Genomic DNA, 72,089 nt, shown 5'->3' on the forward strand with positions numbered 1-72,089 from the left:
GATAGCGTCCGGGAGAGCCGACCACACCTGAGGGCTTCGTGCCTAGTGCCCTCACCCCCTTCTTTCAAATGGTGAATTATGTACACAGAAGGCAAGGCAGTGCCCCCCATTCCCTTGGGGGGCAAGGGAGGCTGCATACTCCCATATCAGCCTCTTAATTACCTCGTGTGGGTCGGAGAGATGTTATTGTCGGCCATCTTGCAATGCGCCCCCTGGTGGCCCCCTGTTCTGTACTATTCTAATGATTGTTGAATGTTACTTTTTGATGTAGGTTGCTTATTTTAAAGTTATGCTTTATTATCGCATTTTTGCATTGCATTGGATTGTTATAAGGTGTACATTCTTTGTTTCTTCAGCCTATAAACCGCCTTGAGTATTGTAAGATAGAAAGACGGTATACAAATTAAAAGTGATGAGTGGTGATGATGATGCTTTCAGACTGCTAGGTTGGCAGGAGCTGGGACAGAGCAACCGGAGCTCACCCCGTGACGGGATTTTGAACTGCCAGCCTTCTGGTCGGCAAGCTCAAGAGGCTCAGTGGTTTAGACCACATATCCAGAAGTGACTTTTATGTCATCTGAAAGCTCAACTATACAGTGGTACCTCTGGTTACGTACTTAATTCATTCCAGAGGTCTGTTCTTAACCCGAAACTGTTCTTCACCTGAAGCATCACTTTAGCTAATGGGGCCTCCCGCTGCTGCCGCACGATTTCTGTTCTCATCCTGAAACAAAGTTCTTAACCCGAGGTACTATTTCTGGGCGGGCGGAGTCTGTAACCTGAAGTGTATGTAAGCTGAAGTGTATGTAACCCGAGGTACCACTGTAATGCAGAACTTAACAGTTAGGGAAGAGTCATGGAAGCTGCCATGTGAATGCAGTTACTAATTTTAAACTTAAATGTTTCTGACATTTCTGACAGTGGAAGCTAATCAAAATCAAAATTGTAGAGTTGGAAGTCAAGCCCACTGCAGTGAAGGAATCCTGCCCACAGCCATTCCTGGTTGAATCAGCACCCACCTTGGCCACCAACCGTACCCCATCGTGGGCGCCACACGGAAGAAATAATAACCCCAAGCCTATTTCACATTTTCTGAATGCTTTCAGATCATTCATTGATGACTATGATCAACGCTTTTCGGATCAACCCCCCAGTCCCGCCCCCTCCCCCAACGCCATTCCGGATACGCTTCCGGATAGCCCAGCTTACTTGCAGGTTGTTCCGGAGAGCCCACTGCTTACCCAGGTTGAGGAGCTCCTGGGCACCTCTGCCACCCTCTTTAGCGACTCTTAATTGGCAAGGGCAGGTGCCAGCTCTCGGGAGACGGTACAGACTAGGTCCCAGGCTCGCTCCTCAACAACTGATCCTCAGAGACGAACTGGGGCTATTTGGCGGTTAGGCATTGGAATGTGTTGTTGGTGTGTGGAAGGGCAAAGTGTGGCCATCGCTTACCCCTTCAATTTTGGGTATTCCGTTAAAGGAATCCGGCGGTTGTGGATCCTGTCCAATGCCTGTGTGGCGGGGGGCCATGGCATGACCCTCGGTGACATCAGGGGACAGCTTATAGTTGTATTAGCATCAACAGGCTCCCCCTTACTGCTGGTTAACCCCTCGTCAGACTCACCCCTCTCCGAGTGGGTGGAGTCAAATCTTCCGTGGTCCAATGCCTAAGCCAATACCTTCTCACATGCTGTAATCAATAAAGTTGTGGCCTTTTCTTGCCCCTTAACCTTATATACCGTGTCCACGTGTCTTTATTCCCCAAGCGGGGATCGGGTCCTCGAATCACAACTAATTTTAAACTTGAATGTTTCTGACATTTCTGACAGTGGAAGCTAATCAAAATCAAAATTGTAGAGTTGGAAGTCCAGTCCAGTGCAATGCAGGAATTGTGCCCACAGCCATCCCTGCTTGGTCTTTTGCCATCAACCTTCTGATTAACATCCAGATGCACTAACCCATTGCACCACCTGAGGCCTAATGGGCCTGTGGTCTCTGAAATAAGGCAGCATTTCTTCAGTTGATTGAAGAACCGTTATCATTACCTTGAACAGCGCTGGTTCCTTGAGAGACCTTAAAAGATAACAGCTGATTGAGCATAATTTTATAGTGGCTTAAAAAATCCCCTCTCCCCTTCCGTCCCCCAACAATCTTAGCTCAGCATCATTCTCAACAATAATTGCTGTTTCTGACAGAAAAATGTCAACTTTCCTGTCTCTTAAAGGCAGGCATCCTGTTGCCTTCATCCTGGGAGGAGGCCCTACTGAATTCAGTGGGATTTATTTGCAAATAAACTTGTGCAGGATTGTGCTGTTTGCCAGCTCTCTGCTAGACCCTTCACAAGACCCGACTTGGTTCTCCAAATCAGGACTGTGAGCTTTGCAGCCAATTAGGTGCTCCCTCATGCAACTGGTTTTTTTTTTTTTTTGCCGTTTCCCCAATTACAGAAGTCTTTCTCTTCCCCAGAGCAAAGGTCTGTGTGGCACTCTCACAGAACAGACAGTTTTGACAAAACAGATAAGCAAATCATTCCTCGCTGGCTATCAGCAGGCAAGCAAAGACAGCTCAACAAACCCTTCAGGTAAGCGAGAGGGGTTGCGGAGAAGCTGTTTCAGTTGTGATACAACCCAACATGGAATATGCTATGAAAAGAAGCTGTCGCCATTGGCTGCTGAGGAATAATTAGCTAAAGTTGGTAAAACTCTTCGGATTCTCTGAAATTTTCTACACACCCAAACACTGATACATGTAAGTGTTGTTCAGAAATGCAAAAGGTAACAGAGAAGGTAAACACAACTGTACAGAATATTCTTAAATTTGCAGAGGAATATAGCCTTTTGAATTATTTACCCAATACATAGAATCTAAGGAAGGGACAATATGAATGGACTCTCCATGCCTTTACTATGGCAAAAAGACAGGTATTGATGAACTGGAAAAATTAAAACGCAGCGCCCTTCCCTGATTGGATTGAAAATATGTACAAACTCGCTACACACGAACAATTTTATGGGTAGGCAAATTAAGGCCCAGGGGCCAGATCTGGCCTAATCGCCTTCTAAATCTGGCCCATGGACAGTCCAGGAATCAGCGTGTTTTTACATGAGTAGAATGTGTGCTTTTATTTAAAATGCATCTCTGGGTTATTTGTGGGGCCTGCCTGGTGTTTTTACATGAGTAGAATGTGTGCTTTTATTTAAAATGCTAACTAACCAATCTCTGGGTTATTTGTGGGGCATAGGAATTCGGTCATCCCCCCTACAAGGTCTGAGGGACAGTGGACCGGCCCCCTGCTGAAAAAGTTTGCTGACCCCTGATACAAGTTGCATAGAAACGTAAACTTGCCATGGACGAATTCAATGATATTTGGAATTTGTTTTTATAAACACCATATTAGGTTACGGTCTGATTAACTACAATAACATTTTTTTTGTAACGCATACAATTTTTTTTATTGTTTTGTTTTCTACATGGGTACTATTTTCTTTCTTCTTCTTTGTCTTCTCTTACTCTGTGCACTTGTAATAATGTAAAGAATATAAAATAAAAAAGTGTTCTTCAGAAATGACGACTGTAAATGCATGCATCAGTCTTGCTTCTCCATTAACTACTGTAATAATGCAAAACGCAAAGTGTGAAGCGGTTGTGAGAAGATCAAGCAATTCATAATGATAGCTGGAGGTGACTTCAAACATCAAGGTTTGTTCTAAAAGGCCAAGAAGAGAGACATCATAAGTGGCTCTGATGCACCAAGAGCTTTCTTTCAAAGCTGCATAATTCAGCTTGGCTGTAAAATGTCACATTGGGGGAAGCTGAATTTATTTTCCTCTTTGCTGCATTTTGTGATAGATCAGAATTATCGCTGCCAAATAGATCAATCTAACCTTCAAAGTTTTAGAATTGCTATCGTGTTAAATTTAGCAGAGCAGTTTATGACTAGTTTGTGAAAAGATCACCCTTCTCACAAGGCCGAAGGACCAGATTGGAAAATGTATGGTTTACTAGCTTCTTCTGGCGTTCCTCAAGAAGTAGGCCAAGAACAGATGTTGTTGGGGGAAAGGGCAAATGTTTTCAGGATCCTGGGGAATCAAGAGGTGGGCATCTGGATGAATGATTACTTGTGACAAAGGGAGATGGAAATATGGTAGTACGCTAATAGTGCAACTGAGACCTTGAATGGGAGTTTCTCATAGGAGGCTCTTCTGTAGGAATTCCCATCCAAGGGAGTTCCCAGGCCAGGAGTAAGTGTCCAATGGAGGAAAAGACAGAGGGGTGTGTGCAGCTCAGCCTCATGATGGAAAGACACTGACAGGGATCAGTGTAATGGTCAGGTGTGGCACGTGAAATGGCCTGCGATGAATTGCCTCCAGGTAGGCTATGTCAGGAGCTCATCCTACACTTGAGTTGGACCCTGGTAGAGACACATGCCTGACTGGCATGTTCCCTCCCTCCTGGTCGATCATTCGGGAGCTTCATAAGCTTTCTTCAGCCCGAACATCACAGCGACCGATGCCAACAGACATTGGCACATTTAGGGATCCGCAGAGTTTGCACATCATGCGTAACAGACCTCAGCAAACTCAGCATTGTGGCTAATCTACTTTATTTACATATAAACACACACTGAGCACTGCAATATGGCTCCCTCTCTCTCTAGCATCAGACAGCAAAGAGAAAGAACAAAGGACAATAGTCCCACTTCATGGAACACAGTAACACAAACATCGTGTCTCCGTCACTTCCCACTTTGTGGAGTCAAAACATACCACGTCCTGTGATAGACAACAATCCCATGACTGCAATCATGGAGCAAGGAATTCTAACAGGCTAAAGTAAATAAAGTGGTATTTCTTTTGAGGGAAGGGAAGGGAGATCCACATCCAGCTTTGTTTAGTGGACTGAAACACTTAGACTTGTAGAACTGTAGGGGTCATAATCCTCCCTTCTTTGATGATCACTCATAGCCGAGAAAGACCGTCTTCCATAAACATGGTCTTAACAGTGAGTCGGTAAGTGACTGTGGAGGCCAATTCTGGATCCACACGTCCTTCCACAGCGGGGACATAGGTTTCCAGGAGGGAGTTGATTACGGTGAGGGTTTGGAAGTGTGCCTTCCTCTTAGCTCGTTTCTCCCTTTCATCCTGAGTTTGAGCGTCTTCAAAGCCCACGACACCTTTGGTAAAGGCTGTTCTCCAATTGGAGTACTCACAGGCCAGTGTTTCCCAGTTGTCTGTGTTTATACTACATTTTTTAAGATTTGCCTTGAGTTTTTGAACCTCTTTTGTTGACCACCAGCATTACGCTTTCCATTTTTAAGTTCAGAATAGGGTAGTTGCTTTGGAAGATGATAATCAGGCATCCACACAACATAACCAGTCCAACATAGTTGATATTGAAGAATCTTTGCTTCAACACTGGGGGTCTTTGCTTCTTCCAGTACACTGGCATTAGTTTGCCTGCCTTCCCAAGTGATGTGTAATTTTTTCCGGAGACACTGTTGATGGAATCTTTCGAGGAGTTGGTGTTTATAAGAGGTCCATGTCTCACAAGTATACAATAAGGTTGGTAGAAGAAGAGCTTTGTAAACAAGCATTTTGGGTTCCCTAACCTTCACTGGCTGACCCACTGGCTGTTGTAAGGCATAGATGTATCAAGAGATCCCAGTGTGAGAGAAACCTAATTCCCACACTCGCAAGTGTGGAGACCCTGCATCATGGCAATGACTAGGAGGAGAAAGACCCATTGTTCTATAGACTTATCTATAACAAGCACCTGTGTGTGTGTGTGTGTGTGTGTGTGTGTGTGTTTACCAGCTTCTGGGCTCTTATGTTTATACTTTTCTTCATCCCCATCATTCTGAGGGCCAGCTCTGAGGGCCTTCTGGCGGTTCCATCCCTGCGAGAAGTGATGTTACAGAGAACCAGGCAGAGGGCCTTCTTGGTGGTGGCGCCTGCCCTGTGGAACACCCTCCAATCAGATGTCAAGGAAATAAACAACTACCTGACTTTTAGAAGACATCTGAAGGCAGCCCTGTTTAGGGAAGTTTTTAATATTTGATGTTTTATTCTGTTATTAATCTGTTGAGAGCTGTCCCGAGTGGCTGAGGAAACCCAGCCAGATGGGTGGGGTATAAATAATAAATCATTATTATTGTTATTATTATTATTTAGAAAACCTTGTGCTGCATGTAACAGAAGACCAGTTATGGGACTCTGTGATAGGCTACTTCAGGAAGCAAACTTGCAGTATGGCATGTGGGAAGGGGAAATCTTAGAATCCATCCCTACAACAACTGCAGGAGACAAGGGCTCTTCATGGTTACTGTTCTGACATGGGGTTGAAAGCCTCCTTGTACACTAATAGAAATAGCACACTGTTTAATAATTTTGGTGTAAATCAAGGCTCATAGGAGACTTATAAGACAGCCTTTCAGTGACTGGCTGCCAATCTCTGGTCCCACACTCTGAAAATTCCTCTTCTACCTCTCACGAGGCTTTGAAATAAACAACAGCAGAGCTGAATATTTGCAGGAAACTTCATATCCCTCAGCTGGTCCAAATCTCGATACAATGTCCTCTCTAATTTTGCACACATCACAAGTGATGCTCTCAAGGGAGCGTAGCTGAACGAAATAGCTCGCTGAGCCAGTCCAAAAGCAAAACGCCTGAAGGAAATTGCTGCAGGAGACAAAAGAAAAACATGGCCATTCACATTTGTTGTTGGCAGACACTAACATGAAGATGTATGGAGGACAAGATCATAATGAAGTGAGACAAAGTAATCTAGGAGATGTCTACATTGGGAGAAGATATAAACTTGTAAAGTCTATTGAACCCTTTTAAAAAAAGTGGATATTTGCAAACTGGAAGGCTTGTTTTCTTTAGGAAGTAAACATTTTGGGCAAGGTTTTCCTGTTGACAAATCTAATTATAACATAGTCAGAACTAAATCAATGTTCTTCACCATCCCTTCCTCCTTCTAAACACAGCTATGACGTTGGTGTCTTGCAGTAATTTCCCTATGGGTCAGGAATCTTTTCTGCATTATCTGCAGAGTTTTGCTAACTTTATGCGGTTGCTGAGGGGTAATCCCCCCCTTCTTTTGCACTTGAAAAGTATTGTGGTTGTTTGTGGCAGCCATGTGACTCTCTGTAGCATTTTCTAGAATGTCCGAAGAAAGGACACTATATCATGACTTTGCTTACCCTCCTGAAAGCAGCTGAAAATCCTTCCCTTGTGTGTGTGTGTGTGTTTGTGTGTGTGTAGTGAGTTGAATTATGGTGCTGGAGGAGACTCCTGAGAGTCCCATGGACTGCAAGAAGATCAAACCTCTCCATTCTGAAGGAAATCAGCCCTAAGTGCTCATTGGAAGGACAGATCCTGAAGCTGAGACTCCAATACTTTGGCCACCTCATGAGAAGAGAAGACTCCCTGGAAAAGACCCTGATGTTGGGAAAGATGGAGGGTACAAGGAGAAGGGGATAACAGAGGACGAGATGGTTGGATAGTGTTCTTGAAGCTACCAGCATGAGTTTGACCAAACTGCGGGAGGCAGTGGAAGACAGGAGTGCCTGGCGTGCTCTGGTCCATGGGGTCACGAAGAGTCGGACACGACTAATAAACAACAACAAGGAAAAGTGGGACATTCTGAGATCAAATCAGAAACCAGGATGGCTTCTCTAAATCAGGGATGTCCCTGGAAAATAGGGACACTTGGTGGATGTGGTATCTGTGATCAGTTGCATGCTAAGACTTTATGGGGTAAGGGAACAGAAAGAGGCAGTGGAAGACAGGAGTGCCTGGAAGACAGGGGAGGCAGTGGAAGACAGGAGTGCCTGGCGTGCTCTGGTCCATGGGGTCACGAAGAGTCGGACACGACTAAATGACTAAACGACAACAGTGAGCAGTCTTGAAAATGGAAGAGGGTTGTTTCCCGATCCCTGATTACAACTACCAATATTGCAGGAACAAGGTGGCATGAATCAAATTACCTGTTCTGGTCCAGCTTCTCATCTGAGCAATGCCAGTCAGGGGTACATGCCTGTCTGCCCATCCTGGTACAAGGAACTCTTTCCCCATTTTTAGGGAACTGTAGAGAATTCTGTTTGTGCATTGGTTCACATGTGAAGTGGGTAAGGTGGGCTTCACTGTTACATAATGCATACAGAGTCTGTGCTGAGTAGAATACCCAGTTCTACCACAGCACTGCACCAAATTTGTTAGAAGTGGGCAAACTCTCTCTTGGGAAAGAATATCTCAGATGCCCAAATGTCCCTATTTGTGTGTCGAGGTCCCCAAGTCACCCTTAAAGGTAAAGGTAAAGGGACCCCTGACCATCAGGTCCAGTCATGACCGACTCTGGGGTTGCGTGCTCATCTCGCTCTATAGGCCGAGGGAGGTGGCGTTTGTCCGCAGACAGCTTCCGGGTCATGTGGCCAGCATGACTAAGCCGCTTCTGGTTAGCCAGAGCAGCGCACAGAAACGCCGTTTACCTTCCTGGCGGATCGGTACCTATTTATCTACTTGCACTTTGATGTGCTTTCGAACTGCTAGGTTGGCAGGAGCAGGGACCGAACAACGGGAGCTCACTCTGTCGCAGGGATTCGAACCGCCGACCTTCTGATTGGCAAGTCCAATTCACACAGAATTTTTTATTTAAGGTTTTTGGCATAATTTTGGCCACAACTTTATTAAAATACAAAATGTGAGTGGTTGCTTAGGCATTGGTTGTGACTATCTGCCCCCGCCCAGGAACAGAACTGACATCTGCCAGCCTCCGAAAGTCAGGAAGGGAAAACATTTTGGGGAGAGAGATGGAGCTGGGTACCATGCCCTCACCTCTCCCCAAATGCTCCCAGGGGCTCTTGCGTGGCCCTAGCCCCTTGACAGGGGTTCAGACAAGAGCATGGCGAGCCCCTGGATTCCTTTAATGGAATACCCTTGCAGCAGCAGCATTGGAGGGGCAGGCACAGCCAATCCATACCCCTCCACCAACCAATTCAATAAAACCAATGCCTAACTGCAAACCTTACAAGTTGTGACGATTTGCTACGAAGTAGGCAAAAACCAAATGGCAGCAGCCAACCAGCCAGATGGACAAAATTCCTACCAAGCCCCTGCCCCAAAGGAGACGACCCCATGACAGGCATAGCATAGAATAACCCTAAATATAGGGATGGTGGGCAGGTGATGTGCACAGCGAAAAGAGGAAGCTCAACGCCGCACGCAGGGAATGTAAAGCTTCTAGGCTGTGAATCAAAATTAGCAACATTAAAATCTCCCCAACAACATAGAGGAGCCCAATCACATTCGTGGCCATCTAAACTTACCTGCCCAGCAACAGAGGAATGACTTGTTAAACCCCACCACAACACGTGCTCTCCATGAAGGAGAAAACGCCTTCCCAGGGACAGTCCTGGATTTACGGAAGCTGCCCTGCTTTCTGCTTTGATCCTAGAATGCCCCGCTTTTCCATAGGACATCTCCCTATTTTCGTTGCAGAAATGTTGCCGGGTACGATATCTGCCCTTATTGACTTGCTCATGGAAGATTGCCCAATAAGCTTCCAAGTGGCACTAGGGTTCAGGCCCAAGGTCAGCAAGATGCCCACCATTTTGCATTCCCCCACAGTGCTCCGGAACAACACCTCCTTAGGAACTGCAGAAAATTTAAAATGGTGGCTGGGCTTGCAGCCTTCTGCTGCAGATCCTAACACTACTGTTGCTCCTTGTGCCACAATGGCTGGTGAAGACTTTGGAAAGCGACAGCAAGTAACACCTTTTGAGAGGTAAGGTAAAAAGGCAAAGGACCTCTGGACGGTTAAGTCCAGTCAAAGGCAACTATGGGGTGCGATACTCATTTTGCTTTCAGGCCGAGAGAGCCGGCATTTGTCTACAGACAGCTTTCCGGGTCATGTGGCCAGCATGACTAAACGGCTTCTGGCGCAACGGAACACTATGACGGAAACCAGAGCACATGGTAACACCGTTTATTTTCCCACCACAGCGGTACCTATTTATCTACTTGCACTGGCGTGCTTTCGAACTGCTAGGTTGGCAGGAACTGGGAGAGAGCAACGAGAGTTCACCCTGTCGTGGGGATTTGAACTGCCAACCTTCTGATCGGCAAACCCAAGAGGCTCAGTGGTTTAGACCACAGCGTCACCTGCATTCCATCTTTTACTTTTTACCTTTTGAGAGGAGGGGTTTTAAACCCTGATCCAGCCCTGCTAGGGTTCACCAGAATGCAGCTGGATATATAGGTTTTATGAAACCGTGCCTTTAAAATACAGTGGTACCTCAGGTTACATACGCTTCAGGTTACATACGCTTCAGGTTACAGACTCCGCTAACCCAGAAATAGTGCTTCAGGTTAAGAACTTTGCTTCAGGATGAGAACAGAAATCGGGCTCCGGCGGCACGGCAGCAGCAGGAGGCCCCATTAGCTAAAATGGTGCTTCAGATTAAGAACAGTTTCAGGTTAACTACAGACCTCTGGAACGAATTAAGTACTTAACCTGAGGTACCACTGTAATACAGCAGTGGGTCTCCATTTGTGCCAGAGCTTGCCAGTGATCAGTTCCAGTGCATGTTTTAATTACTAAGAATTAATCCTGGCATGTATGAAGTAAGAGGGCAGATGCAGAGTATTCCCTGCCCTACTGTGTCACACCGTAGAAAATTCACATACACCAGGGATTTGAGGCAAGAACTTTTTGGTGAAATCATGCTGGTTTCAGACAAACTTGATCTCCATCATCTCTTCTTTCTAGAAATAAAATACTGTGCATGAGTAGGAAGATTAAAAGCACAATCCTCTCCATATCTGCTCAATAGCGAGTCTCTGATTTCAACAAGGCTTAGTCTTTAGTAAGTGGATTGCAGGTTCTACCGTATGATGGATAGTTTATGTAATGATGTTCCTTCCTGCAGCGAACTTTTCATCTAGTTTATATTCCTGCTTTTAATACAGGCTTGCCATTAAAATGAAAATCTTAAGGATTTAAGCCTAAGCTGTGACTGGTCAAACAGAAAATGAGAGGGAAATCTCCATTTCTTGGAGGTATTACAGAATTTATTTTGTATTCTGTTCAAGCGGTAAACTAAGAAGACACATGAGAACTAGTCGGTGGTTTTTGAAAGGATGCCACAGGAGAATTTCAACCTATTCTTAATAACCCAATAAATGAATAGTTGGCAGGGGAGATAAATGGTGGGCAATTTACACCCTCCATGATCGAGACCTCAATGCCCTCCATATTTGCCGCTTCAGGAAGATTTTGGGCAGAGTCTCTAACAAAGATTTGCTCTTCCAAACCCATATTCCCAGCATGTTCACATTTCTGTCTCAGTGACGTCTTAACGTCATGCACATAAAAAGGAAGATACCAGGATCTCAAAGGATATTGCTCTATGGGGAACTGGCTTCAGGAACTTAGCAAAAACCTCTTATGTTTCATAAGTTGTATTTCCAGTTTACATTAAATATTGAGGTGGGCTGGGGGAGAGCTTGGAAACTGGAATGAATTTTGCTTTTTAAAGATGCCCCTCCCCCCATACAATTTGTCCTGTTCACAAATGCAATTTTTTTCAAATTTAAGTTATTTTAAGAGATGTTTACAGGGGATTAATGATAAATGAAATGGGGAAGAGTCAACCTGGAGTAGTGCATTTTAATTTCATAATGATAAAAGATTGATTGTTTAATGTAAATAGTATTCTTGGATTCAGTATTTTTCATTATAACTAATGGGCCCGCACTCATTCCAGCATTTGATGAGAAAGAGAACGAAAATGTCTTTTGGATTTAATAATAATAAATTGCTTTGGTCATCAGTTTGAGCTAAATTTTCTGTTACAGAAAAGGGAAAAGTAGAAGAGTAATTAATCATCTTTGTAATACACAAACCCTGCATCCCCCACCCTAAACCCCCCCAACACAATTTAATTCAATGTTTTGATTTTAAAAAACCCTAAGCCAGAAACTAGTGCTATATATAAAATAGGCTACTTTTTCCAAATAGTCATAAGTTGGGTCTGCCAAATTATCCTGTTAAGATTCCAGACAATGTTGTAAGTTGGGACTTTGTGATCATTTGTTTGAACAGCTTTACACAGAAGGCCTCTGACAGCTATCTCCTAGGAACTAGGAGGAACTAGGAGGAGGAACTAGGTAGAGAAAGTAGGTGGAACAAGGGGGAGGATGAACTAGGAGGAGGAACTAGGAGAGGAGCTAGGTGGAGGGACTAGGAGGGACTAGGAGGAGGGACTAGGAGGAACTAGGTGAGGGACTAGGAGGGACTAGGAGAGGAACTAGGAGGAACTAGGTGGAGGAACTAGGTGGAACTAGGTGGAACTAGGTGGAGGGACTAGGAGGGACTAGGAGAGGAACTTAAGTGGAGGAACCAGGTGCGGGAACTAGGAGGAACTAGGAGGAACTAAGTGGAGGAACCAGGTGCAGGAACTAGGAGGGACTAGGAGGAACCAAGTGGAGGAACTGGGTGCAGGAACTAGGAGGGACTAGGAGGAACTAAGTGGAGGAACTGGGTGCAGGAACTAGGAGGGACTAGAAGGAACTAAGTGGAGGAACTGGGTGCAGGAACTAGGAGGGACTGGGAGGAACTAAGTGGAGGAACTGGGTGCAGGAACTAGGAGGGACTGGGAGGAACTAAGTGGAGGAACTGGGTGCAGGAACTAGGAGGGACTGGGAGGAACCAAGTGGAGGAACTGGGTGCAGGAACTAGGAGGGACTGGGAGGAACTAAGTGGAGGAACTGGGTGCAGGAACTAGGAGGGACTGGGAGGAACTAAGTGGAGGAACTGGGTGCAGGAACTAGGAGGGACTGGGAGGAACTAAGTGGAGGAACTGGGTGCAGGAACTAGGAGGGACTGGGAGGAACCAAGTGGAGGAACTGGGTGCAGGAACTAGGAGGGACTGGGGGGAACTAAGTGGAGGAACTGGGTGCAGGAACTAGGAGGGCCTGGGAGGAACTAAGTGGAGGAACTGGGTGCAGGAACTAGGAGGGCCTGGGAGGAACTAAGTGGAGGAACTGGGTGCAGGAACTAGGAGGGACTAGGAGGAACTAAGTGGAGGAACTGGGTGCAGGAACTAGGAGGGATTGGGAGGAACTAAGTGGAGGAACTGGGTGCAGGAACTAGGAGGGACTGGGAGGAACTAAGTGGAGGAACTGGGTGCAGGAACTAGGAGGGACTGGGAGGAACTAAGTGGAGGAACTGGGTGCAGGAACTAGGAGGGACTGGGAGGAACTAAGTGGAGGAACTGGGTGCAGGAACTAGGAGGGACTGGGAGGAACCAAGTGGAGGAACTGGGTGCAGGAACTAGGAGAGACTGGGAGGAACCAAGTGGAGGAACTGGGTGCAGGAACTAGGAGGGACTGGGAGGAACTAAGTGGAGGAACTGGGTGCAGGAACTAGGAGGGACTAGGAGGAACCAAGTGGAGGAACTGGGTGCAGGAACTAGGAGGGACTAGGAGGAACCAAGTGGAGGAACTGGGTGCAGGAACTAGGAGGGACTGGGAGGAACTAGGTGGAGGAACTGGGTGCAGGAACTAGGAGGGACTGGGAGGAACTAAGTGGAGGAACTGGGTGCAGGAACTAGGAGGGACTGGGAGGAACTAAGTGGAGGAACTGGGTGCAGGAACTAGGAGGGACTGGGAGGAACTAAGTGGAGGAACTGGGTGCAGGAACTAGGAGGGACTGGGAGGAACTAAGTGGAGGAACTGGGTGCAGGAACTAGGAGGGACTAGGAGGAACCAAGTGGAGGAACTGGGTGCAGGAACTAGGAGGGACTGGGAGGAACTAAGTGGAGGAACTGGGTGCAGGAACTAGGAGGGACTAGGAGGAACTAAGTGGAGGAACTGGGTGCAGGAACTAGGAGGGACTGGGAGGAACTAAGTGGAGGAACTGGGTGCAGGAACTAGGAGGGACTGGGAGGAACTAAGTGGAGGAACTGGGTGCAGGAACTAGGAGGGACTGGGAGGAACTAAGTGGAGGAACTGGGTGCAGGAACTAGGAGGGACTGGGAGGAACTAAGTGGAGGAACTGGGTGCAGGAACTAGGTGGAACTAGGTGGAGGAACTAGGTGGAGGAACTAGGTGGAACTAGGTGGAGGAACTAGGTGGGGGACTAGGTGGACGAACTAGGTGGAACTAGGTGGAAGACCTAGGTGGAGGAACTGGGTGCAGGAACTAGGAGGGACTAGGAGGAACTAAGTGTAGGAACTGGGTGCAGGAACTAGGAGGGACTGGGAGGAACTAAGTGGAGGAACTGGGTGCAGGAACTAGGAGGGACTAGGAGGAACCAAGTGGAGGAACTGGGTGCAGGAACTAGGAGGGACTGGGAGGAACTAAGTGGAGGAACTGGGTGCAGGAACTAGGAGGGACTAGGAGGAACTAAGTGGAGGAACTGGGTGCAGGAACTAGGAGGGACTGGGAGGAACTAAGTGGAGGAACTGGGTGCAGGAACTAGGAGGGACTGGGAGGAACTAAGTGGAGGAACTGGGTACAGGAACTAGGAGGGACTAGAAGGAACTGAGTGTAGGAACTGGGTGCAGGAACTAGGAGGGACTGGGAGGAACTAAGTGGAGGAACTGGGTGCGGGAACTAGGAGGGACTAGGAGGAACTAAGTGGAGGAACTGGGTGCAGGAACTAGGAGGGACTAGAAGGAACTAAGTGGAGGAACTGGGTGCAGGAACTAGGAGGGACTAGGAGGAACTAAGTGGAGGAACTGGGTGCAGGAACTAGGAGGGACTAGGAGGAACTAAGTGGAGGAACTGGGTGCAGGAACTAGGAGGGACTGGGAGGAACTAAGTGGAGGAACTGGGTGCAGGAACTAGGAGGGACTGGGAGGAACTAAGTGGAGGAACTGGGTGCAGGAACTAGGAGGGACTGGGAGGAACCAAGTGGAGGAACTGGGTGCAGGAACTAGGAGGGACTGGGAGGAACTAAGTGGAGGAACTGGGTGCAGGAACTAGGAGGGACTGGGAGGAACCAAGTGGAGGAACTGGGTGCAGGAACTAGGAGGGACTAGAAGGAACTAAGTGGAGGAACTGGGTGCAGGAACTAGGAGGGACTGGGAGGAACTAAGTGGAGGAACTGGGTGCAGGAACTAGGAGGGACTAGGAGGAACCGAGTGGAGGAACTGGGTGCAGGAACTAGGAGGGACTAGAAGGAACTAAGTGGAGGAACTGGGTACAGGAACTAGGAGGGACTAGGAGGAACTAAGTGGAGGAACTGGGTGCAGGAACTAAGAGGGACTGGGAGGAACTAAGTGTAGGAACTGGGTGCAGGAACTAGGAGGGACTAGAAGGAACTGAGTGTAGGAACTGGGTGCAGGAACTAGGAGGGACTGGGAGGAACTAAGTGGAGGAACTGGGTGCAGGAACTAGGAGGGACTGGGAGGAACTAAGTGGAGGAACTGGGTGCAGGAACTAGGAGGGACTGGGGGGAACTAAGTGGAGGAACTGGGTGCAGGAACTAGGAGGGACTGGGGGGAACTAAGTGGAGGAACAGAGTGCAGGAACTAGGAGGGACTGGGAGGAACTAAGTGGAGGAACTGGGTGCAGGAACTAGGAGGGACTGGGAGGAACTAAGTGGAGGAACTGGGTGCAGGAACTAGGAGGGACTGGGAGGAACTAAGTGGAGTAACTGGGAGCAGGAACTAGGAGGGACTAGGAGGAACTAAGTGGAGGAACTGGGTGCAGGAACTAGGAGGGACTGGGAGGAACTAAGTGGAGGAACTTGGTGCAGGAACTAGGAGGGCCTGGGAGGAACTAAGTGGAGGTACTGGGTGCAGGAACTAGGAGGGACTGGGAGGAACTAAGTGGAGGAACTGGGTGCAGGAACTAGGAGGGTCTGGGAGGAACTAAGTGGAGGAACTGGGTGCAGGAACTAGGAGGGCCTGGGAGGAACTAAGTGGAGGAACTGGGTGCAGGAACTAGGAGGGACTAGGAGGAACTAAGTGGAGGAACTGGGTGCAGGAACTAGGAGGGACTGGGAGGAACTAAGTGGAGGAACTGGGTGCAGGAACTAGGAGGGACTGGGAGGAACTAAGTGGAGGAACTGGGTGCAGGAACTAGGTGGAACTAGGTGGAGGAACTAGGTGGGGGACTAGGTGGAGGAACTAGGTGGAACTAGGTGGAACCAGGTGCAGGAACTAGGAGGGACTAGGTGGTAGTAGGAGGAACTAAGTGAGGTATTGGGTGCAGGAACTAGGAGGAACTAAGTGGAGGAACTGGGTGCAGGAACTAGGAGGGACTAGGAGGAACTAAGTGGAGGAACTAGGTGGAGGAACTAGGAGAGACTAGGAGGAACTAAGTGGAGGAACTGGGTGCAGGAACTAGGTTGGCCCTGCCAGGAGACACACCCTGTTGGGCTGGATATAGTGGCTGCTTAGGCCTCTGGTTATGTTAAGGTAACTAAGCATCATGACCTTATAACGTTTCTCCAACTCTTGGATAAGAGAAGGGTGAGCTGACTAGATGGCTGGAACTGCAATACCACTCCCTTCTCCCTGACTTTCACGCCTGCTTCTTACAGACCAGAACCTGTCTCCCTCCAGATATTGTGGGATTGCACTTCCACCAGCCTCAGCCAGCAAGGCCAATGGTTTGGGGTGTTGGGAGTTAGGGTGATGGGAGTTGTAGTCCCACTATATCTGGAAGGCTGGAAATTCTTTGTCCCTGAATTTTTTTTTTATAAAAAAAACCCTGCACTGATGAGGGCCAGACCATCATTGGTTAGCGAGAACCAAGGTACCACTGTATGTGGAATGGAAGGTGAGAGGCAGTGGGAGACACAGAAATTTGAGACCACAAGGTCTGGCACTGCCCACTTCCCCATAATCATCTCTGGGCAGTTGGGGGGACCCTCCAGTGAAGATTAGAGTGGGGCAGGGAGAGGAGAGTAAACAGCAGTCCACTTGTTCCAGTGAGATTACTCACAAGGAACATTTGATACAAACTTGTTTCTTTAGATTATTTCTACCCCCCTTTTCAAACTATTTTCCCCCAAAGTAGCTTACTTTATCAAAACAGTTTACATGTGCCAAGGCCATCTGCATGTTGAAATTTGTTATATATGATTAATGATGCAAATGACTTCAAATATCTCTCCCAACCAGACTCCTACATTTCCCTGTAGTCTTCAGTCATGTCCCCTGCTTGCAGCTGCTTTAGTGCCAAAAAAAAAAGTCTCCCAGTTGCTTCCTCCACATAATCACAATCATTCAGATCTCCTCCCTGTTTTGTTTTTAAGGGAAAAAACATGTAGGATGGATGGATCTATTATGCTCTTTGATGCACAGGTTTTATAAATGCAAGGACCTTTTCATGAAATCATTGCCCATAAAGCCAGTATAATCAAACATTCTTCCAATCAGCTGTTGGAAGAAGCTAGAATTTTGAGAGAGGAGGAAACTGTTTTAATGTGATCTCTCTGTTTCTAGTCCAATTTGCACTGGAAACCTCTGAAACAGCAGGAAGTACTATAGGAAAAACATGGTCATTGTGGACAGCATCACCCTGGGAGGATTTTGATCGTCCAGGCAGATTTTGCTTTGGGTTTTGTTGATATGTATCCCTAGTGACAATTGAACTGTCAGAGATGGAACATGTACTTGGGGCAGAACTTTCAAAGCCAAAATGTTTTTTTTGAAAAACAAACTAAAAAAAACTAGAGAGGTCAAAAGTCTCAAAAGCACTTCCTGGAGACGAGGGAACCCGATTTGGCTACCTGCATGGAGGAATCTTTCTGACGTTGATTCCTACCGATAATGCTTTGAGTAAAAGCTCATCACTGTTGGGATTACTCTCTATATAGAAATGGCCTGTAGAGTAGCATTTACTTTGCAATGTAAGGTAGTGACAGCATGCCAGGAGAAACATTAAGAGATCCTTGAAGTGGGTGAGAGGAGGTTAAGTAAATCCATGTAGCATTCAAGAAATGTAAACTTGGCTCAGGGCTCATGACCAGCAGATATTACAGCCTCCTTCTGCCCTCATGATTGCCCTCTCTCTGAGGAAATAAAATCAATTATGATTATATTTAGAAAACGTGTTAATTATTATCTACAACACTCATGCCTCTTTTAGGCAAATCTTACAGGACGTGGGTGGCATTGTGGGTTAAACCACAGAGCCTAGGACTTGCTGATCAGAAGGTCGGTGGTTCGAATCCCCGCGACGGGGTGAGCTCCCATTCAGTCCCAGCTCCTGCGCACCTAGCTGTTTGCAAGCACATCAAAGTACAAGTAGATAAATAGGTACTGCTCTGGCAGGAAGGAAAACGGCATTTCCGTGTGCTGCTCTGGTTCACCAGAAGCGGCTTAGTCATGCTGGCCACATGACCTGGAAGCTGCACGCCGGCTCCCTCAGCCAAAAAAGGGAGATGAGCGCCACAACCCCAGAGTCGGTCACGACTAAACCTAATGGTCAGGGGTCCCTCCAATCCCTAAGCCCCAGGGTCACAATTTCATAAAAAATCTGACTTTGGCCAATTCACTCAAAAATTGTCCCAAATGGTTGCAAATGCTGCCCTGAGAGTTTTGGCGGTCGAAACAGAAGGCTTTTTATCACAGGAAAGGAAATCAGCCCTCAAAAACTTAACCGGCAGAAAAAGATTTTTTTGAAAAAAAACCCTAAGGTCACAATTTCATAAAAAATCTGACTTCCGGCAATTCACTCAAAAATGCTGCCAAATGGTTGCAAATGCTCCCCTGAGAGGTTTGGCGGTCAAATCAGAAGGCCTGTTATCACAGGACAAGAAATCAGCCCTTGACAACTTAACCGGCAGAAAAAGATTTTTTTGAAAAAATCCCCCGGGGTCACAATTTCATCAAAAATATGACTTTGGCCAATTCACTCAAAAATTGTGACAAACGGTTGCAAATGCTCCCCTGAAAGGTTAGGAAGTCGAAACAGAAGGCCTTTTATCACAGGAAAGGAAATCAGCCCTTGATAACTTAACCGGCAGAAAAAGATTTTTTTGAAAAAATCCCTAAGGTCACAATTTCATCAAAAATCTGATTTTGGACAATTCACTCAAAAATGGCGCCAAACGGTTGCAAATGCTCCCCTGAAAGGTTTGGCGGTTGAAACAGAAGGCTTTTTATGACAGGACAAGAAATCAGCCCTTGACAACTTAACCGGCAGAAAAAGATTTTTTTGAAAAAATCCCTAATCCCCGGGGTCACAATTTCATCAAAAATCTGACTTTGGGCAATTCTCTCAAAAATGGTGCCTAACGGTTGCAAATGCTCCCCTGAAAGGTTTGGCGGTTGAAACAGAAGGGGCTTAGGGATTTTTTCAAAAAATCTTTTTCTGCCGGTTAAGTTGTCGAGGGCTGATTTCTTTTCCTGAGATAAAAAGCCTTCTGTTTTGACCGCCAAACCTCTCAGGGGAGCATTTGCAACCGTTTGGAAACATTTTTGAGTGAATGGCCAAAAGTCAGATTTTTGATGAAATTATGACTCCGGGGCTTAGGGATTTTTTCAAAAAAATCTTTTTCTGCCGGTTAAGTTGTTGGGAGCTGATTTCTTTTTCTGAGTTAAAAACCCTTGTGTTTCCACCGCCAAACCTCTCAGGGGAGCATTTGCAGCCGTTTGGCACCATTTTTGAGTGAATTGCCGAAAGTCAGATTTTTTTATGAAATTGTGACCTCGGGGCTTAGGGATTTTTTAAAAAAAACAAATTCTGCAGGTTAAATTGTCGAGGGCTGATTTCTTTTCCTGAGATAAAAACCCATCTGTTTCCACCGCCAAACCTCTCAGGGGAGCATTTACAACCGTGTGGCACCATTTTTGAGTGAATGGCCGAAAGTCAGATTTTTGATGAAATTGTGACCCCGGGGCTTAATGATTTTTTCAAAAAAATCTTTTTCTGCCGGTTAAGTTGTCGAGGGCTGATTTCTTTTCCTGAGATACAAACCCTTCTGTTTCGACCGCCAAACCTCTCAGGGGAGCATTTGCCACCGTTTGGCACCATTTTTGTGTTTTTTTTTAAAAAAATATTTTTTATTAATTTTCCAACAGAAATTAAAGACAGAACAACACACACGCATAAACAAACAAAAACATATAAACATGTATAATTTCAAAAACTCTTTTTCCTAACCCTTGCTTCTCGGACTTCCCCTTACCTCCCCTTTTCTGCATCCCTGTTTTAAATTTCTTCAGCAACTCTTCACACCAATTAATTAATTACTTATTTTCTTTTTACGCTTCTTCTCATACATAATCAATTACAGCTGTAATTCTATATTTTCCTTTCCTCTGACATTTTAGCACTCATCAATTTTACAACAATTTTTAATGTATACTTTAAATTTCTTCCACTCTTCTTCCACCGTCTCTTTTTCTTGGTCATGGATTCTGCCAGTCATCTCCGCCAGTCCCATATAATCAATCACCTTTGTCTGCCATTCTTCCAGTGTGGGTAGTTCTTGTTTCTTCCAATACTTTGCTAAAAGGATCCTTGCTGCTGTGGTGGCATACATAAAAAACGTCCTATCCTTCTTTAACACCAATTGGCCGACCATGCCCAGGAGAAATGCCTCTGGTTTCTTGTGAAAAGTACATTTAAGTACTTTCTTAATTTCATTATAGAACCATGGCTTTAACTATACGGACCTTTGTTGGCAAGGTGACGTCTCTACTTTTCAAGATGCTGTCTAGGCCTGTCATTGCCCTTCTCCCAAGAAGCAGGCGTCTTTTAATTTCGTGGCTGCTGTCACCATCTGCAGTGATCATGGAGCCCAAGAAAGTAAAATCTCTCACTGCCTCCATTTCTTCCCCTTCTATTTGCCAGGAGGTGATGGGACCAGTGGCCATGATCTTCGTTTTTTTTTTATGTTGAGCTTCAGACCATATTTTGCGCTCTCCTCTTTCACCCTCATTAAAAGGTTCTTTAATTCCTCCTCACTTTCTGCCATCAAGGTTGTGTCATCTGCATATCTGAGGTTGTTGATATTTCTTCCGGCAATCTTAATTCCAGCTTGGGATTCATCCAGCCCAGCCTTTCGCATGATGCCTTCTGCATATAAATTAAATAAGCAGGGAGACAAAATACAGCCTTGTCGTACTCCTTTTCCAATTTTGAACCAATCAGTTGTTCCATATCCAGTTCTAACTGTAGCTTCTTGTCCCACATAGAGATTTCTCAGGAGACAGATGAGGTGATCAGGCACTCCCATTTCTTCAAGAACTTGCCATAGTTTGCTGTGGTCGACACAGTCAAAGGCTTTTGCATAGTCAATGAAGCAGAAGTAGATGTCTTTCTGGAACTCTCTAGCTTTCTCCATAATCCAGCGCATGTTTGCAATTTGGTCTCTGGTTCCTCTGCCTCTTCTAAATCCAGCTTGCACTTCTGGGAGTTCTCGTTCCACATACTGCTTGAGCCTTCCTTGTAGAATTTTAAGCAGAACCTTGCTAGCGTGTGAAACGAGTGCAATTGTGTGGTAGTTGGAGTATTCTTTGGCACTGCCCTTCTTTGTCATTGGGATGTAGACTGATCTTCTCCAATCTTCTGGCCACGGTAGTAAGTGAAGCGGTAGCAGTGAAACGGTAGTAAAGTAGTAAACTAGTAGTAAACTAGTAGTAAACTAGTTGTAAAACGGTAGTAAAGCAGTAGTAAAGTTGTAGTAAAGTGGTAGTAAAGCAGTAGTAAAGCAGTAGTAAAGTAGTAGTAAAGTAGTAGTAAACTAGTAATAAAGTAGTAGTAAAGCAGTAGTAAAGTAGTAGTAAAGCAGTAGTAAAGCGGTAGTAAACTAGTAGTAAAGTTGTAATAAAGCGGTAGTAAAGTAGTAGTAAAGCAGTAGTAAAGCATTATTAAAGTTGTAGTAAAGTGGTAGTAAAGCAGTAGTAAAGTAGTAGTAAAGTAGTAAAGTAGTAGTAAAGTAGTAGTAAGAATGACCTCAGAAGTGTTCGTTGTACAAAAAGGCGCCATGTTGGTAGCCTCAATCACAGAGGTTTTTCCAGTTGTTTCCATATAAAGTAGTGGGGCGGGGGGAATGGCTTCTCAGTGTTTGTATGTTGATCCTGTTTACACTATTATGTTAAAAAGTACACCAGAATTTAGTGGCGTTGCATATTTTGGGTCCCAAAATGTCCCCGCCAGCAGTGGCTGCATAAAATTCTTTAGTCAGAACTGAGCGATGGGCAACACACTGTCGTGAGTCAGGAGCTGTGTGAGGAGACAGTAGTCAAAATAAGGGAAGTGAGTTAGATTATATCTTACCAGCCCAGTGGTTTTTCCTACATTCTTCAGTAGGCACCATTTTGAGTGAATGGCCGAAAGTCAGATTTTAGATGAAATTGTGACCCCGGGGCTAAGGGTTTTTTTTTCAAAAAAATCTTTTTCTGCCGGTTAAGTTGTCGAGGGCTGATTTCTTTTCCTGAGATAAAAAGCCTTCTGTTTCGACCACCAAACCTCTCAGAGGAGCATTTGCAACCGTTTCCAGAACGTCAGAAATTTTGATGAAATTGTGACCGCGCGGCTTAGGGATTTTTCAAAAAATAGTTGTTCAGACGTGGAGGGCTAATTCTGTTTCCGATGATAAAAAAGTCATCTGTTTCCACCGAAAAACCTTTCAGGGGATCATTTGCAACAGTTTGGCACCATTTTTGAGTGAATTGCAGAACATGAGATTTTTGCTGAAATTGTGACCGCGCGGCTTAGGGACTTTTGCAAAAAAAAGTTGTTCAGACGTCGAGCCCTAATTGTGTTTCCGAAGATAAAAACACATCCGTTTCCACCGAAAAACCTTTCAGGGGATTGTTTGCAACAGTTTGCCACCATTTTTGAGTGAATTGCAGAACGTCAGAAATTCTGAAGAAATTGTGACCGTGCGGCTTAGGGATTTTTTTTAAAAAAAGTTGTTCAGACGTCGAGGGCTAATTCTGTTTCCGATGATAAAAAGGCCTGTTTCCACCGGAAAGCCTTTCAGGGGATGGTTTGCAACAGTTTGGCACCACTTTTGAGTGAATTGCAGAACGTCAGATTTTTGCTGAAATTGTGACCGCGCAGCTTAGGGATTTTTGCAAAAAAAAGTTGTTCAGAGGTCGAGGGCTAATTCTGTTTCCGATGATAAAAACTCGCCAGTTTCCACCGAAAAACCTTTCAGGGGATGGTTTGCAACAGTTTGCCACCACTTTTGAGTGAATTGCAGAACGTCAGAAATTTTGAAAAAATTGTGACCGCGCGGCTTAGGGATCTTTAAAAAAAAAAAGTTGCTCAGACGTCGAGGGCTAATTCTGTTTCCGATGATAAAAACTCACCCGTTTCCACCGAAAAACCTTTCAGGGGATCGTTTGCAACAGTTTTCCACCATTTTGGAGTGAAATGCAGAACGTCAGATTTTTGCTGAAATTGTGACCGCGCGGCTTAGGGACTTTTGCAAAAAAAAGTTGTTCAGACGTCGAGGGCTAATTCTGTTTCCGATGATAAAAACCCACCTGTTTCCACCAAAAAACCTTTCACTGGATCGTTTGCAACAGTTTGGCACAATTTTTGAGTGAACTGCAGATAGTCAGAAATTTTGAAGAAATTGTGACCACGCGGCTTAGGGATTTTTCAAAAAAAAGTTGTTCAGACGTCGAGGGCTAGTTCTTATTCCAATGATACAAACCCACCTGTTTCCACCAAAAAACCTTTCAGGGGAGCGTTAGCAACAGTTCAGCACCATTTTTGAATGATTTGCAGAACATCAGATTTTTGCTCAAATTGTGACCGCATGGCTTAGGGATTTTTGCAAAAAAAGTTATTCAGACGTTCACAGCTATTTCTGTTTCCGATGATAAAAACCCACCTGTTCCCACCGAAAAACCTTTCACTGGATCGTGTGCAACAGTTTGCCACCATTTTTGAGTGAATTGCAGATAGTAAGAAATTTGGAGGAAATTGTGACCGCGCGGCTTAGGGATTTTTCAAAAAAAAGTTGTTCAGACGTCGAGGGCTAGTTCTGTTTCCGATGATAAAAACCCACCTGTTTCCACCGAAAAACCTTTCAGGGGAGCGTTAGCAACAGTTCAGCACCATTATTGAATGAATTGCAGAACATGAGATTTTTGCTGAAATTGTGACCGCGCGGCTTAGGGATTTTAGCAAAAAAAAGTTGCTCAGACTTCGAGGGCTAATTCTGTTTCCGCTGATAAAAACCCACCTGTTTCCACCGAAAAACCTTTCAGGGGAGCGTTAGCAACAGTTCAGCACCATTTTTGAATGAATTGCAGAACATGAGATTTTTATTGAAATTGTGACCGCGCGGCTTAGGGATTTTTGCAAAAAAAGGTTGTTCAGTCGTCGAGGGCTAATTCGGTTCTGATGATAAAAACCCACCTGTTTCCACCGAAAAACCTTTCAGGGGATCGTTTGCAACAGTTTGCCACCATTTTTGAGTGAATTGCCGATCGTCATAAATTTTGAAGAAATTGTGACCGCGCGGCTTAGGGATTTTTCAAAAATAAGTTGTTCAGACGTCGAGGGCTAATTCTGTTTCCGATGATAAAAACCCACCTGTTTCCACCGAAAAACCTTTCAGGGGATGGTTTGCAACAGTTTGGCACCACTTTTGAGTGAATTGCAGAACGTCAGATTTTTGCTGAAATTGTGACCGCGCAGCTTAGGGATTTTTGCAAAAAAAAGTTGTTCAGAGGTCGAGGGCTAATTCTGTTTCCGATGATAAAAACCCGCCAGTTTCCACCGAAAAACCTTTCAGGGGATGGTTTGCAACAGTTTGCCACCACTTTTGAGTGAATTGCAGAACGTCAGAAATTTTGAAAAAATTGTGACCGCGCGGCTTAGGGATCTTTCAAAAAAAAAAGTTGTTCAGACGTATAGGGCTAATTCTGTTTCCGATGATAAAAACTCACCCGTTTCCACCGAAAAACCTTTCAGGGGAGCGTTAGCAACAGTTCAGCACCATTTTTGAATGATTTGCAGAACATCAGATTTTTGCTCAAATTGTGACCGCACGGCTTAGGGATTTTTGCAAAAAAAGTTATTCAGACGTTCACAGCTATTTCTGTTTCCGATGATAAAAACCCACCTGTTCCCACCGAAAAACCTTTCAGGGGATCGTTTGCAACAGTTTGCCACCATTTTTGAGTGAATTGCAGATCGTCAGAAATTTTAATGAAATTGTGACCGCGCGGCTTAGGGATTTTTCAAAAAAAAGTTGTTCAGACGTCGAGGGCTAATTCGGTTTCCGATGATAAAAACCCACCTGTTTCCACCGAAAAACGTTTCAGGGGAGCGTTAGCAATAGTTCAGCACCATTTTTGAATGAATTGCAGAACATGAGATTTTTGCTGAAATTGTGACCGCGCGGCTTAGGGATCTTTCAAAAAAAAGTTGTTCAGACGTCGAGGGCTAATTCGGTTTCCGAAGATAAAAACCCACCTGTTTCCACCGAAAAACCTTTCAGGGGAGCGTTAGCAACAGTTCAGCACCATTTTTGAATGAATTGCAGAACATGAGATTTTTGCTGAAATTGTGACCGCGCGGCTTATGGATTTTAGCAAAAAAAAGTTGCTCAGACTTCGAGGGCTAATTCTGTTTCCGATGATAAAAACCCACCTGTTTCCACCGAAAAACCTTTCAGGGGAGCGTTAGCAACAGTTCTACACCATTTTTGAATGAATTGCAGAACATGAGATTTTTATTGAAATTGTGACCGCGCGGCTTAGGGATTTTTCAAAAAAAAGTTGTTCAGACTTCGAGGCCTAATTCTGTTTCCAATGATAAAAACGCACCTGTTTCCACTGAAAAACGTTTCAGGGGATCGTTTGCAACAGTTTGCCATCATTTTTGAGTGAATTGCCGATCGTCAGAAATTTTGAAGAAATTGTGACCGCGCGGCTTATGGATTTTAGCAAAAAAAAGTTGCTCAGACTTCGAGGGCTAATTCTGTTTCCGATGATAAAAACCCACCTGTTTCCACCGAAAAACCTTTCAGGGGAGCGTTAGCAACAGTTCTACACCATTTTTGAATGAATTGCAGAACATGAGATTTTTATTGAAATTGTGACCGCGCGGCTTAGGGATTTTTCAAAAAAAAGTTGTTCAGACGTCGAGGGCTAGTTCTGTTTCCGATGATAAAAACCCACCTGTTTCCACTGAAAAACCTTTCAGGGGAGCTATAGCAACAGTTCAGCACCATTTTTGAATAAATTGCAGAACATCAGATTTTTGCTGAAATTGTGACCGCGCGGTTTAGGGATTTTTGCAAAAAAAAGGTGTTCAGACGTTCAGGGCTATTTCTGTTTCCGATGATAAAAACCCACCTGTTTCCACCGAAAAACCTTTCAGGGGATCGTTTGCAACAGTTTGCCACCATTTTTGAGTGAATTGCTGAACGTCAGAAATTTTGAAGAAATTGTGACTGCGCGGCTTAGGGATTTTTCAAAAAAAAGTTGTTCAGACTTCGAGTACTAATTCTGTTTCCGATGATAAAAACCCGCCAGTTTCCACCGAAAAACCTTTCAGGGGATGGTTTGCAACAGTTTGCCACCACTTTTGAGTGAATTGCAGAACGTCAGAAATTTTGAAAAAATTGTGACCGCGCGGCTTAGGGATCTTTCAAAAAAAAAAGTTGTTCAGACGTATAGGGCTAATTCTGTTTCCGATGATAAAAACTCACCCGTTTCCACCGAAAAACCTTTCAGGGGAGCGTTAGCAACAGTTCAGCACAATTTTTGAATGATTTGCAGAACATCAGATTTTTGCTCAAATTGTGACCGCACGGCTTAGGGATTTTTGCAAAAAAAGTTATTCAGACGTTCACAGCTATTTCTGTTTCCGATGATAAAAACCCACCTGTTCCCACCGAAAAACCTTTCAGGGGATCGTTTGCAACAGTTTGCCACCATTTTTGAGTGAATTGCAGATCGTCAGAAATTTTAATGAAATTGTGACCGCGCGGCTTAGGGATTTTTCAAAAAAAAGTTGTTCAGACGTCGAGGGCTAATTCGGTTTCCGATGATAAAAACCCACCTGTTTCCACCGAAAAACGTTTCAGGGGAGCGTTAGCAATAGTTCAGCACCATTTTTGAATGAATTGCAGAACATGAGATTTTTGCTGAAATTGTGACCGCGCGGCTTAGGGATCTTTCAAAAAAAAGTTGTTCAGACGTCGAGGGCTAATTCGGTTTCCAAAGATAAAAACCCACCTGTTTCCACCGAAAAACCTTTCAGCGGAGCGTTAGCAACAGTTCAGCACCATTTTTGAATGAATTGCAGAACATGAGATTTTTGCTGAAATTGTTACCGCGCGGCTTATGGATTTTAGCAAAAAAAAGTTGCTCAGACTTCGAGGGCTAATTCTGTTTCCGATGATAAAAACCCACCTGTTTCCACCGAAAAACCTTTCAGGGGAGCGTTAGCAACAGTTCTACACCATTTTTGAATGAATTGCAGAACATGAGATTTTTATTGAAATTGTGACCGCGCGGCTTAGGGATTTTTCAAAAAAAAGTTGTTCAGACTTCGAGGCCTAATTCTGTTTCCAATGATAAAAACGCACCTGTTTCCACTGAAAAACGTTTCAGGGGATCGTTTGCAACAGTTTGCCATCATTTTTGAGTGAATTGCCGATCGTCAGAAATTTTGAAGAAATTGTGACCGCGCGGCTTAGGGATTTTTCAAAAAAAAATTGTTCAGACGTCGAGGGCTATGTCTGTTTCCGATGATAAAAAGCCACCTGTTTCCACCGAAAAACCTTTCAGGGGATCGTTTGCAACAGTTTGCCACCATTTTGAATGATTTGCAGAACATCAGAAATTTTGAAGAAATTGTGACCGCGCGGCTTAGGGATTTTTCAAAAAAAAGTTGTTCAGACGTCGAGGGCTAGTTCTGTTTCCGATGATAAAAACCCACCTGTTTCCACTGAAAAACCTTTCAGGGGAGCTATAGCAACAGTTCAGCACCATTTTTGAATAAATTGCAGAACATCAGATTTTTGCTGAAATTGTGACCGCGCGGTTTAGGGATTTTTGCAAAAAAAAGGTGTTCAGACGTTCAGGGCTATTTCTGTTTCCGATGATAAAAACCCACCTGTTTCCACCGAAAAACCTTTCAGGGGATCGTTTGCAACAGTTTGCCACCATTTTTGAGTGAATTGCTGAACGTCAGAAATTTTGAAGAAATTGTGACTGCGCGGCTTAGGGATTTTTCAAAAAAAAGTTGTTCAGACTTCGAGTCCTAATTCTGTTTCCAATGATAAAAACCCACCTGTTTCCACTGAAAAACCTTTCAGGGGATCGTTTGCAACAGTTTGCCGCCATTTTGGAGTGAATTGCAGATCGTCAGAAATTTTGAAGAAATTGTGACCGCGCGGCTTAGGGATTTTGCAAAAAAAAGTTGTTCAGATGTTGAGGGCTAATTCTGTTTCCGATGATAAAAACCCACCTGTTTCCACCGAAAAACCTTTCAGGGGAGCGTTAGCAACAGTTCAGCTCCATTTTTGAATGAATTGCAGAACATCAGATTTTTGCTGAAATTGTGACCGCGCGGCTTAGGGATTTTTGCAAAAAAAGGTTGTTCAGTCGTCGAGGGCTAATTCGGTTTCCATTGATAAAAACCCACCTGTTTCCACTGAAAAGCCTTTCAGGGGATCGTTTGCAACAGTTCAGCACCATTTTTGAGTGAATTGCAGAACGTCAGAAATTTTGAAGAAATTGTGACCGCGCGGCTTAGGGATTTTTGCAAAAAAAAGTTGTTCAGACGTTGAGGGCTAATTCTGTTTCCGATGATAAAAACCCACCTGTTTCCACCGAAAAACCTTTCAGGGGATCGTTTGCAACAGTTTGCCACCATTTTTGAGTGAATTGCGGATCGTCAGAAATTCTGAAGAAATTGTCACCGCGCGGCTTAGCGATTTTTTTAAAAAAAGGTGTTCAGACGTTGAGGGCTAATTCTGTTTCCGATGATAAAAACCCACCTGTTTTTACCGAAAAACCTTTCACTGGATCGTTTGCAACAGTTTGCCACAATTTTTGAGTGAATTGCAGATCGTCAGAAATTTGGAGGAAATTGTGACCGCGCGGCTTAGGGTTTTTTCAAAAAAAAGTTGTTCAGACGTCGAGGGCTAGTTCTGTTTCCGATGATAAAAACCCACCTGTTTCCACCGAAAAACCTTTCAGGGGAGTGTTAGCAACAGTTCAGCACCATTTTTGAGTGAATTGCAGATCGTCAGAAATTTTGCTGAAATTGTGACCGCGCGGCTTAGGGATTTTTCAAAAAAAAGTTGTTCAGACTTCGAGGCCTAATTCTGTTTCCAATGATAAAAACGCACCTGTTTCCACTGAAAAACGTTTCAGGGGATCGTTTGCAACAGTTTGCCATCATTTTTGAGTGAATTGCCGATCGTCAGAAATTTTGAAGGAATTGTGACCGCGCGGCTTAGGGATTTTTCAAAAAAAAATTGTTCAGACGTCGAGGGCTATGTCTGTTTCCGATGATAAAAAGCCATCTGTTTCCACCGAAAAACCTTTCAGGGGATCGTTTGCAACAGTTTGCCACCATTTTGAAGTGAATTGCAGATCGTCAGAAATTTTGAAGAAATTGTGACCGCGCGGCTTAGGGATTTTTCAAAAAAAAGTTGTTCAGACGTCGAGGGCTAGTTCTGTTTCCGATGATAAAAACCCACCTGTTTCCACTGAAAAACCTTTCAGGGGAACTATAGCAACAGTTCAGCACCATTTTTGAATAAATTGCAGAACATCAGATTTTTGCTGAAATTGTGACCGCGCGGTTTAGGGATTTCTGCAAAAAAAAGGTGTTCAGACGTTCAGGGCTATTTCTGTTTCCGATGATAAAAACCCACCTGTTTCCACCGAAAAACCTTTCAGGGGATCGTTTGCAACAGTTTGCCACCATTTTTGAGTGAATTGCAGAACGTCAGAAATTTTGAAGAAATTGTGACCGCGCGGCTTAGGGATTTTTCAAAAAAAAATTGTTCAGACGTCGAGGGCTATGTCTGTTTCCGATGATAAAAACCCACCTGTTTCCACCGAAAAACCTTTTAGGGGATCGTTTGCAACAGTTTGCCACCATTTTGGAGTGAATTGCAGATCGTCAGAAATTTTGAAGAAATTGTGACCGCGCGGCTTAGGGATTTTGCAAAAAAAAGTTGTTCAGATGTTGAGGGCTAATTCTGTTTCCGATGATAAAAACCCACCTGTTTCCACCGAAAAACCTTTCAGGGGAGCGTTAGCAACAGTTCAGCACCATTTTTGAATGAATTGCAGAACATCAGATATTTGCTGAAATTGTGACCGCGCGGCTTAGGGATTTTTGCAAAAAAAGATTGTTCAGTCGTCGAGGGCTAATTCGGTTTCCAATGATAAAAACCCACCTGTTTCCACCGAAAAACCTTTCAGGGGATCGTTTGCAACAGTTTGCCACAATTTTTGAGTGAATTGCGGATCGTCAGAAATTCTGAAGAAATTGTCACCGCGCGGCTTAGGGATTTTTTTTTAAAAAGGTGTTCAGACGTTGAGGGCTAATTCTGTTTCCGATGATAAAAACCCACCTGTTTTTACCGAAAAACCTTTCACTGGATCGTTTGCAACAGTTTGCCACAATTTTTGAATGAATTGCAGATCGTCAGAAATTTTAATGAAATTGTGACCGCGCGGCTTAGGGATTTTTCAAAAAAAAGTTGTTTAGACGTCGAGGGCTAGTTCTGTTTCCGATGATAAAAACCCACCTGTTTCCACCGAAAAACCTTTCAGGGGAGCGTTAGCAACAGTTCAGCACCATTTTTGAGTGAATTGCAGAACGTCAGAAATTTTGAAGAAATTGTGACCGCGCGGCTTAGGGATTTTTGCAAAAAAAAGTTGTTCAGACGTTGAGGGCTAATTCTGTTTCCGATGATAAAAACCCACCTGTTTCCACCGAAAAACCTTTCAGGGGATCGTTTGCAACAGTTTGCCACCATTTTTGAGTGAATTGCGGATCGTCAGAAATTCTGAAGAAATTGTCACCGCGCGGCTTAGGGATTTTTTTTAAAAAAGGTGTTCAGACGTTGAGGGCTAATTCTGTTTCCGATGATAAAAACCCACCTGTTTTTACCGAAAAACCTTTCACTGGATCGTTTGCAACAGTTTGCCACAATTTTTGAGTGAATTGCAGATCGTCAGAAATTTGGAGGAAATTGTGACCGCGCGGCTTAGGGATTTTTCAAAAAAAAGTTGTTCAGACGTCGAGGGCTAGTTCTGTTTCCGATGATAAAAACCCACCTGTTTCCACCGAAAAACCTTTCAGGGGAGTGTTAGCAACAGTTCAGCACCATTTTTGAGTGAATTGCAGATCGTCAGAAATTTTGCTGAAATTGTGACCGCGCGGCTTAGGGATTTTTCAAAAAAAAGTTGTTCAGACTTCGAGGCCTAATTCTGTTTCCAATGATAAAAACGCACCTGTTTCCACTGAAAAACGTTTCAGGGGATCGTTTGCAACAGTTTGCCATCATTTTTGAGTGAATTGCCGATCGTCAGAAATTTTGAAGGAATTGTGACCGCGCGGCTTAGGGATTTTTCAAAAAAAAATTGTTCAGACGTCGAGGGCTATGTCTGTTTCCGATGATAAAAAGCCACCTGTTCCCACCGAAAAACCTTTCAGGGGATCGTTTGCAACAGTTTGCCGCCATTTTGGAGTGAATTGCAGATCGTTAGAAATTTTGAAGAAATTGTGACCGCGCGGCTTAGGGATTTATCAAAAAAAAGTTGTTCAGACGTCGAGGGCTAGTTCTGTTAACGATGATAAAAACCCACCTGTTTCCACCGAAAAACCTTTCAGGGGAGTGTTAGCAACAGTTCAGCACCATTTTTGAGTGAATTGCAGATCGTCAGAAATTTTGCTGAAATTGTGACCGCGAGGCTTAGGGATTTTTAAAAAAAAAGTTGTTCAGACTTCGAGGCCTAATTCTGTTTCCAATGATAAAAACGCACCTGTTTCCACTGAAAAACGTTTCAGGGGATCGTTTGCAACAGTTTGCCATCATTTTTGAGTGAATTGCCGATCGTCAGAAATTTTAATGAAATTGTGACCACGCGGCTTAGGGATTTTTCAAAAAAAAGTTGTTCAGACGTCGAGGGCTAATTCGGTTTCCGATGATAAAAACCCACCTGTTTCCACCGAAAAACGTTTCAGGGGAGCGTTAGCAATAGTTCAGCACCATTTTTGAATGAATTGCAGAACATGAGATTTTTGCTGAAATTGTGACCGAGCGGCTTAGGGATCTTTCAAAAAAAAGTTGTTCAGACGTCGAGGGCTAATTCGGTTTCCGAAGATAAAAACCCACCTGTTTCCACCGAAAAACCTTTCAGGGGAGCGTTAGCAACAGTTCAGCACCATTTTTGAATGAATTGCAGAACATGAGATTTTTGCTGAAATTGTGACCGTGCGGCTTATGGATTTTAGCAAAAAAAAGTTGCTCAGACTTCGAGGGCTAATTCTGTTTCCGATGATAAAAACCCACCTGTTTCCACCGAAAAACCTTTCAGGGGAGCGTTAGCAACAGTTCAGCACCATTTTTGAATGAATTGCAGAACATGAGATTTTTGCTGAAATTGTGACCGCGCGGCTTAGGGATTTTTGCAAAAAAAGATTGTTCAGTCGTCGAGGGCTAATTCGGTTTCCAATGATAAAAACCCACCTGTTTCCACCGAAAAACCTTTCACTGGATCGTTTGCAACAGTTTGCCACAATTTTTGAGTGAATTGCAGATCGTCAGAAATTTGGAGGAAATTGTGACCGCGCGGCTTAGGGATTTTTCAAAAAAAAGTTGTTCAGACGTCGAGGGCTAGTTCTGTTTCCAATGATAAAAACACACCTGTTTCCACCGAAAAACCTTTCAGGGGAGTGTTAGCAACAGTTCAGCACCATTTTTGAGTGAATTGCAGATCGTCAGAAATTTTGCTGAAATTGTGACCGCGCGGCTTAGGGATTTTTCAAAAAAAAGTTGTTCAGACTTCGAGGCCTAATTCTGTTTCCAATGATAAAAACGCACCTGTTTCCACTGAAAAACGTTTCAGGGGATCGTTTGCAACAGTTTGCCATCATTATTGAGTGAATTGCCGATCGTCAGAAATTTTGAAGGAATGGTGACCGCGCGGCTTAGGGATTTTTCAAAAAAAAATTGTTCAGACGTCGAGGGCTATGTCTGTTTCCGATGATAAAAAGCCACCTGTTTCCACCGAAAAACCTTTCAGGGGATCGTTTGCAACATTTTGGCACCATTTTGAAGTGAATTGCAGATCGTCAGAAATTTTGAAGAAATTGTGACCGCGCGGCTTAGGGATTTTTCAAAAAAAAGTTGTTCAGACGTCGAGGGCTAGTTCTGTTTCCGATGATAAAAACCCACCTGTTTCCACTGAAAAACCTTTCAGGGGAGCTATAGCAACAGTTCAGCACCATTTTTGAATGAATTGCAGAACATCAGATTTTTGCTGAAATTGTGACCGCGCGGCTTAGGGATTTTTGCAAAAAAAGGTTGTTCAGTCGTCGAGGGCTAATTCGGTTTCCATTGATAAAAACCCACCTGTTTCCACTGAAAAGCCTTTCAGGGGATCGTTTGCAACAGTTCAGCACCATTTTTGAGTGAATTGCAGAACGTCAGAAATTTTGAAGAAATTGTGACCGCGCGGCTTAGGGATTTTTGCAAAAAAAAGTTGTTCAGACGTTGAGGGCTAATTCTGTTTCCGATGATAAAAACCCACCTGTTTCCACCGAAAAACCTTTCAGGGGATCGTTTGCAACAGTTTGCCACCATTTTTGAGTGAATTGCGGATCGTCAGAAATTCTGAAGAAATTGTCACCGCGCGGCTTAGGGATTTTTTTAAAAAAAGGTGTTCAGACGTTGAGGGCTAATTCTGTTTCCGATGATAAAAACCCACCTGTTTTTACCGAAAAACCTTTCACTGGATCGTTTGCAACAGTTTGCCACAATTTTTGAGTGAATTGCAGATCGTCAGAAATTTGGAGGAAATTGTGACCGCGCGGCTTAGGGATTTTTCAAAAAAAAGTTGTTCAGACGTCGAGGGCTAGTTCTGTTTCCGATGATAAAAACCCACCTGTTTCCACCGAAAAACCTTTCAGGGGAGTGTTAGCAACAGTTCAGCACCATTTTTGAGTGAATTGCAGATCGTCAGAAATTTTGCTGAAATTGTGACCGCGCGGCTTAGGGATTTTTCAAAAAAAAGTTGTTCAGACTTCGAGGCCTAATTCTGTTTCCAATGATAAAAACGCACCTGTTTCCACTGAAAAACGTTTCAGGGGATCGTTTGCAACAGTTTGCCATCATTATTGAGTGAATTGCCGATCGTCAGAAATTTTGAAGGAATTGTGACCGCGCGGCTTAGGGATTTTTCAAAAAAAAATTGTTCAGACGTCGAGGGCTATGTCTGTTTCCGATGATAAAAAGCCACCTGTTTCCACCGAAAAACCTTTCAGGGGATCGTTTGCAACAGTTTGCCACCATTTTGAAGTGAATTGCAGATCGTCAGAAATTTTGAAGAAATTGTGACCGCACGGCTTAGGGATTTTTCAAAAAAAAGTTGTTCAGACGTCGAGGGCTAGTTCTGTTTCCGATGATAAAAACCCACCTGTTTCCACTGAAAAACCTTTCAGGGGAGCTATAGCAACAGTTCAGCACCATTTTTGAATAAATTGCAGAACATCAGATTTTTGCTGAAATTGTGACCGCGCGGCTTAGGGATTTTGCAAAAAAAGATTGTTCAGTCGTCGAGGGCTAATTCGGTTTCCAATGATAAAAACCCACCTGTTTACACCGAAAAACCTTTCAGGGGATCGTTTGCAACAGTTTGCCACCATTTTTGAGTGAATTGCGGATTGTCAGAAATTCTGAAGAAATTGTCACCGCGCGGCTTAGGGATTTTTTTTAAAAAAGGTGTTCAGACGTTGAGGGCTAATTCTGTTTCCGATGATAAAAACCCACCTGTTTTTACCGAAAAACCTTTCACTGGATCGTTTGCAACAGTTTGCCACAATTTTTGAGTGAATTGCAGATCGTCAGAAATTTGGAGGAAATTGTGACCGCGCGGCTTAGGGATTTTTCAAAAAAAAGTTGTTCAGACGTCGAGGGCTAGTTCTGTTTCCGATGATAAAAACCCACCTGTTTCCACCGAAAAACCTTTCAGGGGAGTGTTAGCAACAGTTCAGCACCATTTTTGAGTGAATTGCAGATCGTCAGAAATTTTGCTGAAATTGTGACCGCGCGGCTTAGGGATTTTTCAAAAAAAAGTTGTTCAGACTTCGAGGCCTAATTCTGTTTCCAATGATAAAAACGCACCTGTTTCCACTGAAAAACGTTTCAGGGGATCGTTTGCAACAGTTTGCCATCATTATTGAGTGAATTGCCGATCGTCAGAAATTTTGAAGGAATTGTGACCGCGCGGCTTAGGGATTTTTCAAAAAAAATTTGTTCAGACGTCGAGGGCTATGTCTGTTTCCGATGATAAAAAGCCACCTGTTTCCACCGAAAAACCTTTCAGGGGATCGTTTGCAACAGTTTGCCACCATTTTGAAGTGAATTGCAGATCGTCAGAAATTTTGAAGAAATTGTGACCGCGCGGCTTAGGGATTTTTCAAAAAAAAGTTGTTCAGACGTCGAGGGCTAGTTCTGTTTCCGATGATAAAAACCCACCTGTTTCCACTGAAAAACCTTTCAGGGGAGCTATAGCAACAGTTCAGCACCATTTTTGAATGAATTGCAGAACATCAGATTTTTGCTGAAATTGTGACCGCGCGGCTTAGGGATTTTTGCAAAAAAAGGTTGTTCAGTCGTCGAGGGCTAATTCGGTTTCCATTGATAAAAACGCACCTGTTTCCACTGAAAAACGTTTCAGGGGATCGTTTGCAACAGTTCAGCACCATTTTTGAGTGAATTGCAGAACGTCAGAAATTTTGAAGAAATTGTGACCGCGCGGCTTAGGGATTTTTGCAAAAAAAAGTTGTTCAGACGTTGAGGGCTAATTCTGTTTCCGATGATAAAAACCCACCTGTTTCCACCGAAAAACCTTTCAGGGGATCGTTTGCAACAGTTTGCCACCATTTTTGAGTGAATTGCGGATCGTCAGAAATTCTGAAGAAATTGTCACCGCGCGGCTTAGGGATTTTTTTTAAAAAAGGTGTTCAGACGTTGAGGGCTAATTCTGTTTCCGATGATAAAAACCCACCTGTTTTTACCGAAAAACCTTTCACTGGATCGTTTGCAACAGTTTGCCACAATTTTTGAGTGAATTGCAGATCGTCAGAAATTTGGAGGAAATTGTGACCGCGCGGCTTAGGGATTTTTCAAAAAAAAGTTGTTCAGACGTCGAGGGCTAGTTCTGTTTCCGATGATAAAAACCCACCTGTTTCCACCGAAAAACCTTTCAGGGGAGTGTTAGCAACAGTTCAGCACCATTTTTGAGTGAATTGCAGATCGTCAGAAATTTTGCTGAAATTGTGACCGCGCGGCTTAGGGATTTTTCAAAAAAAAGTTGTTCAGACTTCGAGGCCTAATTCTGTTTCCAATGATAAAAACGCACCTGTTTCCACTGAAAAACGTTTCAGGGGATCGTTTGCAACAGTTTGCCATCATTTTTGAGTGAATTGCCGATCGTCAGAAATTTTGAAGGAATTGTGACCGCGCGGCTTAGGGATTTTTCAAAAAAAAATTGTTCAGACGTCGAGGGCTATGTCTGTTTCCGATGATAAAAAGCCACCTGTTTCCACCGAAAAACCTTTCAGGGGATCGTTTGCAACAGTTTGCCACCATTTTGAAGTGAATTGCAGATCGTCAGAAATTTTGAAGAAATTGTGACCGCGCGGCTTAGGGATTTTTCAAAAAAAAGTTGTTCAGACGTCGAGGGCTAGTTCTGTTTCCGATGATAAAAACCCACCTGTTTCCACTGAAAAACCTTTCAGGGGAGCTATAGCAACAGTTCAGCACCATTTTTGAATAAATTGCAGAACATCAGATTTTTGCTGAAATTGTGACCGCGCGGTTTAGGGATTTCTGCAAAAAAAAGGTGTTCAGACGTTCAGGGCTATTTCTGTTTCCGATGATAAAAACCCACCTGTTTCCACCGAAAAACCTTTCAGGGGATCGTTTGCAACAGTTTGCCACCATTTTTGAGTGAATTGCTGAACGTCAGAAATTTTGAAGAAATTGTGACCGCGCGGCTTAGGGATTTTTCAAAAAAAAATTGTTCAGACGTCGAGGGCTATGTCTGTTTCCGATGATAAAAACCCACCTGTTTCCACCGAAAAACCTTTCAGGGGATCGTTTGCAACAGTTTGCCACCATTTTGGAGTGAATTGCAGACCGTCAGAAATTTTGAAGAAATTGTGACCGCGCGGCTTAGGGATTTTGCAAAAAAAAGTTGTTCAGATGTTGAGGGCTAATTCTGTTTCCGATGATAAAAACCCACCTGTTTCCACCGAAAAACCTTTCAGGGGATCGTTTGCAACAGTTTGCCACCATTTTTGAGTGAATTGCGGATCGTCAGAAATTCTGAAGAAATTGTCACCGCGCGGCTTAGGGATTTTTTTTAAAAAAGGTGTTCAGACGTTGAGGGCTAATTCTGTTTCCGATGATAAAAACTCACCTGTTTTTACCGAAAAACCTTTCACTGGATCGTTTGCAACAGTTTGCCACAATTTTTGAGTGAATTGCAGATCGTCAGAAATTTGGAGGAAATTGTGACCGCGCGGCTTAGGGATTTTTCAAAAACAAGTTGTTCAGACGTCGAGGGCTAGTTCTGTTTCCGATGATAAAAACCCACCTGTTTCCACCGAAAAACCTTTCAGGGGAGTGTTAGCAACAGTTCAGCACCATTTTTGAGTGAATTGCAGATCGTCAGAAATTTTGCTGAAATTGTGACCGCGCGGCTTAGGGATTTTTCAAAAAAAAGTTGTTCAGACTTCGAGGCCTAATTCTGTTTCCAATGATAAAAACGCACCTGTTTCCACTGAAAAACGTTTCAGGGGATCGTTTGCAACAGTTTGCCATCATTTTTGAGTGAATTGCCGATCGTCAGAAATTTTGAAGGAATTGTGACCGCGCGGCTTAGGGATTTTTCAAAAAAAAATTGTTCAGACGTCGAGGGCTATGTCTGTTTCCGATGATAAAAAGCCACCTGTTTCCACCGAAAAACCTTTCAGGGGATCGTTTGCAACAGTTTGCCACCATTTTGAAGTGAATTGCAGATCGTCAGAAATTTTGAAGAAATTGTGACCGCGCGGCTTAGGGATTTTTCAAAAAAAAGTTGTTCAGACGTCGAGGGCTAGTTCTGTTTCCGATGATAAAAACCCACCTGTTTCCACTGAAAAACCTTTCAGGGGAGCTATAGCAACAGTTCAGCACCATTTTTGAATAAATTGCAGAACATCAGATTTTTGCTGAAATTGTGACCGCGCGGTTTAGGGATTTCTGCAAAAAAAAGGTGTTCAGACGTTCAGGGCTATTTCTGTTTCCGATGATAAAAACCCACCTGTTTCCACCGAAAAACCTTTCAGGGGATCGTTTGCAACAGTTTGCCACCATTTTTGAGTGAATTGCTGAACGTCAGAAATTTTGAAGAAATTGTGACTGCGCGGCTTAGGGATTTTTCAAAAAAAAATTGTTCAGACGTCGAGGGCTATGTCTGTTTCCGATGATAAAAACCCACCTGTTTCCACCGAAAAACCTTTCAGGGGACCGTTTGCAACAGTTTGCCACCATTTTGGAGTGAATTGCAGATCGTCAGAAATTTTGAAGAAATTTTGACCGCGCGGCTTAGGGATTTTGCAAAAAAAAGTTGTTCAGATGTTGAGGGCTAATTCTGTTTCCGATGATAAAAACCCACCTGTTTCCACCGAAAAACCTTTCAGGGGAGCGTTAGCAACAGTTCAGCACCATTTTTGAATGAATTGCAGAACATCAGATATTTGCTGAAATTGTGACCGTGCGGCTTAGGGATTTTTGCAAAAAAAGATTGTTCAGTCGTCGAGGGCTAATTCGGTTTCCAATGATAAAAACCCACCTGTTTCCACCGAAAAACCTTTCAGGGGATCGTTTGCAACAGTTTGCCACCATTTTTGAGTGAATTGCGGATCGTCAGAAATTCTGAAGAAATTGTCACCGCGCGGCTTAGGGATTTTTTTTAAAAAAGGTGTTCAGACGTTGAGGGCTAATTCTGTTTCCGATGATAAAAACCCACCTGTTTTTACCGAAAAACCTTTCACTGGATCGTTTGCAACAGTTTGCCACAATTTTTGAGTGAATTGCAGATCGTCAGAAATTTGGAGGAAATTGTGACCGCGCGGCTTAGGGATTTTTCAAAAAAAGTTGTTCAGACGTTGAGGGCTAGTTCTGTTTCCGATGATAAAAACCCACCTGTTTCCACCGAAAAACCTTTCAGGAGAGCGTTAGCAACAGTTCAGCACCATTTTTGAATGAATTGCAGAACATGAGATTTTTGCTGAAATTGTGACCGCGCGGCTTAGGGATTTTTGCAAAAAAAAGTTGTTCAGACGTTCACACCTATTTCTGTTTCCGATGATAAAAACCCACCTGTTTCCACCGAAAAACCTTTCACTGGATCGTTTGCAACAGTTTGCCACAATTTTTGAGTGAATTGCAGATCGTCAGAAATTTTGCTGAAATTGTGACCACGCGACTTAGGGATTTTTCAAAAAAAAGTTGTTCAGACTTCGAGGCCTAATTATGTTTCCAATGATAAAAACGCACCTGTTTCCACTGAAAAACGTTTCAGGGGATCGTTTGCAACAGTTTGCCATCATTTTTGAGTGAATTGCCGATCGTCAGAAATTTTGAAGGAATTGTGACCGCGCGGCTTAGGGATTTTATTAAAAAAAATTGTTCAGACGTCGAGGGCTATTTCTGTTTCCGATGATAAAAACCCACCTGTTTCCACCGAAAAACCTTTCAGGGGAGCGTTAGCAACAGTTCAGCACCATTTTTGAATGAATTGCAGAACATCAGATTTTTCCTGAAATTGTGACCGCGCGGCTTAGGGATTTTTGCAAAAAAAGGTTGTTCAGTCGTCGAGGGCTAATTCGGTTTCCGATGATAAAAACCCACCTGCTTCCACTGAAAAACCTTTCAGGGGATCGTTTGCAACAGTTTGCCACCAATTTGGAGTTAATTGCAGATCGTCAGAAATTCTGAAGAAATTGTCACCGCGCGGCTTAGGGATTTTTTTTAAAAAAGGTGTTCAGACGTTGAGGGCTAATTCTGTTTCCGATGATAAAAACCCACCTGTTTTTACCGAAAAACCTTTCACTGGATCGTTTGCAACAGTTTGCCACAATTTTTGAATGAATTGCAGATCGTCAGAAATTTGGAGGAAATTGTGACCGCGCGGCTTAGGGATTTTTCAAAAAAAAGTTGTTCAGACGTCGAGGGCTAGTTCTGTTTCCGATGATAAAAACCCACCTGTTTTTACCGAAAAACCTTTCACTGGATCGTTTGCAACAGTTTGCCACAATTTTTGAGTGAATTGCAGATCGTCAGAAATTTGGAGGAAATTGTGACCGCGCGGCTTAGGGATTTTTCAAAAAAAGTTGTTCAGATGTCGAGGGCTAGTTCTGTTTCCGATGATAAAAACCCACCTGTTTCCACCGAAAAACCTTTCAGGAGAGCGTTAGCAACAGTTCAGCACCATTTTTGAATGAATTGCAGAACATGAGATTTTTGCTGAAATTGTGACCGCGCGGCTTAGGGATTTTTGCAAAAAAAAGTTGTTCAGACGTTCACACCTATTTCTGTTTCCGATGATAAAAACCCACCTGTTTCCACCGAAAAACCTTTCACTGGATCGTTTGCAACAGTTTGCCACAATTTTTGAGTGAATTGCAGATCGTCAGAAATTTTGCTGAAATTGTGACCACGCGGCTTAGGGATTTTTCAAAAAAAAGTTGTTCAGACTTCGAGGCCTAATTCTGTTTCCAATGATAAAAACGCACCTGTTTCCACTGAAAAACGTTTCAGGGGATCGTTTGCAACAGTTTGCCATCATTTTTGAGTGAATTGCCGATCGTCAGAAATTTTGAAGGAATTGTGACCGCGCGGCTTAGGGATTTTTAAAAAAAAAATTGTTCAGACGTCGAGGGCTATGTCTGTTTCCGATGATAAAAACCCACCTGTTTCCACCGAAAAACCTTTCAGGGGAGCGTTAGCAACAGTTCAGCACCATTTTTGAATGAATTGCAGAACATCAGATTTTTCCTGAAATTGTGACCGCGCGGCTTAGGGATTTTTGCAAAAAAAGGTTGTTCAGTCGTCGAGGGCTAATTCGGTTTCCGATGATAAAAACCCACCTGCTTCCACTGAAAAACCTTTCAGGGGATCGTTTGCAACAGTTTGCCACCATTTTGGAGTGAATTGCAGATCGTCAGAAATTTTGAAGAAATTGTGACCGCGGCTTAGGGATTTTCCAAAAAAAATTTGTTCAGATGTTGAGGGCTAATTCTGTTTCCGATGATAAAAACCCACCTGTTTCCACCGAAAAACGTTTCAGGGGATCGTTTGCAACAGTTTGCCACCATTTTTGAGTGAATTGCAGATCGTCAGAAATTTTGAAGAAATTGTGACCATGCGGCTTAGGGATTTTTCAAAAAAAGTTGTTCAGACATCGAGGGCTATTTCTGTTTCCGATGATAAAAACCCACCTATTTCCACCGAAAAACGTTTCAGGGGATCGTTTGCAACAGTTTGCCACCATTTTTCAGTGAATTGCAGAACGTCATTGTCAGAGTTGCCTCCAGGTCCCAGCTCACAGAGGACCAACGCTAGTCAGTAATTACGTATAAAAGTCTTTATTGAAGATTAGTTTCCATTTCCAAACCGCAGCGTGCAACTCTACGTCTTAGAACCCAGACCGGCGAAGCTCCATCTGAGTCTCCGCCTCCTAGACACCAGTTTAAGACTCTAGCCTTACTCCACCTCTTCCGTTGTTCTTTCCTCCTCTGGGTCCTTCTGCCCCCTGGGGTTTCCTCCTTTCTGGACTCTTCTGACGCTGACCCCCCTGAGTCTTGCCCCTCCTTCCGGCGGACTTTAGGACCTGGCTCCCTATCCGGGCTACCTGCTGTGCCGCTCGCCTGTACATTTGAACTTGGCGCGCGCGCCCAGCCGGTAACTTTCCTCTTGACCGTTTCCCCGCTCTCCGATGGAGGCGTGGCCAATCCTGACTCATCTCCTCTCGCTGGTGGTGAAAACACTGGTCCCGATGCCTGGGACTCCTCCCCCCCACTGCGCTCTGGTGGGGAAGTGGTCCTGATTTCCAACTGCTGCTCTGGGAGTCCCCGCTGGCCCCTTCCTTCTGGGGTTTCCCTCTTGGCACCCCCCTTGCCCTGGCCATCGGCGCTCCCTTCTGTGAATCTTCCGATTCACTGGAGAGGCTCATGGAATCCCTCTGATCACTGTCACCGCCTACGCTCCCTTCGGACTCCTCCCCCTCGCTCTCCCTTTCCTCCCTCTCCTGTGCCTCTGCTCCTGAGCCCCTGACAGTCATAAATTTTGAAGAAATTGTGACCGCGCGGCTTAGGGATTTTTCAAAAAAAAAGTTGTTCAGATGTTAAGGGCTAATTCTGTTTCCGATGATAAAAACCCACCTGTTTCCACCGAAAAACCTTTCAGGGGAGCGTTAGCAACAGTTCAGCACCATTTTTGAATAAATTGCAGAACATGAGATTTTTGTTGAAATTGTGACCACACGGCTGAGGGATTTTTGCAAAAAAAGGTTGTTCAGACGTTGAGGGCTAATTCTGTTTCCGATGATAAAAACCCACCTGTTTCCACCGAAAAACCTTTCAGGGGATCGTTTGCAACAGTTTGCCACCATTTTTGAGTGAATTGCGGATCGTCAGAAATTCTGAAGAAATTGTCACCGCGCGGCTTAGGGATTTTTTTTAAAAAAGGTGTTCAGACGTTGAGGGCTAATTCTGTTTCCGATGATAAAAACCCACCTGTTTTTACCGAAAAACCTTTCACTGGATCGTTTGCAACAGTTTGCCACAATTTTTGAGTGAATTGCAGATCGTCAGAAATTTGGAGGAAATTGTGACCGCGCGGCTTAGGGATTTTTCAAAAAAAAGTTGTTCAGACGTCGAGGGCTAGTTCTGTTTCCGATGATAAAAACGCACCTGTTTCCACCGAAAAACCTTTCAGGGGAGTGTTAGCAACAGTTCAGCACCATTTTTGAGTGAATTGCAGATCGTCAGAAATTTTGCTGAAATTGTGACCGCGCGGCTTAGGGATTTTTCAAAAAAAAGTTGTTCAGACTTCGAGGCCTAATTCTGTTTCCAATGATAAAAACGCACCTGTTTCCACTGAAAAACGTTTCAGGGGATCGTTTGCAACAGTTTGCCATCATTTTTGAGTGAATTGCCGATCGTCAGAAATTTTGAAGGAATTGTGACCGCGCGGCTTAGGGATTTTTAAAAAAAAAATTGTTCAGACGTCGAGGGCTATGTCTGTTTCCGATGATAAAAAGCCACCTGTTTCCACCGAAAAACCTTTCAGGGGATCGTTTGCAACAGTTTGCCACCATTTTGAAGTGAATTGCAGATCGTCAGAAATTTTGAAGAAATTGTGACCGCGCGGCTTAGGGATTTTTCAAAAAAAAGTTGTTCAGACGTCGAGGGCTAGTTCTGTTTCCGATGATAAAAACCCACCTGTTTCCACTGAAAAACCTTTCAGGGGAGCTATAGCAACAGTTCAGCACCATTTTTGAATAAATTGCAGAACATCAGATTTTTGCTGAAATTGTGACCGCGCGGTTTAGGGATTTCTGCAAAAAAAAGGTGTTCAGACGTTCAGGGCTATTTCTGTTTCCGATGATAAAAACCCACCTGTTTCCACCGAAAAACCTTTCAGGGGATCGTTTGCAACAGTTTGCCACCATTTTTGAGTGAATTGCTGAACGTCAGAAATTTTGAAGAAATTGTGACCGCGCGGCTTAGGGATTTTTCAAAAAAAAATTGTTCAGACGTCGAGGGCTATGTCTGTTTCCGATGATAAAAACCCACCTGTTTCCACCGAAAAACCTTTCAGGGGATCGTTTGCAACAGTTTGCCACCATTTTGGAGTGAATTGCAGATCGTCAGAAATTTTGAAGAAATTGTGACCGCGCGGCTTAGGGATTTTGCAAAAAAAAGTTGTTCAGATGTTGAGGGCTAATTCTGTTTCCGATGATAAAAACCCACCTGTTTCCACCGAAAAACGTTTCAGGGGATCGTTTGCAACAGTTTGCCACCATTTTTGAGTGAATTGCGGATCGTCAGAAATTCTGAAGAAATTGTCACCGCGCGGCTTAGGGATTTTTTTTAAAAAAGGTGTTCAGACGTTGAGGGCTAATTCTGTTTCCGATGATAAAAACCCACCTGTTTTTACCGAAAAACCTTTCACTGGATCGTTTGCAACAGTTTGCCACAATTTTTGAGTGAATTGCAGATCGTCAGAAATTTGGAGGAAATTGTGACCGCGCGGCTTAGGGATTTTTCAAAAACAAGTTGTTCAGACGTCGAGGGCTAGTTCTGTTTCCGATGATAAAAACCCACCTGTTTCCACCGAAAAACCTTTCAGGGGAGTGTTAGCAACAGTTCAGCACCATTTTTGAGTGAATTGCAGATCGTCAGAAATTTTGCTGAAATTGTGACCGCGCGGCTTAGGGATTTTTCAAAAAAAAGTTGTTCAGACTTCGAGGCCTAATTCTGTTTCCAATGATAAAAACGCACCTGTTTCCACTGAAAAACGTTTCAGGGGATCGTTTGCAACAGTTTGCCATCATTATTGAGTGAATTGCCGATCGTCAGAAATTTTGAAGGAATTGTGACCGCGCGGCTTAGGGATTTTTCAAAAAAAAATTGTTCAGACGTCGAGGGCTATGTCTGTTTCCGATGATAAAAAGCCACCTGTTTCCACCGAAAAACCTTTCAGGGGATCGTTTGCAACAGTTTGCCACCATTTTGAAGTGAATTGCAGATCGTCAGAAATTTTGAAGAAATTGTGACCGCGCGGCTTAGGGATTTTTCAAAAAAAAGTTGTTCAGACGTCGAGGGCTAGTTCTGTTTCCGATGATAAAAACCCACCTGTTTCCACTGAAAAACCTTTCAGGGGAGCTATAGCAACAGTTCAGCACCATTTTTGAATAAATTGCAGAACATCAGATTTTTGCTGAAATTGTGACCGCGCGGTTTAGGGATTTCTGCAAAAAAAAGGTGTTCAGACGTTCAGGGCTATTTCTGTTTCCGATGATAAAAACCCACCTGTTTCCACCGAAAAACCTTTCAGGGGATCGTTTGCAACAGTTTGCCACCATTTTTGAGTGAATTGCTGAACGTCAGAAATTTTGAAGAAATTGTGACCGCGCGGCTTAGGGATTTTTCAAAAAAAAATTGTTCAGACGTCGAGGGCTATGTCTGTTTCCGATGATAAAAACCCACCTGTTTCCACCGAAAAACCTTTCAGTGGACCGTTTGCAACAGTTTGCCACCATTTTGGAGTGAATTGCAGATCGTCAGAAATTTTGAAGAAATTTTGACCGCGCGGCTTAGGGATTTTGCAAAAAAAAGTTGTTCAGATGTTGAGGGCTAATTCTGTTTCCGATGATAAAAACCCACCTGTTTCCACCGAAAAACCTTTCAGGGGAGCGTTAGCAACAGTTCAGCACCATTTTTGAATGAATTGCAGAACATCAGATATTTGCTGAAATTGTGACCGCGCGGCTTAGGGATTTTTGCAAAAAAAGATTGTTCAGTCGTCGAGGGCTAATTCGGTTTCCAATGATAAAAACCCACCTGTTTCCACCGAAAAACCTTTCAGGGGATCGTTTGCAACAGTTTGCCACCATTTTTGAGTGAATTGCGGATCGTCAGAAATTCTGAAGAAATTGTCACCGCGCGGCTTAGGGATTTTTTTTAAAAAAGGTGTTCAGACGTTGAGGGCTAATTCTGTTTCCGATGATAAAAACCCACCTGTTTTTACCGAAAAACCTTTCACTGGATCGTTTGCAACAGTTTGCCACAATTTTTGAGTGAATTGCAGATCGTCAGAAATTTGGAGGAAATTGTCACCGCGCGGCTTAGGGATTTTTCAAAAAAAGTTGTTCAGACGTCGAGGGCTAGTTCTGTTTCCGATGATAAAAACCCACCTGTTTCCACCGAAAAACCTTTCAGGAGAGCGTTAGCAACAGTTCAGCACCATTTTTGAATGAATTGCAGAACATGAGATTTTTGCTGAAATTGTGACCGCGCGGCTTAGGGATTTTTGCAAAAAAAAGTTGTTCAGACGTTCACACCTATTTCTGTTTCCGATGATAAAAACCCACCTGTTTCCACCGAAAAACCTTTCACTGGATCGTTTGCAACAGTTTGCCACAATTTTTGAGTGAATTGCAGATCGTCAGAAATTTTGCTGAAATTGTGACCACGCGACTTAGGGATTTTTCAAAAAAAAGTTGTTCAGACTTCGAGGCCTAATTCTGTTTCCAATGATAAAAACGCACCTGTTTCCACTGAAAAACGTTTCAGGGGATCGTTTGCAACAGTTTGCCATCATTTTTGAGTGAATTGCCGATCGTCAGAAATTTTGAAGGAATTGTGACCGCGCGGCTTAGGGATTTTTTAAAAAAAAATTGTTCAGACGTCGAGGGCTATGTCTGTTTCCGATGATAAAAACCCACCTGTTTCCACCGAAAAACCTTTCAGGGGAGCGTTAGCAACAGTTCAGCACCATTTTTGAATGAATTGCAGAACATCAGATTTTTCCTGAAATTGTGACCGCGCGGCTTAGGGATTTTTGCAAAAAAAGGTTGTTCAGTCGTCGAGGGCTAATTCGGTTTCCGATGATAAAAACCCACCTGCTTCCACTGAAAAACCTTTCAGGGGATCGTTTGCAACAGTTTGCCACCATTTTGGAGTGAATTGCAGATCGTCAGAAATTTTGAAGAAATTGTGACCGCGCGGCTTAGGGATTTTCCAAAAAAAATTTGTTCAGATGTTGAGGGCTAATTCTGTTTCCGATGATAAAAACCCACCTGTTTCCACCGAAAAACGTTTCAGGGGATCGTTTGCAACAGTTTGCCACCATTTTGGAGTGAATTGCAGATCGTCAGAAATTTTGAAGAAATTGTGACCATGCGGCTTAGGGATTTTTCAAAAAAAGTTGTTCAGACATCGAGGGCTATTTCTGTTTCCGATGATAAAAACCCACCTATTTCCACCGAAAAACGTTTCAGGGGATCGTTTGCAACAGTTTGCCACCATTTTTCAGTGAATTGCGGATCGTCAGAAATTCTGAAGAAATTGTCACCGCGCGGCTTAGGGATTTTTTTTAAAAAAGGTGTTCAGACGTTGAGGGCTAATTCTGTTTCCGATGATAAAAACCCACCTGTTTTTACCGAAAAACATTTCACTGGATCGTTTGCAACAGTTTGCCACAATTTTTGAATGAATTGCAGATCGTCAGAAATTTGGAGGAAATTGTGACCGCGCGGCTTAGGGATTTTTCAAAAAAAAGTTGTTCAGACGTCGAGGGCTAGTTCTGTTTCCGATGATAAAAACCCACCTGTTTTTACCGAAAAACCTTTCACTGGATCGTTTGCAACAGTTTGCCACAATTTTTGAGTGAATTGCAGATCGTCAGAAATTTGGAGGAAATTGTGACCGCGCGGCTTAGGGATTTTTCAAAAAAAGTTGTTCAGACGTCGAGGGCTAGTTCTGTTTCCGATGATAAAAACCCACCTGTTTCCACCGAAAAACCTTTCAGGAGAGCGTTAGCAACAGTTCAGCACCATTTTTGAATGAATTGCAGAACATGAGATTTTTGCTGAAATTGTGACCGCGCGGCTTAGGGATTTTTGCAAAAAAAAGTTGTTCAGACGTTCACACCTATTTCTGTTTCCGATGATAAAAACCCACCTGTTTCCACCGAAAAACCTTTCACTGGATCGTTTGCAACAGTTTGCCACAATTTTTGAGTGAATTGCAGATCGTCAGAAATTTTGCTGAAATTGTGACCACGCGGCTTAGGGATTTTTCAAAAAAAAGTTGTTCAGACTTCGAGGCCTAATTCTGTTTCCAATGATAAAAACGCACCTGTTTCCACTGAAAAACGTTTCAGGGGATCGTTTGCAACAGTTTGCCATCATTTTTGAGTGAATTGCCGATCGTCAGAAATTTTGAAGGAATTGTGACCGCGCGGCTTAGGGATTTTTTTAAAAAAAATTGTTCAGACGTCGAGGGCTATGTCTGTTTCCGATGATAAAAACCCACCTGTTTCCACCGAAAAACCTTTCAGGGGAGCGTTAGCAACAGTTCAGCACCATTTTTGAATGAATTGCAGAACATCAGATTTTTCCTGAAATTGTGACCGCGCGGCTTAGGGATTTTTGCAAAAAAAGGTTGTTCAGTCGTCGAGGGCTAATTCGGTTTCCGATGATAAAAACCCACCTGCTTCCACTGAAAAACCTTTCAGGGGATCGTTTGCAACAGTTTGCCACCATTTTGGAGTGAATTGCAGATCGTCAGAAATTTTGAAGAAATTGTGACCGCGCGGCTTAGGGATTTTCCAAAAAAAATTTGTTCAGATGTTGAGGGCTAATTCTGTTTCCGATGATAAAAACCCACCTGTTTCCACCGAAAAACGTTTCAGGGGATCGTTTGCAACAGTTTGCCACCATTTTTGAGTGAATTGCAGATCGTCAGAAATTTTGAAGAAATTGTGACCATGCGGCTTAGGGATTTTTCAAAAAAAGTTGTTCAGACATCGAGGGCTATTTCTGTTTCCGATGATAAAAACCCACCTATTTCCACCGAAAAACGTTTCAGGGGATCGTTTGCAACAGTTTGCCACCATTTTTCAGTGAATTGCAGAACGTCATTGTCAGAGTTGCCTCCAGGTCCCAGCTCACAGAGGACCAACGCTAGTCAGTAATTACGTATAAAAGTCTTTATTGAAGATTAGTTTCCATTTCCAAACCGCAGCGTGCAACTCTACGTCTTAGAACCCAGACCGGCGAAGCTCCATCTGAGTCTCCGCCTCCTAGACACCAGTTTAAGACTCTAGCCTTACTCCACCTCTTCCGTTGTTCTTTCCTCCTCTGGGTCCTTCTGCCCCCTGGGGTTTCCTCCTTTCTGGACTCTTCTGACGCTGACCCCCCTGAGTCTTGCCCCTCCTTCCGGTGGACTTTAGGACCTGGCTCCCTATCCGGGCTACCTGCTGTGCCGCTCGCCTGTACATTTGAACTTGGCGCGCGCGCCCAGCCGGTAACTTTCCTCTTGACCGTTTCCCCGCTCTCCGATGGAGGCGTGGCCAATCCTGACTCATCTCCTCTCGCTGGTGGTGAAAACACTGGTCCCGATGCCTGGGACTCCTCCCCCCCACTGCGCTCTGGTGGGGAAGTGGTCCTGATTTCCAACTGCTGCTCTGGGAGTCCCCGCTGGCCCCTTCCTTCTGGGGTTTCCCTCTTGGCACCCCCCTTGCCCTGGCCATCGGCGCTCCCTTCTGTGAATCTTCCGATTCACTGGAGAGGCTCATGGAATCCCTCTGATCACTGTCACCGCCTACGCTCCCTTCGGACTCCTCCCCCTCGCTCTCCCTTTCCTCCCTCTCCTGTGCCTCTGCTCCTGAGCCCCTGACAGTCATAAATTTTGAAGAAATTGTGACCGCGCGGCTTAGGGATTTTTCAAAAAAAAGTTGTTCAGATGTTAAGGGCTAATTCTGTTTCCGATGATAAAAACCCACCTGTTTCCACCGAAAAACCTTTCAGGGGAGCGTTAGCAACAGTTCAGCACCATTTTTGAATAAATTGCAGAACATGAGATTTTTGTTGAAATTGTGACCACACGGCTGAGGGATTTTTGCAAAAAAAGGTTGTTCAGACGTTGAGGGCTAATTCTGTTTCCGATGATAAAAACCCACCTGTTTCCACCGAAAAACCTTTCAGGGGATCGTTTGCAACAGTTTGCCACCATTTTTGAGTGAATTGCGGATCGTCAGAAATTCTGAAGAAATTGTCACCGCGCGGCTTAGGGATTTTTTTTAAAAAAGGTGTTCAGACGTTGAGGGCTAATTCTGTTTCCGATGATAAAAACCCACCTGTTTTTACCGAAAAACCTTTCACTGGATCGTTTGCAACAGTTTGCCACAATTTTTGAGTGAATTGCAGATCGTCAGAAATTTGGAGGAAATTGTGACCGCGCGGCTTAGGGATTTTTCAAAAAAAGTTGTTCAGACGTCGAGGGCTAGTTCTGTTTCCGATGATAAAAACCCACCTGTTTCCACCGAAAAACCTTTCAGGAGAGCGTTAGCAACAGTTCAGCACCATTTTTGAATGAATTGCAGAACATGAGATTTTTGCTGAAATTGTGACCGCGCGGCTTAGGGATTTTTGCAAAAAAAGGTTGTTCAGTCGTCGAGGGCTAATTCGGTTTCCGATGATAAAAACCCACCTGCTTCCACTGAAAAACCTTTCAGGGGATCGTTTGCAACAGTTTGCCACCATTTTGGAGTGAATTGCAGATCGTCAGAAATTTTGAAGAAATTGTGACCGCGCGGCTTAGGGATTTTCCAAAAAAAATTTGTTCAGATGTTGAGGGCTAATTCTGTTTCCGATGATAAAAACCCACCTGTTTCCACCGAAAAACGTTTCAGGGGATCGTTTGCAACAGTTTGCCACCATTTTGGAGTGAATTGCAGATCGTCAGAAATTTTGAAGAAATTGTGACCATGCGGCTTAGGGATTTTTCAAAAAAAGTTGTTCAGACATCGAGGGCTATTTCTGTTTCCGATGATAAAAACCCACCTATTTCCACCGAAAAACGTTTCAGGGGATCGTTTGCAACAGTTTGCCACCATTTTTCAGTGAATTGCAGAACGTCATTGTCAGAGTTGCCTCCAGGTCCCAGCTCACAGAGGACCAACGCTAGTCAGTAATTACGTATAAAAGTCTTTATTGAAGATTAGTTTCCATTTCCAAACCGCAGCGTGCAACTCTACGTCTTAGAACCCAGACCGGCGAAGCTCCATCTGAGTCTCCGCCTCCTAGACACCAGTTTAAGACTCTAGCCTTACTCCACCTCTTCCGTTGTTCTTTCCTCCTCTGGGTCCTTCTGCCCCCTGGGGTTTCCTCCTTTCTGGACTCTTCTGACGCTGACCCCCCTGAGTCTTGCCCCTCCTTCCGGCGGACTTTAGGACCTGGCTCCCTATCCGGGCTACCTGCTGTGCCGCTCGCCTGTACATTTGAACTTGGCGCGCGCGCCCAGCCGGTAACTTTCCTCTTGACCGTTTCCCCGCTCTCCGATGGAGGCGTGGCCAATCCTGACTCATCTCCTCTCGCTGGTGGTGAAAACACTGGTCCCGATGCCTGGGACTCCTCCCCCCCACTGCGCTCTGGTGGGGAAGTGGTCCTGATTTCCAACTGCTGCTCTGGGAGTCCCCGCTGGCCCCTTCCTTCTGGGGTTTCCCTCTTGGCACCCCCCTTGCCCTGGCCATCGGCGCTCCCTTCTGTGAATCTTCCGATTCACTGGAGAGGCTCATGGAATCCCTCTGATCACTGTCACCGCCTACGCTCCCTTCGGACTCCTCCCCCTCGCTCTCCCTTTCCTCCCTCTCCTGTGCCTCTGCTCCTGAGCCCCTGACAGTCATAAATTTTGAAGAAATTGTGACCGCGCGGCTTAGGGATTTTTCAAAAAAAAGTTGTTCAGATGTTAAGGGCTAATTCTGTTTCCGATGATAAAAACCCACCTGTTTCCACCGAAAAACCTTTCAGGGGAGCGTTAGCAACAGTTCAGCACCATTTTTGAATAAATTGCAGAACATGAGATTTTTGTTGAAATTGTGACCACACGGCTGAGGGATTTTTGCAAAAAAAGGTTGTTCAGACGTTGAGGGCTAATTCTGTTTCCGATGATAAAAACCCACCTGTTTCCACCGAAAAACCTTTCAGGGGATCGTTTGCAACAGTTTGCCACCATTTTTGAGTGAATTGCGGATCGTCAGAAATTCTGAAGAAATTGTCACCGCGCGGCTTAGGGATTTTTTTAAAAAAAGGTGTTCAGACGTTGAGGGCTAATTCTGTTTCCGATGATAAAAACCCACCTGTTTTTACCGAAAAACCTTTCACTGGATCGTTTGCAACAGTTTGCCACAATTTTTGAGTGAATTGCAGATCGTCAGAAATTTGGAGGAAATTGTGACCGCGCGGCTTAGGGATTTTTCAAAAAAAGTTGTTCAGACGTCGAGGGCTAGTTCTGTTTCCGATGATAAAAACCCACCTGTTTCCACCGAAAAACCTTTCAGGAGAGCGTTAGCAACAGTTCAGCACCATTTTTGAATGAATTGCAGAACATGAGATTTTTGCTGAAATTGTGACCGCGCGGCTTAGGGATTTTTGCAAAAAAAAGTTGTTCAGACGTTCACACCTATTTCTGTTTCCGATGATAAAAACCCACCTGTTTCCACCGAAAAACCTTTCACTGGATCGTTTGCAACAGTTTGCCACAATTTTTGAGTGAATTGCAGATCGTCAGAAATTTTGCTGAAATTGTGACCACGCGGCTTAGGGATTTTTCAAAAAAAAGTTGTTCAGACTTCGAGGCCTAATTCTGTTTCCAATGATAAAAACGCACCTGTTTCCACTGAAAAACGTTTCAGGGGATCGTTTGCAACAGTTTGCCATCATTTTTGAGTGAATTGCCGATCGTCAGAAATTTTGAAGGAATTGTGACCGCGCGGCTTAGGGATTTTTTTAAAAAAAATTGTTCAGACGTCGAGGGCTATGTCTGTTTCCGATGATAAAAACCCACCTGTTTCCACCGAAAAACCTTTCAGGGGAGCGTTAGCAACAGTTCAGCACCATTTTTGAATGAATTGCAGAACATCAGATTTTTCCTGAAATTGTGACCGCGCGGCTTAGGGATTTTTGCAAAAAAAGGTTGTTCAGTCGTCGAGGGCTAATTCGGTTTCCGATGATAAAAACCCACCTGCTTCCACTGAAAAACCTTTCAGGGGATCGTTTGCAACAGTTTGCCACCATTTTGGAGTGAATTGCAGATCGTCAGAAATTTTGAAGAAATTGTGACCGCGCGGCTTAGGGATTTTCCAAAAAAAATTTGTTCAGATGTTGAGGGCTAATTCTGTTTCCGATGATAAAAACCCACCTGTTTCCACCGAAAAACGTTTCAGGGGATCGTTTGCAACAGTTTGCCACCATTTTTGAGTGAATTGCAGATCGTCAGAAATTTTGAAGAAATTGTGACCATGCGGCTTAGGGATTTTTCAAAAAAAGTTGTTCAGACATCGAGGGCTATTTCTGTTTCCGATGATAAAAACCCACCTATTTCCACCGAAAAACGTTTCAGGGGATCGTTTGCAACAGTTTGCCACCATTTTTCAGTGAATTGCAGAACGTCATTGTCAGAGTTGCCTCCAGGTCCCAGCTCACAGAGGACCAACGCTAGTCAGTAATTACGTATAAAAGTCTTTATTGAAGATTAGTTTCCATTTCCAAACCGCAGCGTGCAACTCTACGTCTTAGAACCCAGACCGGCGAAGCTCCATCTGAGTCTCCGCCTCCTAGACACCAGTTTAAGACTCTAGCCTTACTCCACCTCTTCCGTTGTTCTTTCCTCCTCTGGGTCCTTCTGCCCCCTGGGGTTTCCTCCTTTCTGGACTCTTCTGACGCTGACCCCCCTGAGTCTTGCCCCTCCTTCCGGTGGACTTTAGGACCTGGCTCCCTATCCGGGCTACCTGCTGTGCCGCTCGCCTGTACATTTGAACTTGGCGCGCGCGCCCAGCCGGTAACTTTCCTCTTGACCGTTTCCCCGCTCTCCGATGGAGGCGTGGCCAATCCTGACTCATCTCCTCTCGCTGGTGGTGAAAACACTGGTCCCGATGCCTGGGACTCCTCCCCCCCACTGCGCTCTGGTGGGGAAGTGGTCCTGATTTCCAACTGCTGCTCTGGGAGTCCCCGCTGGCCCCTTCCTTCTGGGGTTTCCCTCTTGGCACCCCCCTTGCCCTGGCCATCGGCGCTCCCTTCTGTGAATCTTCCGATTCACTGGAGAGGCTCATGGAATCCCTCTGATCACTGTCACCGCCTACGCTCCCTTCGGACTCCTCCCCCTCGCTCTCCCTTTCCTCCCTCTCCTGTGCCTCTGCTCCTGAGCCCCTGACAGTCATAAATTTTGAAGAAATTGTGACCGCGCGGCTTAGGGATTTTTCAAAAAAAAGTTGTTCAGATGTTAAGGGCTAATTCTGTTTCCGATGATAAAAACCCACCTGTTTCCACCGAAAAACCTTTCAGGGGAGCGTTAGCAACAGTTCAGCACCATTTTTGAATAAATTGCAGAACATGAGATTTTTGTTGAAATTGTGACCACACGGCTGAGGGATTTTTGCAAAAAAAGGTTGTTCAGACGTTGAGGGCTAATTCTGTTTCCGATGATAAAAACCCACCTGTTTCCACCGAAAAACCTTTCAGGGGATCGTTTGCAACAGTTTGCCACCATTTTTGAGTGAATTGCGGATCGTCAGAAATTCTGAAGAAATTGTCACCGCGCGGCTTAGGGATTTTTTTTAAAAAAGGTGTTCAGACGTTGAGGGCTAATTCTGTTTCCGATGATAAAAACCCACCTGTTTTTACCGAAAAACCTTTCACTGGATCGTTTGCAACAGTTTGCCACAATTTTTGAGTGAATTGCAGATCGTCAGAAATTTGGAGGAAATTGTGACCGCGCGGCTTAGGGATTTTTCAAAAAAAGTTGTTCAGACGTCGAGGGCTAGTTCTGTTTCCGATGATAAAAACCCACCTGTTTCCACCGAAAAACCTTTCAGGAGAGCGTTAGCAACAGTTCAGCACCATTTTTGAATGAATTGCAGAACATGAGATTTTTGCTGAAATTGTGACCGCGCGGCTTAGGGATTTTTGCAAAAAAAGGTTGTTCAGTCGTCGAGGGCTAATTCGGTTTCCGATGATAAAAACCCACCTGCTTCCACTGAAAAACCTTTCAGGGGATCGTTTGCAACAGTTTGCCACCATTTTGGAGTGAATTGCAGATCGTCAGAAATTTTGAAGAAATTGTGACCGCGCGGCTTAGGGATTTTCCAAAAAAAATTTGTTCAGATGTTGAGGGCTAATTCTGTTTCCGATGATAAAAACCCACCTGTTTCCACCGAAAAACGTTTCAGGGGATCGTTTGCAACAGTTTGCCACCATTTTGGAGTGAATTGCAGATCGTCAGAAATTTTGAAGAAATTGTGACCATGCGGCTTAGGGATTTTTCAAAAAAAGTTGTTCAGACATCGAGGGCTATTTCTGTTTCCGATGATAAAAACCCACCTATTTCCACCGAAAAACGTTTCAGGGGATCGTTTGCAACAGTTTGCCACCATTTTTCAGTGAATTGCAGAACGTCATTGTCAGAGTTGCCTCCAGGTCCCAGCTCACAGAGGACCAACGCTAGTCAGTAATTACGTATAAAAGTCTTTATTGAAGATTAGTTTCCATTTCCAAACCGCAGCGTGCAACTCTACGTCTTAGAACCCAGACCGGCGAAGCTCCATCTGAGTCTCCGCCTCCTAGACACCAGTTTAAGACTCTAGCCTTACTCCACCTCTTCCGTTGTTCTTTCCTCCTCTGGGTCCTTCTGCCCCCTGGGGTTTCCTCCTTTCTGGACTCTTCTGACGCTGACCCCCCTGAGTCTTGCCCCTCCTTCCGGCGGACTTTAGGACCTGGCTCCCTATCCGGGCTACCTGCTGTGCCGCTCGCCTGTACATTTGAACTTGGCGCGCGCGCCCAGCCGGTAACTTTCCTCTTGACCGTTTCCCCGCTCTCCGATGGAGGCGTGGCCAATCCTGACTCATCTCCTCTCGCTGGTGGTGAAAACACTGGTCCCGATGCCTGGGACTCCTCCCCCCCACTGCGCTCTGGTGGGGAAGTGGTCCTGATTTCCAACTGCTGCTCTGGGAGTCCCCGCTGGCCCCTTCCTTCTGGGGTTTCCCTCTTGGCACCCCCCTTGCCCTGGCCATCGGCGCTCCCTTCTGTGAATCTTCCGATTCACTGGAGAGGCTCATGGAATCCCTCTGATCACTGTCACCGCCTACGCTCCCTTCGGACTCCTCCCCCTCGCTCTCCCTTTCCTCCCTCTCCTGTGCCTCTGCTCCTGAGCCCCTGACAGTCATAAATTTTGAAGAAATTGTGACCGCGCGGCTTAGGGATTTTTCAAAAAAAAGTTGTTCAGATGTTAAGGGCTAATTCTGTTTCCGATGATAAAAACCCACCTGTTTCCACCGAAAAACCTTTCAGGGGAGCGTTAGCAACAGTTCAGCACCATTTTTGAATAAATTGCAGAACATGAGATTTTTGTTGAAATTGTGACCACACGGCTGAGGGATTTTTGCAAAAAAAGGTTGTTCAGACGTTGAGGGCTAATTCTGTTTCCGATGATAAAAACCCACCTGTTTCCACCGAAAAACCTTTCAGGGGATCGTTTGCAACAGTTTGCCACCATTTTTGAGTGAATTGCGGATCGTCAGAAATTCTGAAGAAATTGTCACCGCGCGGCTTAGGGATTTTTTTAAAAAAAGGTGTTCAGACGTTGAGGGCTAATTCTGTTTCCGATGATAAAAACCCACCTGTTTTTACCGAAAAACCTTTCACTGGATCGTTTGCAACAGTTTGCCACAATTTTTGAGTGAATTGCAGATCGTCAGAAATTTGGAGGAAATTGTGACCGCGCGGCTTAGGGATTTTTCAAAAAAAGTTGTTCAGACGTCGAGGGCTAGTTCTGTTTCCGATGATAAAAACCCACCTGTTTCCACCGAAAAACCTTTCAGGAGAGCGTTAGCAACAGTTCAGCACCATTTTTGAATGAATTGCAGAACATGAGATTTTTGCTGAAATTGTGACCGCGCGGCTTAGGGATTTTTGCAAAAAAAAGTTGTTCAGACGTTCACACCTATTTCTGTTTCCGATGATAAAAACCCACCTGTTTCCACCGAAAAACCTTTCACTGGATCGTTTGCAACAGTTTGCCACAATTTTTGAGTGAATTGCAGATCGTCAGAAATTTTGCTGAAATTGTGACCACGCGGCTTAGGGATTTTTCAAAAAAAAGTTGTTCAGACTTCGAGGCCTAATTCTGTTTCCAATGATAAAAACGCACCTGTTTCCACTGAAAAACGTTTCAGGGGATCGTTTGCAACAGTTTGCCATCATTTTTGAGTGAATTGCCGATCGTCAGAAATTTTGAAGGAATTGTGACCGCGCGGCTTAGGGATTTTTTAAAAAAAAATTGTTCAGACGTCGAGGGCTATGTCTGTTTCCGATGATAAAAACCCACCTGTTTCCACCGAAAAACCTTTCAGGGGAGCGTTAGCAACAGTTCAGCACCATTTTTGAATGAATTGCAGAACATCAGATTTTTCCTGAAATTGTGACCGCGCGGCTTAGGGATTTTTGCAAAAAAAGGTTGTTCAGTCGTCGAGGGCTAATTCGGTTTCCGATGATAAAAACCCACCTGCTTCCACTGAAAAACCTTTCAGGGGATCGTTTGCAACAGTTTGCCACCATTTTGGAGTGAATTGCAGATCGTCAGAAATTTTGAAGAAATTGTGACCGCGCGGCTTAGGGATTTTCCAAAAAAAATTTGTTCAGATGTTGAGGGCTAATTCTGTTTCCGATGATAAAAACCCACCTGTTTCCACCGAAAAACGTTTCAGGGGATCGTTTGCAACAGTTTGCCACCATTTTGGAGTGAATTGCAGATCGTCAGAAATTTTGAAGAAATTGTGACCATGCGGCTTAGGGATTTTTCAAAAAAAGTTGTTCAGACATCGAGGGCTATTTCTGTTTCCGATGATAAAAACCCACCTATTTCCACCGAAAAACGTTTCAGGGGATCGTTTGCAACAGTTTGCCACCATTTTTCAGTGAATTGCAGAACGTCATTGTCAGAGTTGCCTCCAGGTCCCAGCTCACAGAGGACCAACGCTAGTCAGTAATTACGTATAAAAGTCTTTATTGAAGATTAGTTTCCATTTCCAAACCGCAGCGTGCAACTCTACGTCTTAGAACCCAGACCGGCGAAGCTCCATCTGAGTCTCCGCCTCCTAGACACCAGTTTAAGACTCTAGCCTTACTCCACCTCTTCCGTTGTTCTTTCCTCCTCTGGGTCCTTCTGCCCCCTGGGGTTTCCTCCTTTCTGGACTCTTCTGACGCTGACCCCCCTGAGTCTTGCCCCTCCTTCCGGCGGACTTTAGGACCTGGCTCCCTATCCGGGCTACCTGCTGTGCCGCTCGCCTGTACATTTGAACTTGGCGCGCGCGCCCAGCCGGTAACTTTCCTCTTGACCGTTTCCCCGCTCTCCGATGGAGGCGTGGCCAATCCTGACTCATCTCCTCTCGCTGGTGGTGAAAACACTGGTCCCGATGCCTGGGACTCCTCCCCCCCACTGCGCTCTGGTGGGGAAGTGGTCCTGATTTCCAACTGCTGCTCTGGGAGTCCCCGCTGGCCCCTTCCTTCTGGGGTTTCCCTCTTGGCACCCCCCTTGCCCTGGCCATCGGCGCTCCCTTCTGTGAATCTTCCGATTCACTGGAGAGGCTCATGGAATCCCTCTGATCACTGTCACCGCCTACGCTCCCTTCGGACTCCTCCCCCTCGCTCTCCCTTTCCTCCCTCTCCTGTGCCTCTGCTCCTGAGCCCCTGACAGTCATAAATTTTGAAGAAATTGTGACCGCGCGGCTTAGGGATTTTTCAAAAAAAAGTTGTTCAGATGTTAAGGGCTAATTCTGTTTCCGATGATAAAAACCCACCTGTTTCCACCGAAAAACCTTTCAGGGGAGCGTTAGCAACAGTTCAGCACCATTTTTGAATAAATTGCAGAACATGAGATTTTTGTTGAAATTGTGACCACACGGCTGAGGGATTTTTGCAAAAAAAGGTTGTTCAGACGTTGAGGGCTAATTCTGTTTCCGATGATAAAAACCCACCTGTTTCCACCGAAAAACCTTTCAGGGGATCGTTTGCAACAGTTTGCCACCATTTTTGAGTGAATTGCGGATCGTCAGAAATTCTGAAGAAATTGTCACCGCGCGGCTTAGGGATTTTTTTTAAAAAAGGTGTTCAGACGTTGAGGGCTAATTCTGTTTCCGATGATAAAAACCCACCTGTTTCCACCGAAAAACCTTTCAGGGGAGCGTTAGCAACAGTTCAGCACCATTTTTGAATGAATTGCAGATCGTCAGAAATTTGGAGGAAATTGTGACCGCGCGGCTTAGGGATTTTTCAAAAAAAAGTTGTTCAGACGTCGAGGGCTAGTTCTGTTTCCGATGATAAAAACCCACCTGTTTCCACCGAAAAACCTTTCAGGGGAGTGTTAGCAACAGTTCAGCACCATTTTTGAGTGAATTGCAGATCGTCAGAAATTTTGCTGAAATTGTGACCGCGCGGCTTAGGGATTTTTCAAAAAAAAGTTGTTCAGACTTCGAGGCCTAATTCTGTTTCCAATGATAAAAACGCACCTGTTTCCACTGAAAAACGTTTCAGGGGATCGTTTGCAACAGTTTGCCATCATTTTTGAGTGAATTGCCGATTGTCAGAAATTTTGAAGGAATTGTGACCGCGCGGCTTAGGGATTTTTCAAAAAAAAATTGTTCAGACGTCGAGGGCTATGTCTGTTTCCGATGATAAAAAGCCACCTGTTTCCACCGAAAAACCTTTCAGGGGATCGTTTGCAACAGTTTGCCACCATTTTGAAGTGAATTGCAGATCGTCAGAAATTTTGAAGAAATTGTGACCGCGCGGCTTAGGGATTTTTCAAAAAAAAGTTGTTCAGACGTCGAGGGCTAGTTCTGTTTCCGATGATAAAAACCCACCTGTTTCCACTGAAAAACCTTTCAGGGGAGCTATAGCAACAGTTCAGCACCATTTTTGAATAAATTGCAGAACATCAGATTTTTGCTGAAATTGTGACCGCGCGGTTTAGGGATTTCTGCAAAAAAAAGGTGTTCAGACGTTCAGGGCTATTTCTGTTTCCGATGATAAAAACCCACCTGTTTCCACCGAAAAACCTTTCAGGGGATCGTTTGCAACAGTTTGCCACCATTTTTGAGTGAATTGCTGAACGTCAGAAATTTTGAAGAAATTGTGACCGCGCGGCTTAGGGATTTTTCAAAAAAAAATTGTTCAGACGTCGAGGGCTATGTCTGTTTCCGATGATAAAAACCCACCTGTTTCCACCGAAAAACCTTTCAGGGGATCGTTTGCAACAGTTTGCCACCATTTTGGAGTGAATTGCAGATCGTCAGAAATTTTGAAGAAATTGTGACCGCGCGGCTTAGGGATTTTGCAAAAAAAAGTTGTTCAGATGTTGAGGGCTAATTCTGTTTCCGATGATAAAAACCCACCTGTTTCCACCGAAAAACCTTTCAGGGGATCGTTTGCAACAGTTTGCCACCATTTTTGAGTGAATTGCGGATCGTCAGAAATTCTGAAGAAATTGTCACCGCGCGGCTTAGGGATTTTTTTTAAAAAAGGTGTTCAGACGTTGAGGGCTAATTCTGTTTCCGATGATAAAAACCCACCTGTTTTTACCGAAAAACCTTTCACTGGATCGTTTGCAACAGTTTGCCACAATTTTTGAGTGAATTGCAGATCGTCAGAAATTTGGAGGAAATTGTGACCGCGCGGCTTAGGGATTTTTCAAAAACAAGTTGTTCAGACGTCGAGGGCTAGTTCTGTTTCCGATGATAAAAACCCACCTGTTTCCACCGAAAAACCTTTCAGGGGAGTGTTAGCAACAGTTCAGCACCATTTTTGAGTGAATTGCAGATCGTCAGAAATTTTGCTGAAATTGTGACCGCGCGGCTTAGGGATTTTTCAAAAAAAAGTTGTTCAGACTTCGAGGCCTAATTCTGTTTCCAATGATAAAAACGCACCTGTTTCCACTGAAAAACGTTTCAGGGGATCGTTTGCAACAGTTTGCCATCATTATTGAGTGAATTGCCGATCGTCAGAAATTTTGAAGGAATTGTGACCGCGCGGCTTAGGGATTTTTCAAAAAAAAATTGTTCAGACGTCGAGGGCTATGTCTGTTTCCGATGATAAAAAGCCACCTGTTTCCACCGAAAAACCTTTCAGGGGATCGTTTGCAACAGTTTGCCACCATTTTGAAGTGAATTGCAGATCGTCAGAAATTTTGAAGAAATTGTGACCGCGCGGCTTAGGGATTTTTCAAAAAAAAGTTGTTCAGACGTCGAGGGCTAGTTCTGTTTCCGATGATAAAAACCCACCTGTTTCCACTGAAAAACCTTTCAGGGGAGCTATAGCAACAGTTCAGCACCATTTTTGAATAAATTGCAGAACATCAGATTTTTGCTGAAATTGTGACCGCGCGGTTTAGGGATTTCTGCAAAAAAAAGGTGTTCAGACGTTCAGGGCTATTTCTGTTTCCGATGATAAAAACCCACCTGTTTCCACCGAAAAACCTTTCAGGGGATCGTTTGCAACAGTTTGCCACCATTTTTGAGTGAATTGCTGAACGTCAGAAATTTTGAAGAAATTGTGACCGCGCGGCTTAGGGATTTTTCAAAAAAAAATTGTTCAGACGTCGAGGGCTATGTCTGTTTCCGATGATAAAAACCCACCTGTTTCCACCGAAAAACCTTTCAGGGGACCGTTTGCAACAGTTTGCCACCATTTTGGAGTGAATTGCAGATCGTCAGAAATTTTGAAGAAATTTTGACCGCGCGGCTTAGGGATTTTGCAAAAAAAAGTTGTTCAGATGTTGAGGGCTAATTCTGTTTCCGATGATAAAAACCCACCTGTTTCCACCGAAAAACCTTTCAGGGGAGCGTTAGCAACAGTTCAGCACCATTTTTGAATGAATTGCAGAACATCAGATATTTGCTGAAATTGTGACCGCGCGGCTTAGGGATTTTTGCAAAAAAAGATTGTTCAGTCGTCGAGGGCTAATTCGGTTTCCAATGATAAAAACCCACCTGTTTCCACCGAAAAACCTTTCAGGGGATCGTTTGCAACAGTTTGCCACCATTTTTGAGTGAATTGCGGATCGTCAGAAATTCTGAAGAAATTGTCACCGCGCGGCTTAGGGATTTTTTTTAAAAAAGGTGTTCAGACGTTGAGGGCTAATTCTGTTTCCGATGATAAAAACCCACCTGTTTTTACCGAAAAACCTTTCACTGGATCGTTTGCAACAGTTTGCCACAATTTTTGAGTGAATTGCAGATCGTCAGAAATTTGGAGGAAATTGTGACCGCGCGGCTTAGGGATTTTTCAAAAAAAGTTGTTCAGACGTCGAGGGCTAGTTCTGTTTCCGATGATAAAAACCCACCTGTTTCCACCGAAAAACCTTTCAGGAGAGCGTTAGCAACAGTTCAGCACCATTTTTGAATGAATTGCAGAACATGAGATTTTTGCTGAAATTGTGACCGCGCGGCTTAGGGATTTTTGCAAAAAAAAGTTGTTCAGACGTTCACACCTATTTCTGTTTCCGATGATAAAAACCCACCTGTTTCCACCGAAAAACCTTTCACTGGATCGTTTGCAACAGTTTGCCACAATTTTTGAGTGAATTGCAGATCGTCAGAAATTTTGCTGAAATTGTGACCACGCGACTTAGGGATTTTTCAAAAAAAAGTTGTTCAGACTTCGAGGCCTAATTCTGTTTCCAATGATAAAAACGCACCTGTTTCCACTGAAAAACGTTTCAGGGGATCGTTTGCAACAGTTTGCCATCATTTTTGAGTGAATTGCCGATCGTCAGAAATTTTGAAGGAATTGTGACCGCGCGGCTTAGGGATTTTTTAAAAAAAAATTGTTCAGACGTCGAGGGCTATGTCTGTTTCCGATGATAAAAACCCACCTGTTTCCACCGAAAAACCTTTCAGGGGAGCGTTAGCAACAGTTCAGCACCATTTTTGAATGAATTGCAGAACATCAGATTTTTCCTGAAATTGTGACCGCGCGGCTTAGGGATTTTTGCAAAAAAAGGTTGTTCAGTCGTCGAGGGCTAATTCGGTTTCCGATGATAAAAACCCACCTGCTTCCACTGAAAAACCTTTCAGGGGATCGTTTGCAACAGTTTGCCACCATTTTGGAGTGAATTGCAGATCGTCAGAAATTTTGAAGAAATTGTGACCGCGCGGCTTAGGGATTTTCCAAAAAAAATTTGTTCAGATGTTGAGGGCTAATTCTGTTTCCGATGATAAAAACCCACCTGTTTCCACCGAAAAACGTTTCAGGGGATCGTTTGCAACAGTTTGCCACCATTTTGGAGTGAATTGCAGATCGTCAGAAATTTTGAAGAAATTGTGACCATGCGGCTTAGGGATTTTTCAAAAAAAGTTGTTCAGACATCGAGGGCTATTTCTGTTTCCGATGATAAAAACCCACCTATTTCCACCGAAAAACGTTTCAGGGGAGCGTTTGCAACAGTTTGCCACCATTTTTCAGTGAATTGCGGATCGTCAGAAATTCTGAAGAAATTGTCACCGCGCGGCTTAGGGATTTTTTTTAAAAAAGGTGTTCAGACGTTGAGGGCTAATTCTGTTTCCGATGATAAAAACCCACCTGTTTTTACCGAAAAACCTTTCACTGGATCGTTTGCAACAGTTTGCCACAATTTTTGAATGAATTGCAGATCGTCAGAAATTTGGAGGAAATTGTGACCGCGCGGCTTAGGGATTTTTCAAAAAAAAGTTGTTCAGACGTCGAGGGCTAGTTCTGTTTCCGATGATAAAAACCCACCTGTTTTTACCGAAAAACCTTTCACTGGATCGTTTGCAACAGTTTGCCACAATTTTTGAGTGAATTGCAGATCGTCAGAAATTTGGAGGAAATTGTGACCGCGCGGCTTAGGGATTTTTCAAAAAAAGTTGTTCAGACGTCGAGGGCTAGTTCTGTTTCCGATGATAAAAACCCACCTGTTTCCACCGAAAAACCTTTCAGGAGAGCGTTAGCAACAGTTCAGCACCATTTTTGAATGAATTGCAGAACATGAGATTTTTGCTGAAATTGTGACCGCGCGGCTTAGGGATTTTTGCAAAAAAAAGTTGTTCAGACGTTCACACCTATTTCTGTTTCCGATGATAAAAACCCACCTGTTTCCACCGAAAAACCTTTCACTGGATCGTTTGCAACAGTTTGCCACAATTTTTGAGTGAATTGCAGATCGTCAGAAATTTTGCTGAAATTGTGACCACGCGGCTTAGGGATTTTTCAAAAAAAAGTTGTTCAGACTTCGAGGCCTAATTCTGTTTCCAATGATAAAAACGCACCTGTTTCCACTGAAAAACGTTTCAGGGGATCGTTTGCAACAGTTTGCCATCATTTTTGAGTGAATTGCCGATCGTCAGAAATTTTGAAGGAATTGTGACCGCGCGGCTTAGGGATTTTTTAAAAAAAAATTGTTCAGACGTCGAGGGCTATGTCTGTTTCCGATGATAAAAACCCACCTGTTTCCACCGAAAAACCTTTCAGGGGAGCGTTAGCAACAGTTCAGCACCATTTTTGAATGAATTGCAGAACATCAGATTTTTCCTGAAATTGTGACCGCGCGGCTTAGGGATTTTTGCAAAAAAAGGTTGTTCAGTCGTCGAGGGCTAATTCGGTTTCCGATGATAAAAACCCACCTGCTTCCACTGAAAAACCTTTCAGGGGATCGTTTGCAACAGTTTGCCACCATTTTGGAGTGAATTGCAGATCGTCAGAAATTTTGAAGAAATTGTGACCGCGCGGCTTAGGGATTTTCCAAAAAAAATTTGTTCAGATGTTGAGGGCTAATTCTGTTTCCGATGATAAAAACCCACCTGTTTCCACCGAAAAACGTTTCAGGGGATCGTTTGCAACAGTTTGCCACCATTTTTGAGTGAATTGCAGATCGTCAGAAATTTTGAAGAAATTGTGACCATGCGGCTTAGGGATTTTTCAAAAAAAGTTGTTCAGACATCGAGGGCTATTTCTGTTTCCGATGATAAAAACCCACCTATTTCCACCGAAAAACGTTTCAGGGGATCGTTTGCAACAGTTTGCCACCATTTTTCAGTGAATTGCAGAACGTCATTGTCAGAGTTGCCTCCAGGTCCCAGCTCACAGAGGACCAACGCTAGTCAGTAATTACGTATAAAAGTCTTTATTGAAGATTAGTTTCCATTTCCAAACCGCAGCGTGCAACTCTACGTCTTAGAACCCAGACCGGCGAAGCTCCATCTGAGTCTCCGCCTCCTAGACACCAGTTTAAGACTCTAGCCTTACTCCACCTCTTCCGTTGTTCTTTCCTCCTCTGGGTCCTTCTGCCCCCTGGGGTTTCCTCCTTTCTGGACTCTTCTGACGCTGACCCCCCTGAGTCTTGCCCCTCCTTCCGGCGGACTTTAGGACCTGGCTCCCTATCCGGGCTACCTGCTGTGCCGCTCGCCTGTACATTTGAACTTGGCGCGCGCGCCCAGCCGGTAACTTTCCTCTTGACCGTTTCCCCGCTCTCCGATGGAGGCGTGGCCAATCCTGACTCATCTCCTCTCGCTGGTGGTGAAAACACTGGTCCCGATGCCTGGGACTCCTCCCCCCCACTGCGCTCTGGTGGGGAAGTGGTCCTGATTTCCAACTGCTGCTCTGGGAGTCCCCGCTGGCCCCTTCCTTCTGGGGTTTCCCTCTTGGCACCCCCCTTGCCCTGGCCATCGGCGCTCCCTTCTGTGAATCTTCCGATTCACTGGAGAGGCTCATGGAATCCCTCTGATCACTGTCACCGCCTACGCTCCCTTCGGACTCCTCCCCCTCGCTCTCCCTTTCCTCCCTCTCCTGTGCCTCTGCTCCTGAGCCCCTGACAGTCATAAATTTTGAAGAAATTGTGACCGCGCGGCTTAGGGATTTTTCAAAAAAAAGTTGTTCAGATGTTAAGGGCTAATTCTGTTTCCGATGATAAAAACCCACCTGTTTCCACCGAAAAACCTTTCAGGGGAGCGTTAGCAACAGTTCAGCACCATTTTTGAATAAATTGCAGAACATGAGATTTTTGTTGAAATTGTGACCACACGGCTGAGGGATTTTTGCAAAAAAAGGTTGCTCAGACGTTGAGGGCTAATTCTGTTTCCGATGATAAAAACCCACCTGTTTCCACCGAAAAACCTTTCAGGGGATCGTTTGCAACAGTTTGCCACCATTTTTGAGTGAATTGCGGATCGTCAGAAATTCTGAAGAAATTGTCACCGCGCGGCTTAGGGATTTTTTTTAAAAAAGGTGTTCAGACGTTGAGGGCTAATTCTGTTTCCGATGATAAAAACCCACCTGTTTTTACCGAAAAACCTTTCACTGGATCGTTTGCAACAGTTTGCCACAATTTTTGAGTGAATTGCAGATCGTCAGAAATTTGGAGGAAATTGTGACCGCGCGGCTTAGGGATTTTTCAAAAAAAAGTTGTTCAGACGTCGAGGGCTAGTTCTGTTTCCGATGATAAAAACCCACCTGTTTCCACCGAAAAACCTTTCAGGGGAGTGTTAGCAACAGTTCAGCACCATTTTTGAGTGAATTGCAGATCGTCAGAAATTTTGCTGAAATTGTGACCGCGCGGCTTAGGGATTTTTCAAAAAAAAGTTGTTCAGACTTCGAGGCCTAATTCTGTTTCCAATGATAAAAACGCACCTGTTTCCACTGAAAAACGTTTCAGGGGATCGTTTGCAACAGTTTGCCATCATTTTTGAGTGAATTGCCGATTGTCAGAAATTTTGAAGGAATTGTGACTGCGCGGCTTAGGGATTTTTCAAAAAAAAATTGTTCAGACGTCGAGGGCTATGTCTGTTTCCGATGATAAAAAGCCACCTGTTTCCACCGAAAAACCTTTCAGGGGATCGTTTGCAACAGTTTGCCACCATTTTGAAGTGAATTGCAGATCGTCAGAAATTTTGAAGAAATTGTGACCGCGCGGCTTAGGGATTTTTCAAAAAAAAGTTGTTCAGACGTCGAGGGCTAGTTCTGTTTCCGATGATAAAAACCCACCTGTTTCCACTGAAAAACCTTTCAGGGGAGCTATAGCAACAGTTCAGCACCATTTTTGAATAAATTGCAGAACATCAGATTTTTGCTGAAATTGTGACCGCGCGGTTTAGGGATTTCTGCAAAAAAAAGGTGTTCAGACGTTCAGGGCTATTTCTGTTTCCGATGATAAAAACCCACCTGTTTCCACCGAAAAACCTTTCAGGGGATCGTTTGCAACAGTTTGCCACCATTTTTGAGTGAATTGCTGAACGTCAGAAATTTTGAAGAAATTGTGACCGCGCGGCTTAGGGATTTTTCAAAAAAAAATTGTTCAGACGTCGAGGGCTATGTCTGTTTCCGATGATAAAAACCCACCTGTTTCCACCGAAAAACCTTTCAGGGGATCGTTTGCAACAGTTTGCCACCATTTTGGAGTGAATTGCAGATCGTCAGAAATTTTGAAGAAATTGTGACCGCGCGGCTTAGGGATTTTGCAAAAAAAAGTTGTTCAGATGTTGAGGGCTAATTCTGTTTCCGATGATAAAAACCCACCTGTTTCCACCGAAAAACCTTTCAGGGGATCGTTTGCAACAGTTTGCCACCATTTTTGAGTGAATTGCGGATCGTCAGAAATTCTGAAGAAATTGTCACCGCGCGGCTTAGGGATTTTTTTTAAAAAAGGTGTTCAGACGTTGAGGGCTAATTCTGTTTCCGATGATAAAAACCCACCTGTTTTTACCGAAAAACCTTTCACTGGATCGTTTGCAACAGTTTGCCACAATTTTTGAGTGAATTGCAGATCGTCAGAAATTTGGAGGAAATTGTGACCGCGCGGCTTAGGGATTTTTCAAAAACAAGTTGTTCAGACGTCGAGGGCTAGTTCTGTTTCCGATGATAAAAACCCACCTGTTTCCACCGAAAAACCTTTCAGGGGAGTGTTAGCAACAGTTCAGCACCATTTTTGAGTGAATTGCAGATCGTCAGAAATTTTGCTGAAATTGTGACCGCGCGGCTTAGGGATTTTTCAAAAAAAAGTTGTTCAGACGTCGAGGGCTAGTTCTGTTTCCGATGATAAAAACCCACCTGTTTCCACTGAAAAACCTTTCAGGGGAGCTATAGCAACAGTTCAGCACCATTTTTGAATAAATTGCAGAACATCAGATTTTTGCTGAAATTGTGACCGCGCGGCTTAGGGATTTTTCAAAAAAAAATTGTTCAGACGTCGAGGGCTATGTCTGTTTCCGATGATAAAAAGCCACCTGTTTCCACCGAAAAACCTTTCAGGGGATCGTTTGCAACAGTTTGCCACCATTTTGAAGTGAATTGCAGATCGTCAGAAATTTTGAAGAAATTGTGACCGCGCGGCTTAGGGATTTTTCAAAAAAAAGTTGTTCAGACGTCGAGGGCTAGTTCTGTTTCCGATGATAAAAACCCACCTGTTTCCACTGAAAAACCTTTCAGGGGAGCTATAGCAACAGTTCAGCACCATTTTTGAATAAATTGCAGAACATCAGATTTTTGCTGAAATTGTGACCGCGCGGTTTAGGGATTTCTGCAAAAAAAAGGTGTTCAGACGTTCAGGGCTATTTCTGTTTCCGATGATAAAAACCCACCTGTTTCCACCGAAAAACCTTTCAGGGGATCGTTTGCAACAGTTTGCCACCATTTTTGAGTGAATTGCTGAACGTCAGAAATTTTGAAGAAATTGTGACCGCGCGGCTTAGGGATTTTTCAAAAAAAAATTGTTCAGACGTCGAGGGTTATGTCTGTTTCCGATGATAAAAACCCACCTGTTTCCACCGAAAAACCTTTCAGGGGACCGTTTGCAACAGTTTGCCACCATTTTGGAGTGAATTGCAGATCGTCAGAAATTTTGAAGAAATTGTGACCGCGCGGCTTAGGGATTTTGCAAAAAAAAGTTGTTCAGATGTTGAGGGCTAATTCTGTTTCCGATGATAAAAACCCACCTGTTTCCACCGAAAAACCTTTCAGGGGAGCGTTAGCAACAGTTCAGCACCATTTTTGAATGAATTGCAGAACATCAGATATTTGCTGAAATTGTGACCGCGCGGCTTAGGGATTTTTGCAAAAAAAGATTGTTCAGTCGTCGAGGGCTAATTCGGTTTCCAATGATAAAAACCCACCTGTTTCCACCGAAAAACCTTTCAGGGGATCGTTTGCAACAGTTTGCCACCATTTTTGAGTGAATTGCGGATCGTCAGAAATTCTGAAGAAATTGTCACCGCGCGGCTTAGGGATTTTTTTTAAAAAAGGTGTTCAGACGTTGAGGGCTAATTCTGTTTCCGATGATAAAAACCCACCTGTTTTTACCGAAAAACCTTTCACTGGATCGTTTGCAACAGTTTGCCACAATTTTTGAGTGAATTGCAGATCGTCAGAAATTTGGAGGAAATTGTGACCGCGCGGCTTAGGGATTTTTCAAAAAAAAGTTGTTCAGACGTCGAGGGCTAGTTCTGTTTCCGATGATAAAAACCCACCTGTTTCCACCGAAAAACCTTTCAGGGGAGTGTTAGCAACAGTTCAGCACCATTTTTGAGTGAATTGCAGATCGTCAGAAATTTTGCTGAAATTGTGACCGCGCGGCTTAGGGATTTTTTTTAAAAAAGGTGTTCAGACGTTGAGGGCTAATTGTGTTTCCGATGATAAAAACCCACCTGTTTTTACCGAAAAACCTTTCAGGGGATCGTTTGCAACAGTTTGCCACCATTTTTGAGTGAATTGCAGATCGTCAGAAATTTGGAGGAAATTGTGACCGCGCGGCTTAGGGATTTTTCAAAAAAAAGTTGTTCAGACGTCGAGGGCTAGTTCTGTTTCCGATGATAAAAACCCACCTGTTTCCTCCGAAAAACCTTTCAGGGGAGTGTTAGCAACCATTTTTGAGTGAATTGCAGATCGTCAGAAATTTTGCTGAAATTGTGACCGCGCGGCTTAGGGATTTTTCAAAAAAAAGTTGTTCAGACTTCGAGGCCTAATTCTGTTTCCAATGATAAAAACGCACCTGTTTCCACTGAAAAACGTTTCAGGGGATCGTTTGCAACAGTTTGCCATCATTTTTGAGTGAATTGCCGATCGTCAGAAATTTTGAAGGAATTGTGACCGCGCGGCTTAGGGATTTTTCAAAAAAAAATTGTTCAGACGTCGAGGGCTATGTCTGTTTCCGATGATAAAAACCCACCTGTTTCCACCGAAAAACCTTTCAGGGGATCGTTTGCAACAGTTTGCCACCATTTTGGAGTGAATTGCAGATCGTCAGAAATTTTGAAGAAATTGTGACCGCGCGGCTTAGGGATTTTGCAAAAAAAAGTTGTTCAGATGTTGAGGGCTAATTCTGTTTCCCATGATAAAAACCCACCTGTTTCCACCGAAAAACCTTTCAGGGGAGCGTTAGCAACAGTTCAGCACCATTTTTGAATGAATTGCAGAACATCAGATATTTGCTGAAATTGTGACCGCGCGGCTTAGGGATTTTTGCAAAAAAAGATTGTTCAGTCGTCGAGGGCTAATTTGGTTTCCAATGATAAAAACCCACCTGTTTCCACCGAAAAACCTTTCAGGGGATCGTTTGCAACAGTTTGCCACCATTTTTGAGTGAATTGCGGATCGTCAGAAATTCTGAAGAAATTGTCACCGCGCGGCTTAGGGATTTTTTTTAAAAAAGGTGTTCAGACGTTGAGGGCTAATTCTGTTTCCGATGATAAAAACCCACCTGTTTTTACCGAAAAACCTTTCACTGGATCGTTTGCAACAGTTTGCCACAATTTTTGAATGAATTGCAGATCGTCAGAAATTTGGAGGAAATTGTGACCGCGCGGCTTAGGGATTTTTCAAAAAAAAGTTGTTCAGACGTCGAGGGCTAGTTCTGTTTCCGATGATAAAAACCCACCTGTTTTTACCGAAAAACCTTTCACTGGATCGTTTGCAACAGTTTGCCACAATTTTTGAGTGAATTGCAGATCGTCAGAAATTTGGAGGAAATTGTGACCGCGCGGCTTAGGGATTTTTCAAAAAAAAGTTGTTCAGACGTCGAGGGCTAGTTCTGTTTCCGATGATAAAAACCCACCTGTTTCCACCGAAAAACATTTCAGGGGAGTGTTAGCAACAGTTCAGCACCATTTTTGAGTGAATTGCAGATCGTCAGAAATTTTGCTGAAATTGTGACCGCGCGGCTTAGGGATTTTTGCAAAAAAAGATTGTTCAGTCGTCGAGGGCTAATTCGGTTTCCAATGATAAAAACCCACCTGTTTCCACCGAAAAACCTTTCAGGGGATCGTTTGCAACAGTTTGCCACCATTTTTGAGTGAATTGCGGATCGTCAGAAATTCTGAAGAAATTGTCACCGCGCGGCTTAGGGATTTTTTTTAAAAAAGGTGTTCAGACGTTGAGGGCTAATTCTGTTTCCGATGATAAAAACCCACCTGTTTCCACCGAAAAACCTTTCAGGGGAGCGTTAGCAACAGTTCAGCACCATTTTTGAATAAATTGCAGAGCATCAGATTTTTGCTGAAATTGTGACCACGCGGCTTAGGGATTTTTGCAAAAAAGGGTTGTTCAGTCGTCGAGGGCTAATTCGGTTTCCATTGATAAAAACCCACCTGTTTCCACTGAAAAGCCTTTCAGGGGATCGTTTGCAACAGTTCAGCACCATTTTTGAGTGAATTGCAGAACGTCAGAAATTTTGAAGAAATTGTGACCGCGCGGCTTAGGGATTTTTTTTAAAAAAGGTGTTCAGACGTCGAGGGCTAGTTCTGTTTCCGATGATAAAAACCCACCTGTTTCCACCGAAAAACATTTCAGGGGAGTGTTAGCAACAGTTCAGCACCATTTTTGAGTGAATTGCAGATCGTCAGAAATTTTGCTGAAATTGTGACCGCGCGGCTTAGGGATTTTTCAAAAAAAAGTTGTTCAGACTTCGAGGCCTAATTCTGTTTCCAATGATAAAAACGCACCTGTTTCCACTGAAAAACGTTTCAGGGGATCGTTTGCAACAGTTTGCCATCATTTTTGAGTGAATTGCCGATCGTCAGAAATTTTGAAGGAATTGTGACCGCGCGGCTTAGGGATTTTTCAA

This window comes from Podarcis gaigeae (genome assembly GCF_964106915.1).
Source record: "Podarcis gaigeae genome assembly, chromosome: 6".
Lineage (NCBI taxonomy): Eukaryota > Metazoa > Chordata > Lepidosauria > Squamata > Lacertidae > Podarcis > Podarcis gaigeae.